This window comes from Copadichromis virginalis, linkage group LG4 (assembly GCF_057382275.1).
Source record: "Copadichromis virginalis isolate Kocher_CV1m ecotype Utaka linkage group LG4, C_Virginalis_male_GT1.1, whole genome shotgun sequence".
Taxonomy (NCBI): domain Eukaryota; kingdom Metazoa; phylum Chordata; class Actinopteri; order Cichliformes; family Cichlidae; genus Copadichromis; species Copadichromis virginalis.
In genome coordinates this window covers 7,278,202-7,349,984 of record NC_140621.1, presented here as the reverse complement: position 1 = coordinate 7,349,984, position 71,783 = coordinate 7,278,202, and the positions used below count along the sequence as shown (strand labels likewise).

The 71,783-nt window shown below is 38.6% G+C and overlaps 4 protein-coding genes across 5 annotated transcripts; 2 read left to right on the top strand and 2 right to left on the bottom strand.

Moving 5' to 3' along the window:
• Positions 1–12,904: 12,904 nt before the first annotated feature.
• Positions 12,905–18,420, top strand: cbx1a (chromobox homolog 1a (HP1 beta homolog Drosophila)). The gene is made up of 3 exons (XM_085453342.1): positions 12,905–13,071; positions 14,810–14,904; positions 15,676–18,420. Exons 1-3 carry the CDS (start codon positions 12,961–12,963, stop codon positions 15,824–15,826), a joined length of 357 nt encoding a protein of 118 aa, XP_085309468.1. The 5' UTR covers positions 12,905–12,960; the 3' UTR covers positions 15,827–18,420.
• A 1,917-nt stretch (positions 18,421–20,337) lies between these two features.
• nfe2l1a (nfe2 like bZIP transcription factor 1a) lies at positions 20,338–32,600 on the bottom strand. Its single transcript, XM_085453341.1, has 8 exons — positions 32,539–32,600; positions 30,484–30,853; positions 29,785–29,967; positions 25,389–25,451; positions 25,153–25,290; positions 24,888–25,032; positions 23,856–24,488; positions 20,338–23,708 (listed from the first exon to the last, which is right to left on the bottom strand). The coding sequence occupies exons 2-8, from the start codon at positions 30,757–30,759 to the stop codon at positions 22,765–22,767; spliced, it is 2,382 nt and encodes a 793-aa protein (XP_085309467.1). The 5' UTR covers positions 30,760–30,853; positions 32,539–32,600; the 3' UTR covers positions 20,338–22,764.
• Positions 32,601–33,728: 1,128 nt separating this feature from the next.
• On the bottom strand, positions 33,729–39,556 carry praf2 (PRA1 domain family, member 2). Its single transcript, XM_085453340.1, has 3 exons — positions 39,345–39,556; positions 37,503–37,720; positions 33,729–36,225 (listed from the first exon to the last, which is right to left on the bottom strand). Exons 1-3 carry the CDS (start codon positions 39,521–39,523, stop codon positions 36,086–36,088), a joined length of 537 nt encoding a protein of 178 aa, XP_085309466.1. The 5' UTR covers positions 39,524–39,556; the 3' UTR covers positions 33,729–36,085.
• Positions 39,557–43,106: 3,550 nt separating this feature from the next.
• copz2 (COPI coat complex subunit zeta 2) lies at positions 43,107–57,871 on the top strand. Of its 2 annotated transcripts, XR_014920007.1 has the most exons (10): positions 43,107–43,218; positions 50,447–50,515; positions 51,501–51,585; positions 52,304–52,395; positions 54,149–54,204; positions 54,816–54,893; positions 55,103–55,154; positions 55,403–55,511; positions 56,042–56,080; positions 57,740–57,765. XR_014920007.1 is itself a non-coding variant. In XM_085453339.1 (9 exons), exons 1-9 carry the CDS (start codon positions 43,201–43,203, stop codon positions 57,785–57,787), a joined length of 537 nt encoding a protein of 178 aa, XP_085309465.1. In that variant the 5' UTR covers positions 43,110–43,200; the 3' UTR covers positions 57,788–57,871. The 2 variants fall into 2 exon arrangements, 1 of the variants encoding a protein (XP_085309465.1); XM_085453339.1 differs by lacking the exon at positions 55,403–55,511 and having other exon boundaries at positions 43,110–43,218; positions 57,740–57,871.
• The last annotated feature ends 13,912 nt before the right edge of the window (positions 57,872–71,783 follow it).

Sequence of the window (71,783 nt, the reverse complement as noted above, 5' to 3'; positions counted from 1 at the left end):
TGTTGAAGAAAGATGTTGAATCTATTTAATATTTCTTGAAAAATAATTGATTTCTGTGCATTTTTTTTTTCACACTGCATCAAATTAAGGTTGATTACGTTGATTAAGCATCATGAGGTGGAGCGTGAGGGGTGGTTCCCTATTTTTTATTTATTTATTTTTGTTGTTGCTGGGAGTTGGAACCCTATTAGTTAGGTTGCTTAATATTTACGCTAAGTACTCTTTAAAATACCAGAATAGGGAGGATGGTGTAGGTCTAAGTTTATTAGATTGATCAGTATTGCTGAACTATGAAATATTTTTTTTGTATACAGGTATAACAGAATAGCTTTAGTGTAGTTGTTGTTTTAAACTTGAGTATGAACTTGCAGACTTGCAAAATGCAGCAAGATATTTTAAAAAACAGTTTTGTTGATTAAAAAACACTATATCGGATTCATATCGGTATCGGCAGATATCCAAATTTATGATATCGGTATCGGTATCGGACATAAAAAAGTGGTATCGTGCCATCTCTAATTTTAACACATAGCTTTCTATGAATTGCCATCTTATTGCAGTGGAGGAGTTTGTGTCTCCCAGTGATCCCAGGAGCTATGTAGTTCCATGGCAGATTGATCCCAGGTGAAGGGCAAGACTGCAGTCGATTTACACTAACCTCCTGATAGAGTCTCTAGGGCGAGCATCTGGTGGGCCAAAAACACGACATGGGAACGTCTTCCTGTGAGTCCACCACCCACAGAAGTGGCCGTAAGGGGTTAAGTGCTTAGTGGATTGGGTGGCACTCAGAGGTGCAGGTCCTGATCCAGTTTGCAAAACAAACTTGTAGTACACAGAATTTAACCTCACTGGTGGGGAAGGAGCCTGAGCTGGGAATGTGCAATGTTGACTTGGAGAAGGCATTCAACCAGGTTCCTCGGGGTATCTTGTGAAAAATGCATACATTTACCTTCATCCTGAGAACCAGGGATAGAAGACTAAAGAAGAACTACTTGTACCTGTAGAATGGAAAAGCTCCTGGGTTCTTTGAAGTCTCCAATATCTGGTGCACTCTGCAGGAGAAACATGTAGCTATATAAAGAGAAAGGAAACAGTCAGAGAAACTCTCCTTTTCAAATAATAACAGGAATACAGAAGGGAACGTTATTACGTTGTGTTTACTTAGTGCAAGCCAAGTGGGAACTTCTGGAGTTGAAAAATGATGCCTGCAAAGAAATACCAGAAACTGCAGTTTCTGTAAGCGAGTCAATCTCCATACACAAGTTACTGTTACTGCCATTACTACTTATGTCCTCTAGGGCTGCCACAAACGATTATTTTGATAGTCGACTAGTCACCGATTATTTTTGCGATTAGTCGACTAATCAGATCATCATCCGTTGGACGTAAAACTACAGCTTATTGCACCAGCAGCATCTGCTCTTATATAACTATCATTAGCTTACAGCTTTAAGTGTTTAAGGTCTGTGCTAACTAAAAATAAAGAAAAGATGATAGTTTATTAAATTTTAATGAAATTTGCAGATTGTTTCGGTGAAGTTTAATAAACTCCTTGCTATCTAAAATATAACAGGACACTGGAGTATATTCTGGAGCATCTCACACTTCTGATAATCAGTTGTCTGCTTGACGTTTATTCAGCTGTGTAAAAACTATAACTTTAATCTCAGACAAACTGATTTACTCAGGAACAAATAAAATACTAAAAAAAAGCCAAACAGTAACATTTTAAGTTATCTAAGTGACTCATATATATATTTAACCTGAGTAGCGAAAGACGGCGGTGGGTTTGAAAACGATTTGCGGGGAGTCCGGTGTTCTCACGGTGCTAGTGAGCCTAGCCCCCGGCTCGCTAACGAGCTAGTGGGTAACAGATGTCTCCGAAAATGTCGGAGCGCTTTTGAAAATATGTGGTGTCCTGATAAACTGAGCAGATATTTGAGGTTTACACAGCTACATTCTCGCCTGAAAATATGTTAAACGTTTATTTTGTGACCCAGAAAGAATAATAAGAGTAACATTAAAACTAACTAGCTGCCGCCATTGTTGGAAACTGCGCTGGGCCGCGCTATGAATTCTGGGACACAGCTGCTTCTTCTTCTTCTTCGGGGTTTAACGGTAGCTGACATCCTTGTACATGCAATGCTGCCATCTTCTGTTTCAGTCCGGTATTACACTCTTAAATCCTGCCACTTATTCCTGCGTCTTTTGTGATCTTACAAAGCTTCAAACGACGCGTCGACTATTAAATCAGTCGTCGACGATTTTGATAGTCGACGTAATCGTGACTAGTCGACAAATCGTGGCAGCCCTAATGTCCTCTAAATCTTTTGTTTGTGCTGTTGGTACCATTTTGCATTAGATCACTTTTTTTTTTCTTTTTTTGTGAAAATAGCTTTATCCATCATCCATCCATCTTCTGCTGCTTTTCCGGGTCTGGATCGTGGGGCATACCCAAGCCACAAAGGAATGTAGTCCCTCCAGCCTGTCCTAGGTCTGCCCCAGGGCCTCACACCTGAATGACCAAACTCTTCACCCAAAACTCTTTACTAAGCTGCCAGAAATCTATTTACAGGCAGCTCATTATAACCACAAGGCTGGTCACATGGGATGTATTTAAACTCTGCATCGAATTCTAACCCAATTCTATTAGCCAGGTATCCGAGGAGATATGCATCACTGATGTAACTAGGCTTACCTTTGCATCCTTTACCATTAATGGAGGTTCTATTTAAACCTCATTGGACCATTTTACCATTATGTAACATGATATCCAGAAGCACTGCTTTTGCATTTCATCTCTGCCAAGAGCATGGCCAGGGATTGTTTGTTTTAGATAATCTCCAGAGTCAGCATCCTGAAAGAAACTGGTTTTGACCAGGGTTAACATTATGTCTTTGTCTTATGGCATCTGTCTATTATACACTGAGTAGCTGTACAAAAGAATGATAAATAATCAAAGTAGTCAACAAATAATTAATAAATATGTATGACTTATCACGTATAGGTATGGTTCTTAATGGTATGGCAAATGTTTTCCTAAAGTGAGGAGTGCTAACTAAGGGTAAATGTGCCCAGAAAAGCATCCATTGTTACCTAAAACAAAGAATTCAATTACTCTCAGCAAGCAAGGAAACACCTTCATTACAACATAGAACAGGATAAAGGACATAATAAATAAAACTGAACTGAACTGAATTAATGGTGGGACACACTACAATAAAACAGAGGAAAACCCCAACAATCAGACAACCCCCCATGAGCAAGCATTTGGTGACAGTGGGAAGGGAAAACTCCCTTTTAACAGGAGGAAACCTCCAGCAGAGCCAGGCACAGGGAGAGGCGGCCATTTGCCTCGACCGGTTGGGGGTGAGAGGAGGGAGACAGAAAAAAAGACACCAGGGTCACCTGATACAGCCCTAAGCTGTAACAAAAGGAAAAGTCTTAAGCCCAATATTCAAAGTAGAGAGGGTGTCTGTCTCCCAAATCCAAACTGCAGAAGAGCTTCCTGAAAGCTGAAAGCTCAGCCTCCCTTTATACTTTTAAACACCCAAGAAACTAAAAATAAGTCTGTAATCTGAAAGAAAAGTGCTCTGTTGGGGTCATATGGTGCGCATTAGATCTTTAAGTTAGGACAGGGCCTGATTATTCAAAATCTTGCATGTAAGAACAAGGATTTTGAATTCAATTCTTGATTTATAAGGCAGTCCTACATATTTGTTTAATATGCCAACGTGTTGAATGTGCACATTGAAGGACATAAGGTGGTCAAAAAGGACTCCAGGATTTCTCACAGTGTCATAGGTGAAAATTTCTCCATATTACTGTAAGCAAAAATAATACCATTCAGCATAAGTATGTATTTAGAAAGTGTCTGTTTCCTTATTTAACATCTTGCATTTATGCACCATGCATCAATAATACCTAGTGATGACCAGATGACACCACAGGAAGTCGTGAAGTTTCCTGTGTAATTGGTTCAGAAAAAGTGTAATTTCATGAGGCTTCAGACCCCCCCGGTCATAATCTTTGCTGTCATTTCAGCTGTTTATAGTGGCCTCTTGGGTGTCTTATAACAGTAACACTTGAACCACCTTCTATAACAGCGAGGCCTCAGACATGATCAGTGACATCACTCACCCTGAAAGAAACAGGCCACGATATGTGCTTTATAAAAAACTTCCTGGATTTCTTGATACATGCTCCAAAGCTTCGGCACAGTACATCCCATCACTAATGATATCTAGTGATGGGTTAGAGGACACCTCACGGAGTGTGTGACACAGTTTCCCTTAATATTTTGACATTGTAGTGACATTGTTTTGATGTGTTTCTCGTAGCTAGATTTAAGAATCATTGTAGCAACCCAGATAAAGAGTGTGGAGAGGGTCAGAACTTCGTTCATTCATTCTGGCATCTGCACACCAAATGAGTGATGAATGATCCTGTTTACATAATCAGCTGATGATGAAGTGCTAACTGAATAAAAGAGAAAAATATTTATTTCAGATAATTTGATTATAACAAAAAAATAATAGGATTAAAAAATACAGTGTCCAATGCAAAATTTACAAAAATATGTTTTGCAAGCAAGTATAAGTGAAAAATTGAGATCAAAGTCAAAGTTTTGTTCAGGAAATGGGTGCTTGTGACAGTGGGAGTGCTTGTGTACTTGTGTGTGAGGGGAGAAAGTACGGTTTACACATTTTATTAATAATGAGAATTTTTTTGTAGCGTATTGTCACTGAGGCAATTTCAACTCTTAAAAAAAAATTAAAGCCAATTTGTAGAAGTGTAGTAAGTGTGTTTTTGATTCTGTCAGTATTCTAAGGTATCCTGCCCTGTGACGGATATCACTGGATTCAATTATCGCAGTTGTATTAGAATTCATTCTGTTTTCCAAAACTTCCATATATACCTGCTGCCATAGATTAACTAAGAAAGAAGATGTCTGAAATGGGTGCTAATGGTAAATGTTGTGATGAAGGTCCAGGTTGTGCTTTTTCCAATCTTCTCCCAATAGCAATTGATGGGGTCAGCTCAGGGCTAACACATTTTATTGCTTCATTGACTTTAGATGAACTTAGAAAGAAAAGACTCTTGTATCTGGGGTCCAGCCAGGGCTGGACTGGGACAAAAAATTGGCCCGGGCATTTTGACTAGAGACCTTCCCACCAGGTATTATAGGAAAAACCATAAAGCCTTTGAATGAAAACAAACGCTGTTATCACAGTGATGTACACTGTCTTGTTGGTACATATGTATCAATCTAATAAACTTAAACCTACACCATCCTCCCTATTCTGGTATTCTAAACAGTACCCGAAAGTAGACTGCTTGGTCGAGTTAACCTCCTGAACTATCTACAACACATGGTGAAAACCTGAAATTAAGACAGAGAAGACTAGAGGTGAGACATGATAATTACTGATTACTGATGACAGATTGAGATATATTTTGATAAACCATTCATTTGCCACATCAATAAACAGCATGGCAGGGCAAAATATTTTTTCTAACATGGCAACCTTTAAAAAGTGAAAGGAGATAGAAAGACAGCTGAGAAAGAATAAAACTTAATTGACTTTTTGATGGCATTGTACACACAGTACTGGTACAGTATCTAGAAAATGTGGGAAAATACTGGCATCATATACAGTACTTACTTCTGAAGAAATTATGATGGGACCCTAAAAAAAATTACTATGTACAATAATGGATTTCTATATATTTTCGATCAGATGAAATCGTTTGTTGTAAGATTCAGATAATTATTTATTAAAAGTGAGACATTTCAAATGAGAATAAGAAAGAAAAGTATTTTATTTGTGCCCCCCTTTCTGTGTTAATGCCCTACCTGGGCCCCTGGCAAAACTTTGCTAGACCCGCCCCTGCACAGTTACCAGCTGTCAGCTACTTAGAAAAGGATCCTGGTGTTATTTCTCAGAAACAGTTCATAACTTCTCCATCACCTGTTCAGCTCTGATGATTCAGTAAGGACATCTCCTGGTTTCATCTTCATGTTTCCTTCTCACCAGATAACCAAACCGATATCATGACCAGCAGCTTTTACAGCTGTGGCTCCAGCAAACATCAGCTGATACTAGAAATTAATATTAAATAAATTCTAACAACAGCTGATCAAGCTTAAACGTGCTGCTGCTGTTTAGCGCGACATCCACTGGTTTCTGGGCGATAAACAAACAAGAGAGAGAAACACTGATCAGCTGATCATTGATCAGTTTCATGATTGAAGTAGAAACAGGAGAGGGGGGGTGAGAATGAGAGGAGAAGAGGCAGCTGTGCAGCAAAGACACAGAATAACTCCAGCTTTGTGTCTTTTTCATTGTAGCTGAAGTCTGGGACAAACTGTGTTCCTTTTCACCTCAATACGAAATGCACAATATTTTCTCTGAATACGAGACGATTCCGTTTTTTACGGGACGGTTGGCAACTCTAATAACTAACCTTATAAATAAAATAAGATAAAAACAAGTTCAACATCAATAATATCATAGCACCCGCCCAGCAGTATATAAACTCCGTCATGCTAGCTAGTACGCAGTACGAGTTATTGTAACTGACTGTAAAAAGTCAGCATAACGAAAATAAACTACACCTAAACTTGGTTTATATCTGACCCAGATAGACTGCAGGTCATAACTTCTTACCTGAAGTTCAGTTCACCGCCTCGGGTCTCTGCTCCTCCTGCCATTCCGTCATCCACCTGCCAGTGTGTTGCATCTGCTGGCCTCCACCACTTGCTAATGTTACTGAATCTGTGGAAGCTCCGCCATAGCCACTACCAAACAACTGAGTTATTTTTACACATCTCCCTTCATCTGGCCAATCCACCACCTTTCAGTGTTTATACCGTTACGGAAAAAAACGAAAGAAAAAGACCATCAGCCCATAAAAATGAAAAATCAACAAATGCCCGGTGGGCCGATGGCCAGTCCAGCTATGGGTCCAGCAGTGTTTCAAGTCCCGTCAAGCTGAATGGTTCCAGACTGCACAGTGTATCTGTGACTCTTCTATGAGTTTGTCATTGAGCTGTGTTGCAGTTTGTGTGAATACAGGTGAGGCATTTCGCTGAAATGCATTGTCCAGCATTTGTAGTATGGGAATGATCCATGAATCCTAAGGGTTTTTTTTCTTAAGAGAACTCCACTGTAGCTTGATTTATAGGAGTGAGTATGCTGAGTGTTTTCCTCTAGGCAGTTCTGCAGGATTTTTTTTTTTTTTTTTTTTACCATAGCTGCATCTCTCACAAACCTGCTCACAAACCTGCTCAACTCTAAGGATAAATTCTAGTAGACTCGCAGGTGTCAAAAGGCCCAAAAGCAATGATGAAATTATCAAATCAATTCAACTACTCGATTATTGAGAAAGAAAGGGGAACAACTAAGCTGTAGTGCCTCTTCACCTCACTGTGCAATACCTTTTGTGCAATACTTTTGTAAATAGTCAACGGTGCAATAGACTCAATACTTGAAATGTGCAATTCACTTGTATTTTTATTTTTATTCCTATTTATTCTATTTATCCCCTTCGTATATTTTATTTATATTGTCTCTGTATTTATATATATGTGTGTGTGTATAACTCTGTAACTTCTGTCGGTGCTGTGCTTTTTTGGAAATCGAATTTCCCAGAGGAACCCACCCGAGGGATTAATAAAGTTCTATCTTATCTTATCTTATCTTATCTTATCTTATATATATAAATTAGTGATGTGCGAATCATGAACGAATCATTCAATTTGAAAATCACTTTACTGACTCGTGAATCATGATTCACAAGCCCAACTGACTCACTGACTCATCCCTGTTGCTGTTAGCAAACTAATTTCATTAGTAGAAATATATCTAGCTGCTCTGAACTGGAAGAAAAACCCTGAGTAGAAAGCTCACATCAATACAATAGCTCCTCGGTTCACAGTAGCATCGCTCTGCAAACATGCTAACAGCACATTTGAGTTACTCACCCGCTCCCTTCCTGTGCTGAATCGTAGCCAGTGTTGGGGAGTAACGGAATACATGTACCGGCGTTACGTATTTAAAATACAAAATATGAGTAACTGTATTCTGTTACAGTTATCGTTTAAAAAGGTGATATTCAGAATACATTTACTTGTCGAATTAAAAAAGGATTACATGGCGGTCTTTTCCTGCTTCATATGTTAGGCTATGCCCTCTTTATTTTTGGTAATTCCACGCCAGTGGAAACCCAAACAAAACATGCAATAACAGGCTCTAATGCCTGGGTCTCAATCTTGCGGCCCAAGTCACCCCTACTTGTGGCCTGCATAAATGATGTGAAGAAATATTTTTTTTAATTATTATTAAAAAAATTATTTTAATGTGAAGGCAATAGGCAGAGTGTTGGCCCTAAGGAATGTAGCCTCATGGGCAGTGTAGTTTGTGGGGAGAATGGACTGCCATACCCGTTTATGTGTCTGTGAGAGTGAGGGAGGGAGAAAAAGGAGAGCCAAACAGTACGAGTTGTCACCAACCAGAAACGGGAGATGGAATCATGTAGATATAATAATAACCAGTGCAGCCAAAAAGAGTGCCTGACGAGCCCATTTGTAAGTAAGCTATTGAGACTCGACTGTACACTGTGTTCGTGTTTTCCTCCGAAACAATAAGTTCAGTTGGAGCAGCCTTTCAATGCCTCTCTCTGTCTCTCGTTAGCAAAGTTGACCAAGACAACAAAGTAAAGCTATTTTTCGGCTACGAGCCCGACACGAACCCGGCGTATTAGCCAGAGGTCCCTTTACTACGTTTTGGAGCCGCGGACCTGTTTTATATACGCGCGCAATAGTTTTCTATATGAGATGACTGCAAAAAGTTCAATCTTTACCTAATGTCCATCCTATTGTTACTCATTTTATATTAAGATTTAAAAATCTTGTTGATATTTGTATGGCGAGTAACCTTCAATAATAGTAATAAATCACACAGCAATAGTACATCCATGTACTTGTAAAAAGCATGATAACATATTAAGTAATAAAAAGTATTCAGAATATGTTACTCTCATTGAGTAACGTAACAGAATAATTTACAAAATACATTTTGGGGCATGTATTCTGTAATCTGTAGAGGAATACATTTCAAAAGTAACCTTCCCAACACTGATCGTAGCATAAGCAAATCACTCACTCACTCCCCCCCCCCCCCCCCCCCTCACAGCTCCTTCTTCTTCTTCTTGGTTGGCAACCAATGTTAAGGAGCATTACCGCCCCCCTGGCACACAGCTCAGTGGACATTTAGATGAGAAAATATATATTTGACACATTTAAGGAAAATACTAATAAAATTAAATAAAGATAAATAAAATAAATGTTCCCTTTAGAAATATTTTTTTGCTCTTTTATGCTCTATAAAAATAGTTGTTTTTTCTTTTTCAATCACTCATCTTAGCAGTAGGATTTACATGAAAAGAGAAATAAATTAAGTTTGAGGGAAAATGTAAATTTTTTGCACTCTCTGGTCAACTGACTCAGTGACTCAAATGACTCAAAAAACGATTCACTTTGGTGAGTGACTCATTCAAAGTCAGTAAAAATTTACCATCACTAATATATATACAGAGATGTGAAGAAGATAGATAGATAGATAGATAGATAGATTCTTCACATCTCTGTAATAAATAACTTTACTGTGTCACCGATTACTCTGCAAAGGAAAGTTAGTCAACATCCAACGACACGTGTTATAAACGGGGAAGCTATCCATAGAAGCCAAAACATTTTTGTATGCTCTGCAAAGTCCAAGGGCATTGGCTCATTTTCGAAGCCTGTCTGAAGCGGATATGAGAGGAAATGCAGGTTTTAGCGTCACCACATTACATTCATTTTTATCTCCTTTGGGTTGCTTGGGTTGATTATCGATAGTTTAGGCTGCATCAAAATGTTACTTAATCCACTGTGGTACTGTTCTGAACAAACGGTTTAAAAGAAGGCCAAGCTCTTATTTCAACTCCCATGCCTTGCTTGTAACGTTACCTACTGACGTAACATCCGGTGGTGCTGTTGGCGGGCAGAAGGTGGTCGTGCGGATTGTTAGCATCGAGGCAGAGGCTATTGTGTGACTCATTAAGAAAGCACGTTGCAAATATCGTTCTCGAGCACGCTGCAAAGCCAGCTCATATTCTTGTGTTGCCACTGCCGTGCATCCAGTTTCTTTACTCGTCTGTTGGATACGGCTAAATCTCCCTCGGGCCTGCCATTAAGCCATACAACCGCCGCGAAGCTTTCTTTTCAAAGGTAAGGCTCGTGTTCGTTAGCATTTTGAGGCAAAACGTGCCCGCGATCTGCCTCCTGCCCTTCGCTTGCAGGAGGCAGATCGTCTGGCTAGTCTCCGTGCTCATGTTGTGAACTTTACATTTCTGGCGAGTCCAGTTCAAGTAAACCCAACTAGTCTGGAAATTATATTAGCATTCGTCCATTCTTAAGCTAGTGCTGCGCAAGGAGCTCACGTCATGTGCATGCATAAGGGACAAACTGCGAGCCACACTCGTTGTCTTTGGCACTTGAAAATAGATTGGAAACACTGGTATTGTTGTATGTGTGATTACAAATTCATCATTGAATTTGTGTGTACAGGTTGTCGCAGTTTGCGTTTGCAGGTGGTGGCATGCTGCAAACTGCATTCATGGTGATACAGGCAACATGGAGGCGGGCGCTTTTCTTCGCTACCAAACCACCAGACTCGAGAAATTTAAACGGCGTATCATTTAGGATTTCGCGCTAGAAATTTGCTGCCGACTGAGGCTCATCTCATATCATTAGTCTTTTAAAGAGTGAATAGGAAAAACGTATTAGTTGACACGTATGTAGGCAGTGTGGTCATCGGCGTTTTACCGCCTCGGTGCATTCATCTTTGATGCTCGAAATCGCAGGGAAAGTTTAGCCTGCAGTATAGGCGAACAACCATTTGTTGCTTCAGCTGGAACCCCTGCATGCCATTAAACAGTGATTTGGTCAAGCCATTAAGCCATCAGCACCGTCCTCTCTTCCTGGCTAGTATTTACTGTATTATCCTATTTAGTATTCTCCTATTTGCCTATGTTGATTCCACAAAATTGGCCAACTAACACTCTCCAAACTTTATACCGTTTTCATAATTTGCATAATTCTTACGATCCCCCACTTTCTGTGTGCACATTGTGGAAGCAAGAATACTGGCAAAGTTCTGAGAACCCAGTTTTTAGTTTTATTTTGTTTTGGGAGTTTTTGTTTGTTTGTTTTTGCTCCAATGCATGCATTAAGAGCAGAACAATCCTTAAATGATCATGAACTAGGGTTAGGGAAGCTATACTTTAAACAGAAACATGTCAATGCACAAACAGGGCTAAGTAACATTTGAAAAGCTGGATGGAAACCTGCAGATGCAGTTAGTAGTGTTCCAGCTTATGGTACTGTCTAAGAATGCTGTCAATGTAGAAAAAACAGACTGAGTGATTGTCTGCAGTTTGGAAATGGACCAGTTCCGAAAAGTCCTGTAGCTGGTCATGTTTTAATGACCTGGGTGCTTGGAGGAATTTGTTTCTTGAGGGGGCTGGGATGAGAAGAAAAGAGAGGGGATCACATTCCTAACAAAGACTGTTTTCACCATTTGAGTTCACCTGTGACGCAAACTGGCTGAAAGAGACCTTGACTTTTTTTTTTTTTTTTTTTTTTTTTTTTCCCTTTACCGACAGTAAGGTTTAAATGAGAATGATCTAAATGTATTTTAGATAAGACATTTAGATGCAGGTAACCCCAACCTTTTAAACAGTACATTTGAATAATGAATGAAACTAGCACCACTGACCAGCAATGGGTCATATGTTTAATTTTTATGATTGTTAATGTGTAACTTGTTTAAGGTTGGAGAAACCTGCAGAATCAACTTCTTGGGATTTCCTTGCCTGGATGATTGAGCATGCATCAAGACAGTATGCAACATATAAGTGTAATCTATTGACCTGTAGAACGAGTTGTGGGGAAAAATAATTTGGTAGTGTAGAAGCATCATGCATTTTAACTGAGAATCATCTGCATGAACATTTGTTTTACCTGGAGACGGCCCTCTCACGCAAATTCTAGATGTTCAGTCTCTGCTAAACACATAGACCCACTTTTGTCATCTACAGGCTGACCAATTGCTGCTGATCAGATATGCGCTGTCAACATTTCATAGTTTTTGATCAAGGAGATAATGCAGACCACAAAGTAATATTTTGATGTCTTTTAATTGCAATGATACTTTTAACTTTCTAACCAGTTCATTATAACCTGTGCACTTTTCCTCCTGGGACCTTCAGAGGTTATCTTATCAGACGTCAAGCTGGCGACCCAAGCAGGAAAGAAGCCCAAGAAGGCAGAGGAGGAGGAGCAGCCTGCAGCAGCTCCACCACCAGCTGCAGGAGCAACAGCAGCCCCTGTAGCAGGAGCAGCTGAGGAGGAGGAAGAAGAGGAGTATGTGGTGGAAAAGGTTTTGGACCGCCGAGTGGTGAAGGGCAAAGTGGAGTTTCTGCTCAAATGGAAGGGCTTCTCAGAGTGAGTGCAAATGTATCTTTCATATTTTAGTTAGATTCTTTATTCTGACACATCTTTATCAAATGTAGTGACTAGTTTTGTTTAACTGTGTTCAATTGAAAAGTGAACTTTACAAAACTAACTTTTTAAAATTAAATGTCTGAGGTTTTGTTTTTTTAGCTTAACCAAATTTCAGCTTTTTTTGTAGCTTTTATATTTGTCATGGTGACGTGCTCATTGAACAAGGCAATGGACTGAAAAATGTAAAAGAACTAGGGAATACAATTAGGAATTTTAGATTAAAGATTGATTTAATTTGAGCTAGAATATCTGCAAATCACATCTTTCCATCTGCACTCATGTTATCTAGTGAGGACAATACATGGGAGCCAGAAGAAAACTTGGACTGCCCCGACCTTATTGCTGAGTACATGCAGAAACACAAAGAGAAGGAAGAGAAAAAGAAGGAGAGCAAACGGAAAGCAGCCAGTGAAACCTCGGGAGATGGAGAAGAGCGAGGAAGCAAAAGAAAGAAGGAGGAGGTGAGAACCTCAGTAAAGAATCTGAGCAGTCAAGCTCCCCCCGCAAAAGTTGTTTGTGTTGTAAATCTCCCCACAGTTGCTTTAACCCTCCTGTTATGTCTGGGTCAAACTGACCCATTTTTAAAATCTTTAAAAAAATAGTTAAAAGGGTTTTTTGAGTATGGAACTTCTTGTACTTGGCTTCAACAAATAAAATAAAAATGGTTCATTTACGTATGTGCACCCCGAAGGCCCATTAGGCCCTAATGTCACAGTGGATGAAAGACTAGTGGCATTTCGAGCTCGCTGCCCATTCAGGCAATATATGCCTACCAAACCAGCCAAATATGGCATAAAAATCTGGGCAGCATGTGATGCAAACACTAGCTATGCATTGAACATGCATGCTGAAAAGCTGGGTGGAGGAGTCCCAGAGAAGAATCGGGGCACAAGGTCTCAGGGAGCACAGCATAACATGTGACAGTTTTTTCACAAGCTACAACTTGGGTCAGGAGCTTCTAAAGAGAAAGACTACAGTGCCACCTAAGGGGGGGGTGGACAACTTGGACAAAGTCACAGTGTCCTACAGGACCAAGCGAATGACTGCACGCTGGCCACTGGTCATCTTTTACAACATGATTGATTGTCCGCCTATGACGCATTTGTCCTTTGGACGGAGATCTTTCCTGAGTGGTACATGTCAAAGCTGTACAAGAGGCGCATCTTTCTTGAGGAGCTGGGGAAGGCACTTGTGGTACCGCATATACAATGGAGGCAGCACATGCCAAGGACCCCACCTGCTGCAGCTACAGTGAGGGAGAGGGCTTCACCCATTACACCAGTGCTTGAGGTAAGTGTGTGTCTCTGTGAGAGTATGTTGTGTGTGTCTTGAGATCAGCAAAAAACATAGTAATCATCATCCTCTTCTTTCTAGATTGCTGCTGGTGGGAAGAAGCAGAGATGCCAGTTCTGCAAGCCATCTGATGATGTCAAGACAAGCATGACCTCTGTAAAAAGTGCAAAATTCATTTGCACAAAACATTCAGTGATGACATGTCCCTCATGTGCTGTGTAGACACATGCACCTGTTTCAGTTCCACCTATTAATTTTTGTGTATTTCTAGTTCTAAACATTGCATAGTGTTGCTGTCACAACATTGATGGTCTGTCACTAGTGTACTGTGGCGACTCAGACACACACACTGTCTTCATATTGCTAATCTCGTATTTTGATCCTTTCTGGATCTAAAACAGTGCTTAAATAAAGTTTACTTTCACTACAAATCCTTTTGAGTCATTAGTTTTGATTTTAAGTCAGCGGGTCAATTTAACCCAGAAGACATGTCACATGTTACTTTTTCTGCATCACTGCATAAAAAAGAGAAAAATAGAAATTGTAAAATAACTTTAAAATAATCAATTTCATGTAAAACTATTGATATATGTTGATCTTTCCAACATACATTAAGTTTTAAAATGTTTTTTATGAAAAACGAGTGAATTATCCTAATTGAACCGTGATCTGTGAGGGGTATACACCATTACACCAAATATTGATTGAAATGGTTAGTAATGGAGTTTATAATGAGATATAATCAATGTTTATTGGGAATTTTTTGTTTTCTGAGACTTTTGGATAAGTAAACATGCCCCAAACATCATTGGTAATCCTGAGAAACAGTTGCTTTAATGTCTATGGAGTGATGTCCCCTGCCTGCTTGTTTTCCTTACCTTTTGTCAAATGCCTTCCTGTGTCTAGGGTGAGAAAGCCAGAGGTTTTGGCAGAGGACTGCAGCCTGAGAGGATTATTGGAGCGACAGACTCGAGTGGAGAGCTGATGTTCCTTATGAAGTGGTAAGTTTTCATTGTCACAAACGTATCATAATGAATCCGTTATTTCTCCGCTCTGTCATTTGGAAGTTAGAAGTTATCCAAATTCAGCGAAAGGTCTTATAAATTCATAGATGCAAGTTATTTTTTCCTCTCACTCTGGATTCCAGAGTTTATTGTACTGTGTAACTGAGCACTTTATTAGGGAAACTGTGAGTTTTAATCAATTTAACTCAAAGAGCTTTTGGTAAAGCTCTTTTATGGGTTTTTTGTTACTCAAGGTTATTCATTTTACATTTTTGTTAATGATTAGAAAAGTGATTATTTGTTTGGAAATTCCAGGAAGTACAAATAAGCCTGCAGACTGAGAGGGAAGTGTTGTGAGGTCTAAGATATATTGGGTCCTGATCATTCAGGGCTGTTGAATGATTTTAGATTAAGAGAAGGATTTTAAGTGACAATATCCCATCTAGGTTATCTGTGTCTGGTTGGACTGGGTTGTTCCTGAGATTTTACAGCCAAATAAAATCATTTTGTTTTGCATGGATATGGACATTTACAAGAAAAGATCTGGCATTTTTGTCAATATTTAAGAAGTGTCTGTAGTGTAACCACATCTACAGAATAATATACAATGTATTTTCAGATCAGCATGCATGTATGCACCAGCTGTCAGAATATAGCTGAACAGGTGGGCCTATTAAAAAGGCCAGTGAGTCCATTGGCTATGGCTTCAAAATAAGAAGTTTGGTTCTTGACATTAATGAGATTTCTCTCTTCAATAAAACTCAACAGGAAAAACTCAGATGAGGCTGACCTTGTCCCAGCTAAGGAAGCAAACGTCAAATGTCCACAAGTGGTCATCTCTTTCTATGAGGAACGCCTCACATGGCACTCCTACCCCACAGAAGAAGAGGAGAAGAAAGAGGAAGACAAAAAAGACTAGATTTTTTGGGGGGTGCAAAGAAAAAAGGGAGGTGCAGGGCAGGAAATCAACTGTGCCCTGGTGAGGTGTCATCCAGGTTGGTCAGCTCTAGCAGCAACTTTGGCAGCAAAAGCAATGAAAAATATCTGCCAATGTGGCTGACAGAGGGGGAATAAGAATTGTTTTCCTGCCCTGCAAGGAATTCTCAAAAGATGGTCCCACCTGTATCTTGGCCGAAAATTTTTTAATTATTTATTTTTACCATCTTTTTTTTAAACAAGTATGCTGATACTTAGCTTCCTCCCTTAACCCCCACTATGTTTACCAATATTCAACTGAAAACAGTGGAAATTATGAAATTTTCTCCTACACTTAGTGAAAAGTGGCAGCCAGCTGTCAGCTTACCTCTTTGCCTTGAAGCAAGCTCAAAATTTGGCTGTGATTTGTAAGTTTTTCTCCTCCAGTCACTGTTCCTTATTTCAGATATCTGTTTGAAGAGGGGGGAGGAGGGGAAAAAGAAGAGGGGGGGAGGTTGTAAAAGAAGATCACAAATTGTGACAGACAGGACAAAGTTTACTTCCTGCTTTGTCAGGATACAAAGGTGGGAAATTCTTTTGAATGGGGATGAAGTGAGGAGTGAAAGAATGGACAAACAATGTCCTTTCAGTGTCTGTTCTTTGTGCCACCCATTTTCTCATTATTGTTGATGTGGTCATTTTAATCTCATGCATCATTGACTGTTCATAGTGATAGGTTAGACTACATGAGGGGCCTTAATCATCCTACCAGCCAGCGTGGCAGCTACGGATGTCACAGTACAAGTGGACCAGGGAATTTCCACTATTCTGAGATGTGGATTTAATACCAGTCAATGTATTTTCACCAAAAAAAATGCAGTATAGTTGGACATTTTGACACTCAACTACTATGACAGTAGCTTCATGTTATAAGCTATGTGTTGGGATAAACAGGCTCTTGTTAGCCGCTAGTTTACAGACATTTCAAGTGGTAAAGGTTGTGTTAAATGTGAAGAGTGGAGTATGTTACCTGCTGTTAGTCGCTGGTTTTGAGTCCCAAACTGCAGCCAGTATTACCATGTTATACTTGGTTGTTTGGTTACCTAGTACTGTCTGGTGTGGTTATTATTTTAAACGAGCTGCTTGTGAACATTGTATGCAGTGTTTCCTGAAAGTTACTCTCTCCACTCTGTCTGTACTCAAAACTATTTTAGTGATACTAAAGCCCCTTTCAGATACATTCTGTCAAAGTTGTTACATTGTTACTAAAACATGGGTCACTGATACATACAGTTTCCAAGAGCCTTGTGTCTTGTATGCTAAGACTTCATGTTTTTTGACAATGTGCATAGACTTGAAGTGCTGCCAGGGTTGGAACATGTAACCTCTGTTGCGCACACTTGGTGAGTCGGATCTTTCTTCTGAATTTGTAAAAGGCGAAAGAGACTGAGACATGGGGGGACATTTTGGTCCCATCTATTCATGTGATCTTCAGACCTGTTCCCTGTTAGTCTCAGTCTGGTAATAGATAGGATTTTTTTTTTTTTTTTTCAGGAAAAAAGTGCATGTCTGGAAGGGGCCTAAGTTGAAAAAACTCACATCTTGAGCTCTCCTAAGAAGCTGTTCTGATTGGGCAAAACATTTAAGTGAACTAAGTCCACTGAAGGTCAGCTGCTTCTGTAGTCTTGGAAAGAACAGGAAAACGGCCATATGAACTGCTGAACTATAAAGGCAGCTTGTTAAGTTTGCTGCCACTTTGGCTGGTAGGTGGCGGTGTCTTCTGACTCGATAACAAACAAGTGGGTTTCACTGCTGTGGCAGATGGCTGAAAGTTTGTCAGATGATCTTTATTTCCACTAATTTGTTTTTATATCTTCACACACATTTACCTGTGTTTTGTAGGCTGTATTATTTGAGCTTGCACTGCCCGGGCAACACTTAACATACAGTATTCTTTCACATTCTTTGCTTGACACTTATTTTGGTGAATAAATTAGGATGTATCTTTAAAACTTTAGCATGCTGAGCAGAATCAGTTTAAAAATACTTGTCAAGTGTTCTGTGTTGAATGTAGCCCGGTTGTGTACATGTATGTATACTGTATTAAAGTTAGAACAGTAGCTGGCATATCTGGGTAAGCTGGTTCAAAACGGTTCATACTTCAGGTGGCGTTTTGCTGTGCCTGTTTTGTTTTTCGCTCCTTTTATTAGCCTTAGCCCTGACTGTCACATATGGAAGCCGTACAAGAGTACTTCATGCATACACAGACTGGGTAAAGGTTGCAACAGTTTCTTGCCTTTTAAATCAAACACAAGAGGCTAAACTAGTCTGGTTTAAGTTTTTACTGTGAAGTCCTGACACGTCCTGCATCCTGACTACTTCACCACTGACTGGAAGGAACTGAACTATCTGCACCCAGGTCTGCTACTTAGGTTTTCTCATCTTGTGTCAAACTTTTGTTGTTGTGTTTTTGTTTGTTTTTAGTGGATTAGCTTGTGTTGTCTTGTTGCATGTTCATTTTCCTTTGCTATGTTGGCATCATGGCTGATCTACTTTTAGCTGTTTTGAAAAAAATAAAAGGTTTTTGTTTTCTAATTATTTTGGGCTTTGGACTCTCAATTACTTTTTAAAGGTGCACACAAAGATGTATTACTCTGACCAGAAAAACTGCAAAAGCAGAATCTCCATACAGTTACCAACCAAGACACTTAAAATGTGTTCTTTTCTAGTAGCCACTTTTCTCAGTATTAGCAGATGCAGAATAAGAAAAGTAGTGGAGATGCTGAAATAAATATCCTGAGTTGTTAAGTGCAGATTCAGATTCTAGATTCTGTATAATCTAAGATAGGGATGTGTCTGTCTGCCATAACAAAACAAAAAGGTTTAAAAAAAAAAAAAAAAAAAAAGCCTTTCAGGCAGGGTGTAGGCCAAAGCAACAGCTTATCTGCACCTAGCCTTCAACGCCTAAATACAGAATTTAACCAACCACATTTGTTGAACTACTTCTAATGGCCGAATACTCAGGGGTTGCCACAATAGATCTTCTACCTCCATCTCACCCTAGCCGTAGCATCCTATGTCGATGTAGCATCTGCATGTCCTTCAACACATATTAAATCTTCTGTGTGGTTTTCCTCTGTCTGGCAGCTTCATATTCAACATAATTTGTTGAATATATTCACTATTCCTTTTCTACATGTGTCCAAGCCACTCAACCCTCTGACATACTCAATTCTAATCCTGTCCATCCGGGTATCTAACAATGAAAACCCTAGCATCCACTCTCCAGCTCTGCTTCCTGTCTTTTTATTTTGACCGGCACCAAACGATACCTTATAGCAAGTTTCACAACTGTCTTGTAAAGCTTCTTTTTCACGCTTGTTGTTGAAATAATTGAGATGAATGACATTAGATCATCAGAATTTTATCATCTGTTTATAATGTCTTAGAGGTCACATGCATGGAACAAAGAGCAGACAGATTAAAATTATTCCAGACATGTACTTAATGCATTGTGACGAAAGGAACAATATTTCACTTTTGGGAAAAAAGATTCTTTAAAAATTAATTCCATCCATCCATCTTCTTCCGCTTCATCCGGGGCCGGTCGTGGGGGCAGCAGCCTAAGCAGAGAAGCCCAGACCACATCCTCCCCAGCTACCTCCTCTAGCTTATCCAGGCGTTCCCAGGCCAGTCGAGAGATATAATCTCTCCAGCGTGTCCTGGGTCTGCCCCAGGGCCTCCTCCCGGTGGGACGTGCCCGGAACACCTCACCCAGGAGGCATCCTTGTGAAATGCCTGAACCACCTCAGCTGGCTCCTTTCGATGTGGAGGAGCAGCGACTCTACTCTGAGCCCCTCCCGGATGGCTGAACTTCTCACCCTATCTCTAAGGGAGAGGCCAGCCACCCTTCGGAGGAAGCTCATTTCCGCTGCTTGTATCCGCGATCTCGTTCTTTCGGTCACTACCCACAGCTCTTGGCCATAGGTAAGGGTAGGGACGTAGATCGACCAGTAAATTGAGAGCTTCGCTTTTACACTCAGCTCTCTCTTCACCACAACGGACCCGTGCAGCGTCGGCATCACTGCAACTCCAGCACCAATCCGTCTGTCGCTCTCCAGCTCCCTTCTCCCATCACTTGCAAACAAGACCCCGAGATACTCCCCACTTGGGGCAGGAACTCATCCCCGACCCGGAGTGGGCACTCCACCCTTTTCCGGCTGAGAACCATGGCCTCAGATTTGGAGGTGCTGATCCTCATTCCCGCTGCGAACCGTTCCAGTGAGAGCTGGAGGCCATCACCCGATGAAGCCAGCAGAACCACATCATCTGCGAAAAGCAGAGATGAGATTCTGAGGCCACCAAAGTGAAATTGAAAGCCCTTCGTCACCATTAATTCCACTATGCTTAAAGATACTTTTTTTTATTTAAATCAGAAAACAGTAACAGTACATGTACACCGATTAGCTTGAAGTTCAAGTGTTCTAAAAGTCACACTGTTTCTCTGATAAACAGTTTACATTCGCCCATTCACAGTGTCTGAGTCCAGCAATGTTAGATCCACAAGTTTCACTAAGGATTGCCACTGCTTACTGATGGAAAACATCAGGATATCATGTAGTATTTAGATTTTACACTGTGTTTCTAAGTTTGAATTTGGAATAAAACCTGTTCTATACCTTTGTGCTACTAATTGTTTAGGGTCAATACACATTTCTTACAAACTCTATCCTTATTGTTACATATCATTGTGAATATACTATTAATATACCGGTACTAGAACCAAAAAGGATACATCTGGCAAAGGCTATATTTTCAGCATAACCAATAAATCAGTCCACTTCCTATATATTCATTTGGCGCAATTTGTGTAAATTTAGCAGTAGCCAGCTGTCTGCCTTTTCAAATTATGACTGCTCTAACACTCAACATTTTTAAAACATGTTTACTCCCTAGCTTTTAATTGTGACTGAGCTGTTTGGCTTTTGAGTCTTGTTTTCTATTTTTCTATATTCATTTATAGTTTTGTTTTTTTTGTTTTTTTTTTTAGTTTGTACAGCACTTTAGTCAACTTGTGTTGTTGTTCAAATGTGCTCATAAATAAATTGATAAACAACTGTTTATCAGCAAGAAACTTTGGTTTGAACGGTGTGGTGATCTGGAGCCTTTCTGTGTGGAGCATTTTCTCTATCATATCAAGACTATCTCTCCACTCTATTACATATTCCATATGCACGGAGTGGAGAGATAGTCTCTCACTCAGAGAACCTTAAACTCAAAACTAGAAAAATGTAGAAGGACAAGTTATAACAGCAGATGATGCCACCTCTGAGAGTGCACGGACTCTTTAGTCTGCTTGGATAAAATTCAGTAGTGATAACATGACATTGCATTGTTCTGCAGAATTTAAAAGATAGTTTCCACTAAGAGCTTTCAATGAAATGGTGTTTATTAATATTGCTAGCATAATGTCAGCCATCCTCACCATTATTGCATTATCCTTCCATTTTAAGTGTTTGATTTTGGGGCGCACTAGCTGTAATGCAAGATTGCATCCTCTCAGCAATTTTTTTCCTTAATAGTTGCCTGACATATATAACTGTAACAGCAGGGGAAAAAATACAGAATGAAACGTATACAGGTTATATATTCCAAATTCAATATTTCAGCATCAATGGCCAGAAACACAACACTGCTAGGCGCAAAGTAAAACTTTTATTTTTATTTTTTCATGTTTTTTATATTACAAAAAGTTAAGTTCCCATGTCCTTGAATACCAGCAAGCACATTGGGAATTAATAGAATACAAACAAGGCTTGTATGCAGGTTGGAAATTTCACCCTTTTTTTAAAATCAATTTCAAAAACAGGATTCTGATTATGTAGTTGTCTTACTGCATTTCTTTGACTTACAGGGATCACAGACAATGATTCTTTACATTGTGTGAAGCACTGAACGCCTGCCATGATAGTTGTATTTCCCAGTGTTTTAGACAATAGTATCAGCCAGCATGTCCATCTGGTTGCGTTAACAACTGAGCAAATCTCTGTTCATTTTCCTGGTTGTTTACATAGCAGTCTATCCGAATTGACACACATTCTGAACCAACAGTCCTGAAACATCAACAATATACAGTGCTGCTACCAGAATTTGTTCTCACATATAATTCTAAATCATGACACATGATGTTGCTAATATTTAATCTTTTTTTTGTTGGATATGTCCTATGAAATGCTACAACCTACTGATATAGCTTATTTAGCCAAAAAAAAAAAAGGTATATGCAATACCACAAAGCTTCCAATGTGCCTAGATCTGAAAATATACATCTGAATATTCTACCCTATGTCTTCAAGTTTTGGGAAATTAACTATGTTGTCCTGAGGGTACTGTGTGGGTACAGTGCAGTCTAGGAACTGAATATACCCAGGTTTGAGCCCCACAAATCCAAGTCTTCCCTGTGCAGGTTTCCTGTATCACTATAAACAACTCGTGTACGCTGGCTCATAGTCAGTGTAGTGTCAACGACTTTTGGGGTCTATTAGCTGATAGCAAGGATCAGGCCTTCTATCCGTTTTCTATACACTGGCTGTTGAACACAATATTTTTAAGCATAAGAAATTCTTAGGCATTAAACTAGCATTCTAGAATGCTGGTCCCGGGTTCGCTACCCACTTAAATAAAAACTCAAATTGCCCTGAAGCTTAACACAAGCCAGAATCAAGTCTTTTTCCATTTACTGCTCAACTTCCATTTTCCCAATCCATCAATCATGCCAACAAGTAAGGACCCTTAGGGAAACATGCTTGGTTCTTTGAGGTTTTGGACACTCAGGACTATTTGTTTAAAAATGACCCTGGGTTCCTTCCTCACCAACCTACCACCTTCATTTTTGTGGTCACACTTCCTTTTAAAGAACCTCTTTACATTTTTGATATCTCTTCACTTCTTCTTGTCCCTTTGACTCTGTTTTTTACTGTTTCTTCCATTAGGTTTAAAATGAAGCATGTACTCTGTAGCATCCATGGGACTCCCTTCCTCCCTTGTCAACCTGGAAAATACTTCCTTGTATAGCCTTTCCATATGGCGTCTAATTTCCTGCAGATTCCTTAGGGTTTCCCGTTTTTCTCTTAGTAGACGTGAACGGTGCCGCCTTAAAGAGGACACATCGTCCTCCAGGCCCAACAGCACATCTTGTTTCCTCTTCCTGCAGTTCTGGGCAGCTATCTTGTTCTTACCACGACGTCGTATGTCCTTGATAAGGGTAAGTTGCTCCTCACTGAGCTGGTAATTGGACAGTAGGCTATTAAACTCCTCCACTGGCAGATTAACAATTAGCTCATTGGAGAAAGGGATCTTCAGGGTTCGTGCACGGCACTCATCCTGACTCCAAATTTTGTTCTCTGAGATGGATCTAGAAAAGGACTGTGGGTAAGGTTTGACACTATCGTGTTGTCGAGTCGATTTAGCGTGTTTGGTAGGCATCTTGCCGAGGGGGATAGAACAGGCGGAGGACGAGGGCATGTTATACGTGTGATCATGGCCAATATGCTCCAGCCAGGAAAACCCATGAAACAGACTATGATCAGAATAGTCGACAGGAACAAGCTTATTTTCATGATTCTCTCCTCCTACTGCCCCCATGTCTTCCTCTTCAAGCTCTTCCTGCTTTATCATCATTACTGCTTCCACATCTGAACCAGCTAAGTCTTCCTCAGAATCTTCATCATCATCTTTGGAGAAGGAACTTCCCGTAGCTGAGACATAAAATGAAGAGGACGTTGACGAAGAGGAACAAGAGGAGGCCTCAGAAGTACATGGAGAAGCAAGGCTGTGGCTGAAGTCCAAGGATAGACCGGAGTCTGAATCTAGCTCACCCTCACAATCTAGGAAGATTAAGATAAAAGTAAGATCAAAGTAAGTTTCACAGTTTCATTATCTGCACTTTTTTTATTTATCATGCTCTTCAAAGAACTGTACTGAACTGTAAGTGTTACAGATTTTGTAAATAAAATAGTTATGGTATTGCCTACCTGTGGAATTGCCATGATGATGTGTTGATGGTCGACCATGATTTTCTACGACTGCAATCTTAGAGCCTAAGTGGTCATCATCACTGCCAATTTCCTGTTCTGCTAGTTCATGGTTGAAGCAGCTTTCATCTTCCAATCTGGCTGCCATCTCAGGACTGAATCCTTCCTCCAGAGCCTGGTCCAACAATCTAATTTCATCCAAAATGGCAGCATCCTCTAAAAGATCACTAAGTGGAACAGGAAGATCATCTTCATTGTCTTCATACCCCAGTAGGTGACTGGAAGGAGACCCCACAAGGTCTTGGGTCATAACATTTCCATCTAAAGGTAGGGTGGAATTGGAAGATTGAAAGTTAACATCAATGCCAGGACGATGTTCTGGTTCCATCCTACCCACATCAACTTGTGATAAAAAACTGATAATGTTATCTTCTTCCATTAGTTCCATGCTGAAGTCTTCTATAGGTTCTTCTGCAAGCAGATCTGTTTGGTCTGGAGGACTATTCAAGGGATGTCCATTAATGTTATTCATAGTGTCCCGTGTGTTTAATGCTGAGTTGTGGTCATCCAATTCTGCAGTAGGGGTTAATGGAAGCAGGACTGGCTCAGACTCAGATTGAGGCTCTAATAAACCTGGAAAGATGGTGTGGGCATGGTGGCAAAAATATACATATATTATTTACAACAGGTTGTGGGTTTGGAACAAACATTCACAGAATTGTCTGTAAACAAGAAAAGCAAATTATGCCATATATTTAGAAAATGTCCGGATCTTATATAGTTTCTCTAGAGTTTTCTTAAGGGTTTTCCAAAGTTATTAGAACTTACAAATTCCTATCTGTAATCTTGACTATGAAAGTGATCAGTGTTTTGTATTATTTTTAAAAACCCAGACAAAATTTTGTTAAGTTGGGCTCAGTGTCCTAATTATTTTTTCTAAGCATCTACTGAAAAAGGTCCCAAGATATTTTTAAAAGCTGTGGAAACATAGACATAACATAAACAGCTATGGTTTATTATGAAATTAATTACCATGTTGCAAATGAGTCTCCTGATCAGCTTCTGTAACAGGATTGTCACAGCAGTTAGACATTGTTCCAGACACATTTCCTCGAAAGGTTCCAGATGGTCCTGAACTTAGATTGTGGTCTGATGATGCCATGTCCATGTCTGTGTTCTGGAGGGCAGAAATGAGAATTGTATCTAAATTTACTGTATCTTGATTTTTTAATTTTATCCCATAATTTTATCTCACTCTATTTAGTAAATATATTTTCATTTTTTTTCTCCTAGTCACCTCAGGTTCCATGATATTTAGCAAATCCTGCCAATGGAGCTCAAAATCCATGGAGGGATTATCAGTGGGGAACAGTAGAGAGTCTCTGTCTGAGGGCTGCCTCTCCAGGTCCCCCATTCCACCAACAACATCATTTAGCTGAGGTCAAAGCAACCAAAAGAAATTCTGAGCACTGTTAAACGTAAGGAAAGGATTAAAAACAAATGAGAAGAGAACAGACTATGGTGGCAACCTACCCATTGTTCCTCTGTGGAGGGGAAGGTCTCCTCCAATAACCTGAAACACTCCTGGAGGGAAGTCTAAAAAAAAAAAAAAAAAAAGTGAGTTTAACCTATCGTTAATCTTTGCTGGATGACTAAGAAATCAGATACATCTTTATCTATAAATCTCTTCTTGGGCTGATTCCTGCTTATTTATGTGTTTATATGCGTAAAAACCACAACCAATACAGCCTTCATTTTCACAATATCATACAATTGATTGTCCCAAAAATCAGAGCAGAATTGGGGAAAAAGGCTTTTAAATATGCTGCCCCTGCTTCCTGGAATAATCTGCAGAAGGAACTGAAATTATCAGAACTGGTTACCTTGGGGGAGTTTAAGTCCATCTTGAAGAACGAGAGAATAACTCTTTTACTCAATGTGATTGTTTTTAATATCGCTCTTAATTTGATCTGTTATTATATATTTTTCACATGTTCGTACAGGATATTGTATTTGTTTTAATGTTATATACATATGTAGTACATGTATTTTGACATTTGTTACCATGATGCCAGGTCTCTCTTGGAAATGAGATTTTTAATCTCAATGAGATTTTACCTGGATAAATAAAGGACTAATAAAAAATAACCACATGGGTGCTTATTTTAGCTGACCTTCTGGGGTGGTCTGGATAGTGGTGTCTGTAGTTTATTAATCATGGTTAGCAAGAGATTGTGCACTTTCTGGATTGGTTACAAGATGCCCCACACCTGGATCCAGGAAAGCCTAGAACTGTACATCAGGACCTTCAGTTGTTTCATCAGGAACTCATGTGGCGAACCAACTTCAAGTCACTATCATGTGAGATCTACCAAGGAGATGCTCTGCATAGGCCTCAACCCCCTCAGTGAGATAAAGACTGGCTATGGATACTGACTACAGAATGGAGCAATTGTCAGCAGCCTCCTCTACATGGATGACATCAATCTGTATGCCAAGATCAAACAAGACATTGATTCACTGACATACAGCCGTGACATTGGAATATCGTTCAGATGGTAACGAGGAGAGGAAAGGCTGAGGGGATATATATATAAAACAAGATTTATTTTCACAGTCAAACCAGCAGTTTAGCAAACAATGTACATTAAACCAGGGGTGGGGAACTCCAGGCCTCAAGGGCCAGAAGTCTTGCAGGTTTTAGATGTCACCCGGGGTCAACACACCTGAATCAAATGATTAGTTCATCACCAGTCCTCTGGAGAACTTCAAGACATGTTGAGGAGGTAATTTAGCCATTTAAATCCGCAGTGCTGGATCAAGGACACATCTCAAACTTGCAGGACATCGGCCCTTGAAGCCTGAAGTTCCGCACCCCTGCATTAAACGAATATCTATCTCCCTGGTTGCCCACTTATATTCATTTCCAAAGATGGTAAACATTTTGTAAGAATTTACCACAAAAGTCAAACAGTAACATTTAATAAAAGATACATTATTTAATTACAATTACAAATCCAGCAACTACTGCTCACCAAAGGTTTCACACGTGTGCCAGTTATACTGGGTAATTTCCATACTGAAATCTGTCAGATGCATTTTCTGTTTTACCAGGCAACAAACAGACAGACTGGCTCAAAATATCTTCGACCTTCCTGACCTGGTTGGGGACTTTCGAGACAAACACAAGACCCCCAGCAGCTGGTCAGCTGAGACAAAAATGTGGCTTTCAACATACAGAATATAAATCAAAGCTAGATTGCTGCTGCATGACAGGAGTTCAGCTTAGTGTCTCATTTTGCGCCCATATCATTCCATTCATCATAACTGCTAAATTGTTTTAGTTGTGACTATAGCAATGTAACTGATTTATTTACTTATTTATATGATCAGTTTCATCACTGCTCGCTACTCCTGTTTACTTCCTACCACAAGTGCAAGTTAAAACCTCATGCAATAATGTGCGTTTGTTTACAAGCATGACGGCTCATTGCTTGTGAATGTCTGAACTGCTGCTGTAAACAGGAGGGATTGCAAAACGGAGTAATGCCGATGTGTGTCAGTAAGCAATAAGTTAGTGATCAGGTTTCAAAACAAGCCAGACAGTCACAAGGCTGAAGGACACTAATAAGGCTTTCATTCTGTATGAGTGTGACTGTGTTTGTGTGTACGCTGGCTAGTTGATTCTGATAGCTGACATTATATTTGTTTTCATTTTGATGACGAGGGGATAGCTGTGTGTGTGTGTGTGTGTGTGTGTGTGTGTGTGTGTGTGTGTGTGTGTGTGTGTGTGTTTGTCCTGACTGGACATGCTGGCCAGCATGTGGGTTATTTTTATACTGTACATTCTGTTTGTTGGCATCGGTCACAGTGTTTTGTTTAGTCATAATTTAGTGTGTGTAACCCCGTCTATAGTGATGATTATTTAATCATACACTCATGGTGATCTTTCTATGTATTTTTCAAGAAACCCTTAACACTGTAAGCTGAGAGAGATGTGGTTGCCCTTTTACTGTTACAGTACTCAGATACTAAGACAGGTTATGTGAGTGTTTAATTCTGGTCAAAGCTTGACCAGGCATGTGAGAGCTGTTGCCATTATTAAATGGAACTAGCAGCAAGCAGTAACATGGAGTGAACTGTTCATCAGCACATTCGCTTACCTAAAATTAAAGTTAACATTTTGACACTACTACTATTATTTATGGCTCTGTTTCAATGTGGGATATTCATCCTTAGTTCACCTGCCTTGTTTCCCCAGTGGATTTGTAGATATGAACTGGAAGTAAACTATCAACATGGATTCAACAAGTCACACTGTGGAGCACCACACAGACCTATAGAGCCGCTTGTTTGTTTTTTCTTTTTTAAGATGTGACTATATTTGAACTACTAAATTATCCGTTAACGCTAGTAAGCTTAGTTAGCAAGCTTCATCCATAAATTGTAGGGGTGCAAAGCACAGACTCAGATCCCTCCATTTAGTCCTCAGTAACTGAGTCTATATCACACAACAAGTTATATTGTTTGCCATTAGCAAAAGGTACCAAAACAACAGAGACACTGGAGAAGTCCAATCAGCAGCTGCCTGGGTCTACACACCTGTCAATGAGGCCAGGCCCTAACTTCAAGCTTCAACAAATTCTCAAGGGGGAAATTCACTAGGAAAATATCTGAATAAATTAAGATTAAAATATAAATAAAACTCAAACTGTACAACTTGCAGTTATTCAGTATCTAGTACCATTAGTTGAACCAGTCGGTGGGCATTAAAAGAGTAGTGAGCAGTGTGCGTGACCCCAAAGACTCAAACAGTGTACTACAAGAAAAGAAGAAAAGCTACAGCTAACAGCAGGCTCTTGCTTTTATTCTTTCATGTGTTGCAACTGTACTGATTTTATTACTTCAGCTTCCTAGTGAGGTCATGTGCGGTGAGGTGAGGTTTCCTAGTGACTCATCAATCTCTGACTCATTCTCTCTCATGACATCAAGCTCAGTTTGGGTGACAGTCAACAAACAAAAACAGCTCTTTAGTCGACATCACTCGTTCATATAGTATATATGTAAATAATGGCCAGCGGTTTCTATTCATTCCAACATATCTACACTGATACTTCAGTGATAATATGGGTGGACCTACAGACTTGTAAAAATCTGTTGATATTTGACAAGAAGCAGCATTTTTATTTTCAGTGCAACCTAATGATTTGGTGGTCCCCTGTGGTTTGACATTTGTGGTTTTAAATCAAACTATTGAATGGATTGGACATATAAGCACGCTCACTCCGTTCTTCCTCCGCCTCAGTGCATATTGAGGTGTAAGACAGTGGTTATCGGGCATATGGTATCCTTTCACTTTCATGAACCAAAAATGGAACTTTCAGGGCCGTTTAACACAGCAGCTTGGCAGGTGTTATACACAGATGTTCTCTTGGTCTGCTCTCTTTCTTCACAAGAAAAAATTATTGACTCATCATCTCCACTCAGTTCACATCTATTTCTCCCTACTCCCAGCCCTATGAGTGCCAATATACCAATTAGAAAAGGCTTTAAACAGACAGAGCCAATTGTCAAGAAACAATTTCACAAACAGCTGTAAAAGCTGCATGTGAACAGGATTTTATCCTCTAGATAACACATTGTTATCTCAAGGATAAAGGTCAACCCTTGTAACTTAATTCTCTTTGGCCTAGTGTTAACTATTACAGCATAGACATCCCTGTATAAAGGCTGTGTGTTCTCTTATGGGACTGTTTATTGATGATTTTATCAGAGAACATGTAATAAACCTTTGCACACACTTGCACTTAACCTAGTTCAGACATAAGTCAAAATGGTTTTAGAGGAGCATGGCACATGAAGATGAAAATAAACAGAAGAAAAACCTATATTTGAATGTTGCAAATCACTCCATATAAAACTGCTGTACCTCTGTATCCTCTTTCTCCTCTTCATCCTCAAGTTCAGCTTGTGGCTCCGCAGGCAGAGCAGTCAACTCTCTCTCTATTTCAGCAGGAGTTCTTTCCAGCAAGGATGCCTGGTCTGGAGATCTTATGGGGAGGGGTTCTGGTTCCCGCTGGACCAGCCATGTCTCTAGTTCTGCATGTGGAACCTGTGGAGAAAGGTTCACAATTATATGAACTTTTCTCACAAGATCACAGGAGTCTTACCAAAAGCATTCATTTTGCTGTCCTACAATAAGCTGTATAGGATTAGAGTTAGGTGCACCGCTACTACTTTATGTAGAATTCTTTATATAGCATGCCCAAACAGAAATCTTACAATAGAAGATCAGATATGTGTAAAACACTCTGATTTGATCTGATCTTGTAGTTTCTGAAACGATGTTTGTTTAACGTGTGGGTAAAAATACACTTAAGCCTACTCCTGTGGTGACCTGGTGGATTTTAAGAGGTAAATGTTTCAGGTTTTTGTGCTAAGTCAGCGAAATCTGCTGCCCGCTGTAACTTGTTACTGAACAAACTCACATGACAGTTCTATCTATAATCATATCTAAGCATACTTTTAAACTGCTCCTTTAATCCTTAAAATTGCATGAACTTATAATTGGAATGCAAAGTATTGATGACTAAAGAGATAACGATTAAAAAGAAAAACATTTTTTTACGTGTAGTCTGTCCAAAGAGCGCACCCAGCCCAGCAGCCTTTGTGCTGTGGAGAACCCATCTAGTTCTACATTTTTGGGGTGCAAGCCTTCCTCCAGGTGATTGCGGAGGTTGTGGAACTGTGTTTGGGTGAGGGCTGAGGTTGGACCCAGGATCATGTCATGCAAAGAGGAAGGCAGGTAGGGCTCCAGTTCCACGTCCACCCTCACGCCACAGAGACTCAGCAGGATGGCCATCTGGATAAGGCCTTCTGTAAAGTATTTCTTGAGGTGCAGCATTGTTTTGGCAGATGACAGTAGTTTTAGAAAAGCAGACTATAAAGCTTGATGTTGGTCACCACCGCTGTGGTGTCTCTTCTTTTGCGTGGTTCTCCTGCAAGAAGCAAAAAGAAGCTCTTTTAGGTTCTATTCTATATCGTGGCTCAATGGGAAAGTAAAGAAGATAGGAAAATACACCAATTCTCCATTGATCAGGGCCTAATCCGAAAAAGGCAATCTGGCAAATTTTAGATGTTGTTTCTTATTTAATCATTGCAAATAAATATATTAAATATATTTTAGTCCCTTCCATATGAAAATGTGTTGTAATTTGAGTGCAAAGCCCTGCAAAACTGTGATGCCCAGACAGTTTCTGTCCCATTTACAACTTCACAAAGTCTGATTCATTTTAACAGCTGTAACAAAGTTAGAACTTTCTTACTGCTACGCTCTAACCACTAGAATTACCCTTCGATTAGCCTATAATTGATGCTAGTACTACACCCCCCACCATTATGATGTTGATATTAACTCCAGCTATCAAATGTAATCTTCCACTGTCAGTGTAGCCTGCTTTAGAGCAGTTGAGCTCTGACAGTTAGTATGAGGAGATAAGGCAGGCACAGGGCAGGGCTGGCCTGTATCACTGCTCTCAGTAACTTTGACCTACTTCTAGAAAGTCTTTGGTAACCACCTGCCTGGCACACAACGCCTGTGTTACTCACTGCAGCCACATGATGTAACTACCAATGTTTGCCTGGAAAACCCCTCTCCATGTACTCCATCCAAGAATTGAGTTTACTTTTACTTCTGTGGTGATCTGTTTAGAGAAGGTGGTGTAGAACTCCTGACTGAGACAGTCATCTGGCATTGTACTTGGTACCTGGCAAACTAATACAGCCCTGCAAACTTCTCATTGTGGGAAGTATGATTAATAAACTCAGGGTTTCCTACGGAAAAGTTGTTAGCGCCCACAACTGTGAAAAAAGTGTGAACGCAAAGGAATTCAGTACTCTCTCTTACACACAGAAGAGCAGTAGCTAACTTTGATTTGTGGTCATAAGTGAGTGGATTTTAAATGAACAGGTAAAACAATATTAAATCATAACATTTTAGCCCCTTCTCAGTTTATCAAACAATTCTGTGTAATGTAAAAAGCAATTAGCGGAAAAAGAATGAAAAGCTAGAATTGAGGAATGTTGTTGTTATCTGATCAGTCTTCTCATCTTATGATCATAACCATAAGAATCAATTAAAGCGTATTAGGCTATTACCAAGTATCAAGTAATCATAATTCAGAAAAATGTTTCTCTGCTACTGGATTAATGTGTGTCTTTACTGGTCCGGCTGGCTCTTGTATATGTCAAATGTTAAATCTTACTTTGTAAAATACGATTGCATTTTACATGTATTATGTAACATTGCCTCTTGAAATTAGGCTTGGTTATAAATATGACGGGAATCTAGTCGGAGAGCCTGAGCAGCAGGTTGCACAGTGTTTTTATCCCCGATCATCCAGAACATCCTGATAACTGTGTTATCGCGGAGAAGCCGTTTATACATACACATGCATTTTATTTGTACCCTACAAAAAGAAACATAACACAACGAGAGCCTAACAGTGTAAGCACGTTAGTAGCGTACATTATACAGCATTACCGGGATACTGCTGTGACTCCACTGGCGACTCCCAAACACACCCTCACACAGAAGTATACAGACACAAAATAATATACAAAAAGCACATCAAAGTAATTAATATATCGATAATAAGTGTGGGCATAAAAGATGCTGTCTTACCAGTCAGGTTTAGTGTGTGCTCAGGGTGTTTGTTGATCTCTCCTACACTACCGCAGCTTATGTTTCTGTTCACTAGAACTGCCCTGGAGGGTGGGACCTTTTTAAAGTAGCACCCTCGTGGTGACGTGTAATAAGCCCTCCCTAGGAAAAAAAAACCCACTGGCGTGTGTGTTAGCATTTCCCTACTTAAGCTGGGGACTTCTTTTAAAAGAAATAAACAAAATATTGCTCACCAAGTAATGCCTGCGACAACAATAATACAGGCCGTGAAGTTTCCTCTCCGTTCACGCAAAGCTGACGGCAGATTTTGAAGACGTGTTACTTCGGTCTGTCGCAAACAGTTTACTATAATTTATTAGTGAATGTGAAATATAAGAACAGGCTGCTGGTCTCGTGATTTGTGTCTTTCTCCCAGCAATCAAAATAAGAATACAGGGACTAATAAGTAATTTTACTAACATATTTCTAAATATGATATTTTGAATATCACCAGCAGAGCATATCATATGGCTACATCCCTAACACCGAAAAATTTCCACTGTGTTTGTCTAGAATTAACACTGTAAAGTTAACAAGCGCAAAGAAACAGACCTGAAACTGAGCATTCAGGTTGTGCTCACTCTCTCGAGAAGGGTCACCAGAAATGCACAAAGAAATAAGAATTACATAAGTAAGAAAATATATAGATCATAAATCTCTGTCTGTTCTAAGGTGAATCACATTGTTTTCCATCATCTTGCAGCAAACAAGGAGTTTCCCCTGACCTATACAATGTCAAAGTGCCTCATAGTAGATGCTCCCTACCTTCAGATGCTGCTCACAGGCCAAAAACACACAACTGCTACAGTGATTTCCCTGGGTGTCATGTCAGCTCTATAACCACAGCCGAGCACATTAAAGCCACAGATACAATGTAAGGACAGACCTAGGTTAAAATCTGCCTCTTTTTATAACATTTGGTGAAGTAAGATAGATTGATATAATTTCTTCTGTATTCTAACCTGCCAACTAGTTGACTGTGACCTCTGTCTGGCGTTCGCTGTCATACTTTTACTGTAAGATATTTACTTGGTACATCATTCTGACAAACCAAAGGTTCTTTGAAAATCTCTATATCATGTTTTTTTGCACATTAATTTAGTTTAATTTATTCCATTTTTGGCATTGCTTACTAGAAAATCAGCACAAACTGCAGTTTGACATTCTTTTTTATTTATAAAAAAATGCTATAAACATTCCAGGACATTGTTCAAGAAACACAATTCAAACATTAAGCTGATTTGAAGGCAACACTTCAGGATTTGTTACATTTTTATCGTCATTCAACAAACTTCTTTCAATTTACATTCTTGCAGCTCGGATTTAAGTGTCCAAAGTTATGTTGTGAAGCAGGGTCAGACCAACCATTAAGAGGTTTGGCTGATGGTTAAAAAAAAGATTAGCAGAAGCATGACTTGTTCAGGATCTATAAGAATCACGATTGCTGTGTTTACCTGTACTAACAGAGATTTTCAAATCTGTAATGGCACATATACAACAGGGTAACAAGTTCTTTAAACATTAAAAAGTGCACACATAAACAAAATCTTATATTGTTTACTTCATAATGACTGGTTTAAAGAGAACAGTACTGGAGGAACCTTTTTGAAGCATTATTTGCAAACTTGCATTGAAATGAACAGAAGAAAAGTCACAAATAGGATTAAAATAATATATTCAGTCACAAGCGAGATCACTAAAGTCTATCAACATTTTCTCTACAGTCCAGAAAAATAGTGAAGAAGATTTTCAGACAGTCTGTGCTGAGACACATCAGTGTGGCTAGGAGAAAAGTGTACTGTTACCACAAATGCTCTTAAAGCAGGCAATGCATTTTATTTATGGTAACAAAACTTTATTAAGAAATTCTAAGAAAATTTTACTTTACTGATCTCCTCCTGAAATGGTTTAATCAGCTGTCAGCACTGAGAGACTGGGCAATCCCAGTGATAAGAAGATGTGGAATGTAATGGGGAGCTATGTGAGTAAAGCTTATTCTTCTTGAGAAAATAGATATAATAATTATTTTTAAATATTAATTTGTTTCTTTCATACACCTATTCTGCACTTACTGGTCCTCAAAGATTTCTACAATCAATCAGATTTATCCTGACCTCATTCTTCATATCACACCAAGATTTTCTTGTAGCACAACCCCATTTTTAGCACCAAAAACAGGAAACTGACTTATAAAAAATTTGGTTAATACAGGTTGGGTTACTACAATACCAAGGGTGTTTCAAGATTTTGGCTCTGCTTGTTGTATTAATACAAAATATCCATCTTATAAAGTCAATTTCTGTTGCTGCTTCCACAAAACCATATTAGCTTAAATGCTATAATGTTTATAGGTTACACTACATTTATTGCCTTGTTACAAATGGATTGATAGATAGTTTGTAATTTTGACTTCTAATGTCCCGTATTGGCAGGACAGTCAGATTTATTTGGACGTTACACTTCAGCTCTACCAAAGAATTGACATAAAATATGGAAGTAGCCACTCTAAAGTCGCTGATTGAATACACAAGTTCCACTGCGAAGCCTTAAGTTGAGGTTTTTGCCTGTGCAACCTAGATGTTTTAGTTTTTAGTACTAATAATACTATTATGTCAACGGGGAAAAGAAATAACTGAAAACAGTAGAGTACTAAAAATCAGGGAAAAATATATTTGAAGACATTTTTGAAGTTAACATTATACAATTGATTTGTAATTGTATGAGGAAAACATGGTTGGATTGATACTTGGGCGGTTAGATTCATTATTCAAAGTAAACAGGCTGGGCTGGTTTAACATGAATTCTGCTAATAATCTCATATGACAGCTTTTAGGAATAAGCTTTGTCATACTTTAGGATATGGAAATAAAAAGGATTACTTGGTATTCAGTGTGAGACAGGATGCAGCACAGTTTTTGTTCTGGTTCAGACGGTTGATTTGAAGAGTGCAGAGGACAAAATTAAATTGTGGCATCAGATCTCACAACAGAATAAAACCCACAAATCATGGTTTTGTTTCTTTCTTTTTTTTCTTTTCAAAATACATATTTTGATGTAAAAATAAATTTTCTAGATATTACACACTGGACGGATATAAATAAGCCACTTTGAGAGTGTATGTGTTTTTCTTTTTAAGTAATTTCCAGAAATATTTAGAGTTTATCAAGCTCTATGGAAATATCATCCACAGAAAGCTAAATACATGGTTACATCACTTCACATGTAGTGAATTGACAGACTTTGCAAAACAATGTGCTTAAAGTGCAAAGACAGACCAGAAATGACTTCATATCTGTTGACTTCTGAGACTGTCACCTGTCAGTCATGCTGTTACTTCTGATTTTGATCAGTTAACAAACCAAATCACAACTTGACATTTTTTGGCTGACTCCCCCTCTCTCGCTATGGTAATGTTGTGATGCTCTGTTTTCTCTCCCTGCTATCGCCCACCTACATCTTCACCTTCATCTCTCCCCCCAATTGTCCACCATCATCTTCTTCATTCTGTTTAGGATCCTGCCTCCTGCTCCTGTCCCAAGGCCTCTAAAAGAATTCCCATTGGAGTCCTCTTCAAACCAATGCTTTCGAGTTTGTTTTCCAGCTTGTTCTTCAGACTGCGGAGCCTCACTGATGCATGGATGAGAACCACTGGAAAGAAGAGAGACAAGACTTTCTGTACAACAGAACTTTTCTGCTTCTTGTTTGAATAAGACCCACACACACTGCATTCAGACACACAATAAGTCCTCAACAAGTTCTGCAAACTATTTGCTTTCCTTCTTCTAGCTTCTGCTCAAATTCAGCAGCTGTCCATATTGACACCAAAAAACAATCATGTTATCTTTGGATGACCAGGCAGCTATTTTCTTATCTGTAACACATTACCTAATAATAAAGGCCTTTATTTTATAATAATATTTATAATTTTTCATGCTTCGATTTATGTTTGAACCTTATCTGTGTTTTCCCCAAACAAGCTGCTTTTTTGCAAATTTGTGCAAAAAAAGTTGATAACTTTGTGGTTCTGGCTAGAATTTTAAGTCTTTTTCTAGAGCGACAACCCAAAAATATGATGGCTCTACCCACAGCATAATTTCATAAGTTTGATTTTAGAACTTAAACTAACTTCCTAACAAACAAACCTATGGCCTGAGTTATAATTGCTATGAAAACCCAAGGACAAAGCAATAAGTGGTTCAGGAGAATCCAACAGAAACGTGAGGCTGTCATCTGCAAGAAGCCTTTACACGTCATACTATTTCCCTTTAATGCAATGAGAGAATTGTACAACCCAATAATGAATAACCATTAATTTACAACGTGTCCTTTTAATGTCTCATCTCTCTTTTTTTTTTATCCAGAATGCTCACCTGCAACTCCTCATTTATCCTATTTTGTATCAAAGCACAGGTACAAAAACTCAGTATATGTATAACTTCTCTCAATTTAAATATGAGCAAGAGACAGAGTCAAAACATCAACGTTTTTTACATTGCAACACCAAGACTGATCGGCAAACACCATATACAGAAGTAAAGATGGGGCTGTTATGCAGGCTATGATGCTATCTGCTCTACCACCTAGCTGTGGCTCAGTAGGTAGAGCTGGTCATCATGCATCAGGACTTTAATGCCTGGCTACTCCAGAAATGTCTTTTAAAAAGCAACTTGATAAACAACAATGAAGACAAATTTACTGATCGGTCAGACTAACTCACAAGTGTTGACTCCAGTGCTAATAAAGCAAACCAATGTATCACATGGCAGTGGTTTGGAAAGTCTTTAGAGATGTTGATTTATCAAAACCAAGCCCATGCACTTGTGAAAAGAATGCCTGCTTCACAGGTTCCCAAAACAGCCAAACTTTGTTTTCATAATCTGGTCAAATTTGCAGCATACGATTTAGTGTGTATTTTTCTGTCTTACTGAATATAGGGAAGGCTATCCCAAACAGAAATACGGCCACTCCTCCCAGCACTGATATGAAGAGGTAGCTAGCCACAAGAATGGCCAACATAGAGACTGTTGGGTGGTTTCTACGGAAACGGCGAATAGGAGCTTGGTTCTCTGCAGCCCAGACAAAGCCAGTGAACAACAAGGTGACCACCGTCATGCCAGTGAAAAGCTGGAAGGGCTCGAAATACCTGAGAGGAGACAGGAATAACTGTAAGTAATGGATATACATAATGAGACTAGCATCTTGACCTCCAAAGACCCGAACTCTTTCATGTCATGCATTTTCAATTTCTCTTTGCTATTTGGGCTGATTGGGACCTGATGACTGTAAAAATAAAGAATTACGTGATTTTTTTTTTTACCTGATTTTTGGTTCTGAAAAAAATGACATCCACATATGAAGAAATTAGTTTTAAATTTCGATAGAACAGTGGCAGTATAATATCCTCGTAAGTGGATATCAGGTCCTTGTAGAGCAAAATTTAGTATTTTGGTCCAGACAACCCAAAATGTGATGTCCACATATGTGGACGCCAGGTCCTAGGAGCTTAATGCTTAATAAGGAAAAAACAAGTATTACTGAGAGATTCTCTGTTGGTTCTGCCAGTCACTGAGAAATCAGCTGCTTAAACCCCGTTCACTCAGACCAAGAAACTGGTCAGTGATCCTGCTTTCTGGTACAGACCCCTGATCTGTCGTCTGCCTTTGTTATTTGGACTAACTGTAATGAACGTTGTCCTGATTCACTCTCTATGTTATTGTCATATACAGACTTTGGATATTACTAAGTGTACTATATAAAGTAACTCTACATGAATTCATTGAATATGTTAGCAGTCCTGTTGGAAACTAAATTCAAAGTTCAACAAAAACGTGGGTCTGAAAAACTGTCTACAGCAGATGAACAGTGTGTGCATTCAATGTCCTAAAGAAAGTAATTTGAGTTTCTTGAGGAAAAAAAAACAAAAACACAAACAGTGCTTTTCTTACATTCAGTGTAAATAATCTAAATTGTGGTGCATACCAGCAAGCCATATTGTGCCAGAAGAGAAACTACTACAAACTTCTTTCATCACCTTATGTACTTGTCACATAAGAAGATGATCTTGATTAGTCAAATTGAAACTGGATGATATGCCTCCAAGTCATCTGCTCCACTCCTTAAAGTTACAACTTGCATTTGAATCTTTTGGTTCAGTGTGGTCCAGAAGATTCTCCTAGTGCACGTTTATGGAGGCAGGAGGTCTGTCCACAATTAAAGTAATTAAACTTGAACCAATGTGGAGGTTGTTTGGTTTGATGTTTATTTCTAATACGCTTTTCATCCTTCCTATGAGCTCACTGTCCGGTCTCTAAAACTTGTTTGTTCCCAATTTGCTACTCTATAAAAACAAACAAAAAAAAAAAACAACACACACTCTTGGTGCACAACCTCAAATTTTGGGTTTAAGGATAGAACTGGAAGGAAATATGTTAGTTCTCGGACTGTGTGGCATTTCCTTTAACGTGCTGTAACAGATCGTTGAGATCAGCTGCCTTCTTCCATTCCCACGAGAAATGGAGGTTGGCAGATCTGACTAAGATGTTCATTACTCCAAATCTGTGTCTCGCTCTCGTGTGTGAAACTGTATGGCCAAGAGACGATGTCATGATCATGGAGCCTGTTCGTTTTGGCTGTTGCTGAAATGCAAGTCACTAAAAGGAGTTCAGCACAACCCTGCAAATTCATAAACTTTGCTGCTTACTAGAATGAGAGAGAGAATGGTCAGTGTGAGAGGGGGGTGCTGACCACGTCAGAACAACGAAACCTACCCCACTATGAGCAGGAAGCCAAGCACGCACAGGAAATAATTGCTCTGGTAGTAAAGCAGGTTGTTAATGATGCGGTTATTCCAGCGGTCCAAGTTACGCACATCTGGCGTGGCGAACCGGGTCGAACACAGGAGGAAATCATCCAGACTCCGGAGGGGTGGCGGCTGCACGCCTGCCATCTTTTCTAAGCGATAAATACACGAGCTTTCCCAGAGTGCAACGGGGGACGAAGAAATGGGGAAGAACGCTCCAGAGCCGAACTGGCTCGAGCGCGCAATCCCTAATAGCGAGAATGCGCGCTCGTCCACGCAGTAGTTTGGGAACACTGAAGTATCCTTACTAATACCTCTTATTACCACTCACTTGTAGCCCGTTGTGTTTTGTACTCAGTCAATAAGTGGAGCATATTTTAGGATGTTAAAATGTTTTACATTAGTTAAACTGCCACGTTTGCCATTTTTATCAATTAGCACCTAGTTTCGACTGTATTCAGTAAAATCGATTATATTACACAGAGTCCACGCGTGGCACAGGAAAAAAAGTTTTTTTTTTTTTTGAAAGGCACCCATAGTTGCTTTGTGATTTAATCTATTTAATATTTTTATTTTGTTTTCTCAATTTTATATAGTTACTGAAACTATAAAAATAAATTTGAGTATTCAGAAGAAGGGAATGGTTTTGGGGTTACCTATTCATGTTTTCAATCTTAATTTGTAAAACTAAACTTATGAAATAGATGTACCGTAAAATAAAATGTTTCTGTCCCTCCAGGTGTTGTCTTCAAAAATACTAACAAGTGATAATTATTTGACTTCAAGGTACAAACCTCTGGATACGTCCTATGATTTCTTTGAATGATACCTTTTGGACAGAGGATTTAGATAGTTCCACATATCAACAATAATATGGTAAATGGTAAATGGACTGGTTCTTATACAGCGCTTTTCTATATCTGAGCCCTCAAAGCGCTTTATGGTTCTGCCTCATCATTAATCTGAAAACACAATTTTCTCTCTTCCATTAATGCCGTTACAATTAATTTTATACTAGTGTTTCATCTCTCAACCAGCATCTAATTCTTTCAAACCTTTCCAAATAAATAGTCCCACTGGATCAAACCAAATTTGATCCAGTACAAATTAACCACAACAATTTTACAGATATTCTATTCTTTGTTGTTTTAAATTTCCAGGAGAGACCTTTGTCAGACCTTTGTCATTGATAGTGAGATTTGCTGGCTGAGGCAGCTGAAAAACTGACCACAAGCTATGACATTTTACAAAGTGAGACCTCTGTGGGAGGTGGATATGAAACAGTATACTTACATACCTTGCTCATACATACTGATCACTCTAGACCAGAAATGAATTTGAGATATGGTTGGAGTAATTCATATCTTTGCATTTATCACTCTTTACAAAGCGTGATAAATGCAGAGGAGGAGAGCATAATCTTTATTCTTTTCATGGCATTCTGAAGGAAGCATTGTGCTGCAAGCCATCACGAAAAAAGCTCGTAATTCTTCAAAGCCAGTCATAACAGACAAAGTGCTGTGCCAGTAATCGCCTTTTATTTAAAACATTCATGTATCAATGTGCAAAAACTAAGACATAACTGTTGAAATGGCTCTTTGGGTTGTTCTTCCTTTGTTTTGTATGTTCATCAAATGTGATTGTTTTTGTGTCAAATTTGGACTTTTTTTATATATCTATTTATTTATTTTAGTGTGTTGTGCGGTGCCGTTAATTGTACAGCTTGCTTAACCTCTTCACATCTACCAGGTCACCAGTGACCGATTTAGGTCTAAGATTACATCCTGCTGTGAGTATTCTGCGACCCTCTTATGGTCCTCCGTCCATCCTGCTTAGCTCCTTCCAGCTGTCTCAGGATCTCCTTAGGGTTGCAGTGGAGGGCTACAGAATGTGTGACCACTACTTCAAATGATGGGTCTGCCTTCATCACCTCAGGGTTGCTGCTTCACCATCTTCAGTTAGATACAGTCACATTCCCCACCATGTTCTCTACCAGTGAAAATTTCCTTTACTGGACAGCACCCAGACCTTGTCCACAGTGACATTGCCACCCCCACTACCCAATGCAGTTGAATGAGAACATGGATAGGACTAGTGGTAGTAACTTTTCCAAAAAGTACTTTATTGAAGTACAGTTTCAGTGTGCTTTTTCTATATATTTTTTCTGTATCTTACTCTACTTCTGCATCACTATATTCTTGATTCAAATGCTATACTTTGTGCTCCATACCATTATTTCTTTTAGTTAGTAATTTTTTATTTTGCTTGGTTATGAAGAATAATGCACAGATTAATTGAATCTTAAACAAATAAATAAATAAAACAACAAAACTTTCCTGCAGCAGACTGGAAGCCAGTCCAGAGTGAACAACGTCAGCTGGGATAGATTTGGGAAGTTAAAGTTGCATAAAATGTCATGTACAGGACATTTGTCTTCTACAGAACATAAAATAGATATTTGGGGCAAGCACAGAAGCAGCCAATATCAGGTCAACTGACAATCTGTGTGGATATTCATTCTTCACGCTCTGTATTTATTTTTATTCTAATGTGCAGATAAGTGTCAGGAATGAAAATCATGCATATTTTGAGCATTTAGAGGTTGAATCCTCGAATCTCTGCAATACAGGTATTGATAGCAACATTAGCACAGCTACTAGACATAATAGCTACTTTTATGGAGAAATACAGCAGGTTACAAAGTACCAGATTTCTGTAAAAATCAGTCCTTACATAATCCACAATAACAAACACTTGTTGCATTTTTATGTCATTGACAAAAAAAGAAATGTAGAACCTACATGGGGTTATTTGACCAAATCTGCAAAAGTATGGGGGATCAAACAAGAGACAGCAACACAGTGGTGACAACAAAGGCATGAGCTTGTGAACAGTATAGGCTGGTGGGATGCAAATGAAGTGACTATGGCTATATGCACTGCAGGATCCTAAGGTTGAGATGTCTCTGCAGGTAAGATCTGGGTACATAGCACTATATGAGAGAGGTTTGACTACCGTATAGATTTGACAGTATTTAATATAATCACCTACCCCCACTTAACATGATCAGTGCACTTCACATTTCAGCTGAATCATTCAAACAAAGAATTTGATTTTAGTAATGAATACGTTTTTCTAATACAACACAAAAGAATAACCAATTACCTCTATAAAAGGTTTACAGTGTTTTTATTTGTGATCTTTCTCATTTTACAGGGAGAGCGGAACATGTAAAGCCTTGACTGTGATTTTCTTACACTGTAAAAATACAATGTTTGCTTTTCCAAATTCACCAGTCAGCTGTCATTATATTTCTACATCATAGCAGAAATGCACAAAGAACAGTTTCCACATCTAACTTGTTAAGATCTAAAAATACTTTCCACCAATCCCCCCCCCCCCCGTGGAATATTCGTGACATCACCACACTAGGATTAGGAAAAGTATTGCAGTAAATAACTGGATCAAGGAATGATTTTACTGTAGATGTGGATCGAACTAGCATGTGCGGGGTGGTGTGTTTGACTTCCGCCTGCTACATGTGGCACATGAACTGCTCTTATCCAGAGTAGACTCCTTAAGAGCATCTCGACTTTTATCGTGAAAGGCTCAGACAGACAAGAAGTGGGAGGAGGGCGAAGCGTCGGGATCGCGCTTCACTCCTATGGTTCTATTCGGTTGGCTGCTGCGAGCGCGTGAGCGCGCCCGGGCGGCTCCGTAAAGAAGAGAAAGAAAAAAAATAAAAGCGCTGATCTCGGCGTGACAGCTCAGAGCTGTCCACGTCAACACACCGAGCGAGCGGAGCGACGGCAGCAGCAGCAGCAATGGATTCCACGTCTCCGGTGAGCCTCTCCGCCGTTTCACCAACTAGAACGGGAACCAGTGTGCTTTCATTTCCAGGTGGATGGGATATTAATGTGCTCGGCGGTTTATATATTTTGGTTAGCAGTGTGCGGGACATTTGTTGCACTATAGCAGTTAAGGTGTTCGGCAAGAAGGGGGGTGGTAGACAGGCGGGAGGGAGGCTGGGAGGGGGGCTTGGGTGCAGATTGTCCATAAAGCAGAAACAGCTTTTATTTTTAAGTTAATGCTAGTGGACTCGGACTGGAGCTGACTGTGGACACGCAGGCCTGGTAACTGTTTGTCACGAAGCTAAAGTCACACTTTTTCTTTCTATGTGTATGTCATATGTACAAATATTATTGCTGATGGTGCTGACAGCGCGACAACTTCTTACGTTGTGAAGTAAATTCCATTACCGTGGAGCGGCTGACCCACAGCTGTTACACACTTATCCACACAGAGTCCAGCGTGGAGCGCAACAGGATGGCGCTACACGGTAATCAAGCAAAGCTTCGGTTCCTGCACGGATCACGCGTGTAAAGCGGACACTGTAGTGTTTAATGGAACAAGCGGTATGGTTAAAGCCGGTCTGCGTATTTAAATGCCTGCGTGTGTTGAGCATATGTGGACTGACGTGTAGACCAGAGCAGGTGCCACGTCCACTGTTCTCTCTCTCGCTCGCTCGCTCCTCTTTTGCCCTGCGCACCATTATTCACTCCCTCTCGCCCTCTCTCTCTCTCTGCGTGTGTGAGTGTAAATTTCTCTTTCTCTCTCATCCGTGCTTCTCCAGAATACCTCTATCTGTCCTAATTCTTTCTTCTTGGTTTACTCTTTCTCGGCTCTTAAAAGTATGATCTTAGCCTGCTTATCATCGTTTTCCTTATAAAGGACCGTAAATTGCATCATTTTGCATACAAAACTAGTGATACTCCTACACAATGTTTTGCTTTGTTATATATTGTTGAACAATATGCAGCAAAGGCAAAAAGTAGCTTTCTTATGTAATTTTACTAAAGTATTTTAAAGAAACTTTGCATTTTACTGCATGTTACTGTAGAACTTTGGCATTTTTTACATACAAAATCCTTTATTGTCCCAACAGCCCCAACTCGAATATCTATAACAGGAGAAATCTACTTGATAATGAATGAATATCATATAATATAAGGGCTGTTACTTTCAATATACTTATCTATTTACACTTTTCTAGTCAGTAGTTTCTGTGTAAGTAGTCTGTGAGTGTTGAGTATTTTTACATTGTGGCTTTGCTACTCAAGTAATCACCATGTGTACTACAACAAAGTAACTTAATCTAAGTGAAAGATTCACATTTTCCATTCCTTTCTTTCAGCTCTAAATTGGCTGGAACAGCCACAGCACCAAATTGCTGCTTACATGTTTATAAGAGGAATACATTCATATATAGGACAGAAAGCAGGGATAATGTGTTTATTGATATCAGTGTACTATTTTTAGTTGTGTTACAACCATTTTCCACTGGCTAAATGTTCAGAGATCGTGGTTTATATTGATATTGATGTTTAAAGTAAGAATCTTCTACAATTAACTGGCTGATTTACAACTAAAAGTGAGCAATGGAAAAGTAATAGCAAAAGTCAAATATAAAAACATGTATCTCGTGTATAAGGTAGGTCATGTAAAAATGCAACTCTTTAAAATACTACAGATGCCACTGGTTACTGCCCAAATGTTACTGGTATAGATGTTGGCCTACTGCATCCCCATCCATGCACTGATGGATATTTATCCAAATACTTTTGGATAAATGTAACTGTAACTACAATTCTAAATTGACATCCTAAATAAAGTAATATAAGTACATTATTCTGATAATACTCAGAACTGCATCGTCAGCGTATGATTCTTACAATGCCAGCTGTATAATTTGATTTACGTCTAGCTAATGTAAATTATCTGAGTAATTCTTTTACTTTTCTCTTACTTCTTCTCACCATCTTGCTCTTTCACTTCCGTTGAGATTTTTGATTATGCGTCTTTCTCAGACTCATTCTTTCTTTTTCCTGCCTCCCTGGTTTCATCTCTGCCCCTTCTTGCTTGTATGTGTCTTGCTCCTTTCTCATGCATTTGCATCTTAATAATAGGGTTACACCCCCTATTTACTATTGCATGTCTGTGAAATTAAAGTTACATTTACATGATCTGTTTTTAATCTGGCCTTTTCTGGTTCTTTTCTTTTGGATCACTGTTATTAAGTGGAGTCATTTAAAACAACTGATCCTTCAGAAAAAAAACCCCACTATAAGTTGCACATTTAAAACACTGGGGGACATGGTTAACTCTCAATATCTACACAGGGGATTAAAAATATTAATTAAAAAAAAGGTCAAGTGAAATATTCAGCCAACAAATTCATTTCACATAGATGCTAAACCAGCTAAGTCTGTACTTGGTTAGCTAGCCCAATTTACTGGCCCAGACATGGTGAGAGCTGCTGTTGCTTCTCCATCTCCATCATCATTAGAGCTTTGCTTGTCAATGTACTAAAGGAGTTATTAATAACTCATGTTATCTTCTCAACATGTTGGCCAAGGTGGTTAGCAAGAGGAGACTAATCTATTACAATGATAAATCACTAAACCCCGTTTATTTGTTCATGCTAACTGTGCTTCCACACAAAGCGCAAGTTTTGCAGCTCAAAACTGATCTCAGAGATTTGAGACTGACATTGTAGTCCAAAAGGTGTAGATGAGCCACAAAATATTTTCAAAAGTTTAACATTATAACAGTGTACCAGAACAATTAAATTAAGAGGACAATAAAAGTATCAGCCACAGGGGTAAAATTTATAATCAGTATTGAACATCCGACAACCCTTCAGCAAAAAAGAAACATAATAGATCACCAAACTACGGAGCCCCTCTGATGACATGGTCCAAAAAATAAATAAATTGTGGCCACAAAATACTATTTCGTGGGCACAAAATGGGTATAACGTGCGCACGAAATGCTAATTTGTGGGCACAAAACACTTGACCGATAACCGTGATCCTTCCCAGGCCCTTGCAGTTGGTTGGCAATAAAATCTATCCCGGCGTCCAGGTCGTACTTACGTCTGTAAAGCAACTGGGCTCTCAATAATAATAATTGCTATATAACTTTTGCACTGTCCACTTCCTGCTGTGACAAAACAAATTTCCCACGTGTGGGACTAATAAAGGTTATCTTATCTTAATATCCTGTTTAAATGTCTCTCCGTAATAATGGTTCCTTGCAATGCCAGGATTTTCAAAATGCATTTGTAGCTCATTCCCAGCCTAAAATAAAACTCAATCATACTGTCTCTGTCCATGGTGTATAGGTTTAGCCTACTCTTATGCTTATGTCTCTACACAGCTGTCCAGGAATTGTATCAATATGATGTGCCTATTTCGTGCCCTCGAAATAGTATTTTGTGGCCACAAATAAGTATTTCGTGGGCACGTTATACTATTTCAAGGGCACGAAGTAGTATTTTGTGGCCACAATTTATTTATATTTTGGACCATGTCATCAGAGGGGCTCCGTACCAAACAGCAAAGAGGTCATTGATAAAGTACAGTTCATTTTTTTTATTAAAATCAATGTTTGACTTTAAAATGAGCCACATTTAGCATTTCCTTTATTACAGCATCAGCTAAAATATCCTTTATTTTGCAAATTGTGTTCCTACCATGCAATCGCATGGCAAGATGCTGTAAATGGACCAAACTTCAGTCAGGAGAACTGAGATAACCCATCCACAATACGAGGTTAGTCATTAATTTACTGTTGCATGGGCTGGGCTGTAGTTACATCATAAGGTTTTAAAAACTGAGCTTTAAAATGTATAGTAGTAATAAAAACAGAGGCTGACAGTGATCACTGCCTTTTTTTAGGGGCTTGTTCAGATTAAATAGAACAAGATACAAAACATTAAAACATGTTAAAAACACAACAGCCTTAATAAACGCAGAGTAGTTTGGACCCAGAAGCAGGGTTGATACGTCATCACTTAAAGACCGGATACTTAGGGAGACAGTATTTGTCAAAGTAACATCCACATGAATGGCAGAACCCAATAGAACATTGAACAAAGCATCACACTGCCTTTGCCAGCTTGTCTTCTTCCCATAGTGCATCTTGGTTCCAGGTGTTCTTCAGGTAAGTGACATACATGCCATCCACTTGATGTGAAAAAAATTCAAAGATTTGGCAGACCAAGCTACCTTCATCCATCGCTCAAAGGTCCAATTCTGATATTCACATTCCAATTGTTGCCACATTCCACGGTGAATAGGGGTCAGCATGGCATCCTGAGTGTTCTGCGGCCATGATGCTCCAACTGTGTATTCTGAAACCTTTCTATCGGAATCTGCATTACATTTTTCAGCAGTTTGAGCTACAACAGCTTGTCTCTTGAATCCGACCACACAGACCAGCCTTCATTCCCCATGTGCATCAGTGAGCCTTGGCCACCCATGACGTTGGTTCACCACTGTTCCTTCCTTGGACCACTTTTGATTAGGGATGGGTATTGATAAGATTTTCACGATTCCGATTCCATTTTCGATTCTGTTTAACGATTCGATTCTTTATCAATTCTCTTATTGATTCTTTTTAAAAAAAGGAGAACACTAAAGTCAATTAGCTTAGAACTTTGTTTTATATCTTCCCTTTGAACAAGATAGAAATTTAGGAGTAGCATGGCCTTACAAACCCAACAGTGAGATCTTAAGAGATCCAGCCTATGGCTCTTCAATGGGGTGTCACAGGGTCCCCGGGGAAAAAAAACTGTAAAATAATAAAATAAATATTCTTCTGTAGGAATAACAAAGTATAACATAAATTATTCTGTAGCAATTACACAAGAATATCCAGTAATGTCCCTGCCTACAATTAAACACATTCACTTACCGAAAATCGGGGCATCTGCTGTGGCAAATGGGTGCAAGCCTTTTACCACAAACTTAGTCACTGCTCAAACTTAGTCACATTCGTCTATCCTGGCCTGAAAGGAGACGCTACCGGTAGACTGCAGCGAGAACTGCCAGCATCTGAGCCAGCCAGACTCTGTCTCATCATGGTCACTAAATGCACAGTAATAGCAGGTTTTGTAATAAGGCGGATCGCGCTAACATAATATGCACTGTTAGTTGATTATTTACCTGCCGCATTAACGGGAGAAGACGTGCAAACGTTACCGCTGCTGCTGGGTTGAGATTCACGAGTCCGGAGCGGAATTAAAATCACGACATTCATTTAAGGTCATCGCGTGTTTTGTGAGCAAATGCTTTTGCATATTCGCAGTGTTTCCTCCCTCAAATGAAATATCTACTTTGCAAGTATTGCAAGTTGCCCTGTTGTCATCCGTTCTCATAAAGTATAACCAAACTTTTGAGCGTTTAAGCCGCTTAGGCGCCGTTTCCTGCCAGGTAAATGACGCTCCGCAACGTGGTGACGTCATTCGGGGCGACTGGAATCGATAAGGGAATCGTTTGCAAAAATGGCAAACAATTCCAAGGAATTGAAACAGTGGGAACCGGTTCTCAACAAGAACCGGTTTTCGATACCCATCCCTACTTTTGATACATATTGAAAACTATACACTGGGAACATCCAAGAAAGAGCTGCAGTATTGGAGATGCTCTGACAGTCATCTAGCCACCACAATTTGGCCCTTGCCAGACTCTCTGGTGGAACAGAGGCCATGATGAAGAGTTAATCAGTGTTATTCATATCACCAGTCAGTGATCATAATGTTATGCAATGTGGATATGAAAGACAGGGTCAGAGGCAGATTGCACCAGAAGTTTCAGTATTCAAATCTCTTTCCAAAATATGATTCTTCAGCTTGATATCTGTTAATGAGTTTAAGTTTGCTGTTTATCTAAACATAGACTGCACAATACTTAATAATGGCTGACATATTGCACCTGGACCCTTCAGCACTTAATAAAACTTACTAACTAGGTGACTGCTGAATGTACTCGTGCTTGTAGCCATTAGCAAACTAGCTAAGAACAGAGACATAAGCATATAGGATCTGTTCTCATGCCTGAAACTCATATTTGTTTAATTGGACAGTGGTACATTTGTCTCCTAGTAACTAATTCATAATTCAGTGGCATCTTTACCGGCTAAAACATGTTCTGAAGACCCAATGAAAACTATTTGATGTAACATTTTTTAATATAATATGTATTGGGCTATAGGTTGACATAACCTACACTCCATGATCAAAGATATTCTTTTTATACTTTAGAGTTTCTGGTTTCCTGGAAAAATATTGAGAACTCCTTCTGCACTTGGTAGCAAATAATAGTCTTTATTTTTATGGCCTTGCCTTGTGACTTGAGCTAGCTGCTAGCTTTCCTTCAGTCAGTTGTCAGCATACACCTCACGTGCACTTTGCTAATCAGAATGTTATTAAGAGTAGGTATTTCTGCTGCATCTTCACCTGCTTCCAGGGTGTATGGAGAAAGGAAAAGAAAGGAGTAAAAAATAGTATTAAGAATGACCTCGTTGCATGACAAATTAAAGTAAAAGACTTGCAGTACTTGTCATTGGTTATGTAGTGTTTACCTACAAATGCTATATGCTATAACTACAGTATGTTGGAGTATGTCCGTGTATGTTTACTCATCACTTAAAGTTCAGTCAGCATCAACATAACAAGAAACACGTTTGATCAAATGAAGGATAGACTGAGCCATCTACAGCTTTAGGACTCTGGTTATGTGAGCCTGGAATACTGGACTTTGGATGAGCTAAGTGTCTGGTCTAAGTTCTGTGATACACTCTGACTGTGAATCTGTGCTAGTCAGTGCATAACAGAACTTTGTCCCGGGTCTGAAAAATCATCGCAGGGATGGACAGATAGCTGTCTAGATGTGGATGCAGGAGAATGGAAAATGTATTAAGTAGAAATATGTGATAATTCCCAGAACTGGAAAACTGTAAAACAAACCAGGATAAACAACAAAGATTAAAACACTGAATAAACTGCAGCATAAATTGTAGAAACTGGTTGGACTGGGCAGCTTCAGTGTGTGTAAGTAGATGAGAGAGTATTTAAAAGAGGCTGCTGCTGCAATGCTCTTTTAAGTGTTATCCAGGTATGAGAGGAACAGATGTGACTGAAGCTATGCTATTATGTTCAAGATGTTTCCCCAAGATGACTCAGCGAAGCTAAAATATTTTCAATGTTCTTTCTGTTTATCGCTGCAGGAACCGTCCCTCTACACAGTTAAAGCAGTTTTTATTCTCGACAATGATGGAAACAGACTTTTGTCAAAGGTGAGTTCAATGTGGTCTTTACACAAGGGAAAAAATGGAAGCGCTTTAATATAAACTTTGTTTTGTATGACAAAAATATGAAAGGGAGTACTTTCATGAATAAGTCACAATATGGGACATAAGTTTTATATGACTTAAACATGAAATTTACATTGCACAATAAACAATAACCATTTACTACTGAGGGTAATTTAAATTTACTTCAAAGCCCTGTATCTGAATTTTTTGTACTTTTTTCTTGTAGAAAATGTAAACAGTATTTTGAGGAACACATTAATATATTTGTTAAGATGTGCCTTGATCAGTCTTATTGTTGTCTTATACATCTGCAATGTTTATTTCAGAACTGTTCCAAATAATTATTGCTGTACAATATTAGAAAGAGACCTCTGATGATTAAGAGCAGCACTTAGTGAGAGTAGGGTAGAAGAACGTCCTTTCTTCAAAGCACCTCAATCAGGACCAGGATCAGTGAGAGACAGTCACCTGCTGTGTGTGTGTGTGTGTGTGTGTGTGGGGGGGGGGGGGGTGTGTGTGTGAATGAGTGAATGAAAAGCGAAGACAGAAAATAGGACAAGCGATGTCTGTAGAGTAAATATGAAACCAGTCAGTTAGCTTACCAACTAGCTTGGAAATTTCCAAACAAAACAAAATCTGAGTTTTCAGTGACTGATTCACAAATAACGACTGCCCTGATTATCACCAGCTGAGTCGTCTACCTACAGTCAGAAATAATAAGTGGCTATGGCCGAAGTAGATAAACCTGAGAAAAGATTTCTCAGCTTCAACTTGATTAAAGTAACTAACAGTGAGTGCAAAGGATGCCGCTGATATGTTTGTGTGGGTTAGGGGTGCATTTGATTGAGTTGATTTCATTGTTTGTAACAGTAAATACTAACTGGTAAAGTTTAACTATCAAGTTTAGAATTTATTAGCAACGCACTATGTAAGTAAACTGAGTCACTCATAAAAGTTCCTGTTTTAGTACTATGACCCAGAGCTTTACCCCTCCATGAAGGAGCAGAAAACCTTTGAAAGGAATGTTTTTAACAAGACACACAAAGCAGACAGTAAGTTCCACTCTCTTCTGTTTTATGTAGATCTGTTCTGGTGTGTGATGCATGCGCCCCCACCCCCACCCGTCGCTCCCTCCCTTTGTATTGTGCTGAATGTTCACAGACGTCTCCAGTGTCCAGACTGTTACACACTCTCTTGTCACTTGTAACCTAAATCACTTTTTACATTGACCTGGTTTCCACCCGCCAAACCATGCTAGACCATTATTTGTGGCAGAACGCTGTAGTTGGTATTACCCTTGTAAAACTTTTGGGTTTTCATTCATTTGGATGAAAAACCTGACCTACCCATAAGCTTTTTTGTAGGATTCCAAGTTTCACCCAACTGATACCTGAGTCTCTACCCCTGGCCTCTTTAACACGTTGCCATTATCTCTCCTTTTGTCCTAATCTTCATTCCTTATTTTCTCCACTTCTGCTTTGTCTTTCTTCTCCCCTTTTATGTTTTATCTATCAGTTCCACTCCTTCCCAACATTCATTTGTATCATTTGTTTCTCCGACTCATCTCCTTCCTCTCTTTATATCAAGTTTCTGTCTAATTGCTTTTCTGTCACTCGTCTCTGCCTTCTTTCCCTCTCACCCCTTTGCTTGCCTGTCACTATATATTTGGCAGTTGTGTCACTGAATAAACTTTATTTTACACTTCTATATAGAAGCAAATTAATAAAGTCATGCTTATGCTAACCCTGTCACGTCTCATTCTCTATCTAGATGAAATAGCTTTTCTGGAAGGCATGACCATCGTGTACAAGAGCAGTATAGATCTTTTCTTCTACGTTGTGGGAAGTGCTCAGGAAAATGAGGTGAATTAAATTTTGTCTGCCAATAAAGTACATCTGCAGTAATAAAATTAAAATTCATTGTGAATATGTTACGTCAAGTTTATCTGCATATGTTTTAAAAGGAGCTCAGTCATTTTTGTTCAAATGTTTACTCACATAAGCGTGCTTTTATTTTTTTATTTATTTTTTTAAATTTTATTCTGCTTTGTATTCTGAAGGCAGAATGGCATGTGTTCCATGTCACCAGACGGTTTCTTGTTTCTTCTCAGCTCTTAAACAACAAATTCATCCAATATTATTTTTCACACAAATCACATAAGTTACAGTAGTAACCTCTTAACAAGAGTTAGGCTCATATCAATATTTTTTTATGGAATTCTCAGCTGTAGGCACACAAGACAGTTTAAAGGTAATTACTTGTTGTTTCTAAATTCAGTTGCCTGCTCTGGTGTCACAGAAAGGTTGCATTTCTTATGCAGCATTCTCAGAGTCAGATTAATGTTTCACTGACATTAAGACAAACAGGCAAAGAAAGCAAAAAACAAAAAACCTTGAATAGGTCAGCATGTCCACTGGACACTGAGCCAAAGTAAGAATGAACATTTTAGGAATATAAGAAACAAAGACAGTGCTGGGGTTTTCTTTGCTCTGTTAGAACGTTGTTGGGGGTTATTTGAACTTTAATAATTCAGTGTTAGAAGTAAAATACTCCTTAAAGTTAATCAAATGAAGTCAATTGTCCAAATTTCTAGAAGACTATAAAATATTATATTATATTATACATATTATAATATTACATATATATTAATATTATATTATATATTATATTATATATTATATTATATTAATATTATATTATATTAATATTACTATATAATATAAAATAATACTATAAAATATATTGTATTTTGTCTACAATATATTGTAGACAAAATACAATATATTTTATTGTATTATGTATTATAGAAATACATAAATATAATATTTATGTGTTTCTATAAATACTCTTTGGTGCAATGCAAAAAAAAAAAAGTAAAGACGGAAAAAAACCTGGAAAAAGTTGTGTGTTTATACACTACAATTGAAAACTTGGCGATACCTTCACATAATAATGATTTCTATTGTAAAATGCTAAAGATTATTTTCAAGGAAAAATAAGATACTCCATGAAATCTACTTAATTAGTCTAGTAATTGCTCTTCAAATTGAGGTGCTTCAGGGCAGTAACATTTACCATAAAGGTTCAGTTAGCTACAGTCTCTTTCATTTGTACAGCCTGTGGGATTTATGGATTTTTTTAAGCTATTTTCAGGGATTGTTCTATATGTTGCAGTTGTGTGGAGATTATTTTGGGTTACAGCTTGGTTGGAAAGTTTTAAACCTATAATGATTAATAAAAGAACACTTCTCATGAGCAGCATATTCACCGATATCACAGGTGTCGAAATCCAGGGCTCGAGGGCCGGTATCCTGCAGGTTAAATGGCTAAATGACCTCCTCAACATGTCTTGAAGTTCTCCAGAAGCCTGATAATGAACTAATCATTTGATTCAGGTGTGTTGACCCAGATTGAGATCTAAAACCTGCAGGACACCGGCCCTCGAGGCCTGGAGTTCGACACCTCTGACCTATATACTTTGCTAAGCTGGTATATGTTGAATGTGCAATATTTAGCTTATTTAGGCCATGAAATCTAATTGATTCTGCTTTAACATCAATTTGCATTGATTTATATCTTTGTATCTCATATACTGACTTTTCTTTTTCTTGGTAGCTCATGCTGATGTCAGTACTTAACTGCCTGTTTGACTCCACCAGTCACATCCTCAGGTACCGTCTTCAAAAAAAAGTTTTTTGTTTTCAAGAAAAAACAAAAACTGCATAAGTGAGTGGTTTCATTGATATTTTGTAATGATGTTTAGAACAATACAGAGGTAATCAGAGCCCAAATAGAGAAATTCACAATCTTCTTTTTCAGACTTTTCTTCATGCAAATGAATTAGAGCTTTTGTCCTCCATGTAGCCTCAGTAGCATCAAAGTGTTATAATAAATAATGTGAAATATAAATAATTATATTTAATAAATAAATTCAACTAAATGACAAATAGTACTCCTTTTTCATTTTAACCTGTTAAAGCTCATATCAGAGTCCCTCACTGTTTATTGCAACATTAGTCAAACAATGATGGGTATGGTTACTATGGGAACCAATGCAATAGTAATGCAGTGTGTGAGTAACTGAGACTAAGGAGAGATTGAGCTATTGTGAGGGCAAAAAATAAAAATAAAGCAATTATGGGTTTTTAAAAAGCCAGAAATGTGAATACTTTAAGTTACTTAAGTTAGAGGAATAAAAACTTTAACTTAAAATGATGATGATCATATGAGATCCTAAGTAACGTGTCTAATGACGCGTGTAATTTTTTTATTTATCCTGCAGGAAAAATGTGGAGCGGAGGTGTTTATTGGAAAACATGGAAGGAGTGTTTCTTGTTGTGGATGAAATCATTGATGGGGGGTGAGAGAAAGAAAAGTTTATCCAACTAGAATAGTCAATATGAGTTCCTTTTGATCATTTTGCCTGATATTTATAGGCAAAATGATGATAGGTATTTCTATTATTAAAATAAAAAAATGTTTAGTATGTAAAATGCCATGATCCCATAAGCAATCCCAGTCCTGCTTATACAGAACTCTACCCTTATTGGTTGTTTTTCCTGTTGCCAGGGTGATTCTGGAGAGTGATCCACAGCAGGTCCTACAGAAAGTCAACTACAGGGTAAGATTTCTGTCAGTTATTCCCCAAAACCTATTGTATCAGTATAACCATTGGAAATTCAAACAGAAAACAAGTGTGTTAGATTGTAGAAATACAAATCAATGCAGGTGTTTGGTCTGATTAGAACGGCTACATCAAGATTTGCTGTAGCTCCCTTTAGCTTTTTTGACTTGCTTCTTGCCTTCTCTTCCCTGTTTTACTTTTCTTCCTGTCCTTCTCCCTCTCTCTCTTCTTCTGATTGGTGTCAGCTAATGTCAGAGCCAGCCTATGGCTTCGTCCTCTTTGATTACATCACCGGTAACCTAGAGGCACAAACAGACAGGAGCCAGCTGCTGTAGACAGACAGACAGACCGAGGGTGAGAGAGGAAGAAGGCCAATGTGAAAGATAGTGACGTGGAGAGAGAGAAAGAGTGAGTGATTGAGAGAGTAAGAATGAATGGATGAGAAGGAGTAAGACTCAGTGAAGGGAGGAAGGAGGAATGGGCAAAACAGAAAAGGTAAATGCATGGTGGGAGAGCATGTGGACTAACATGTTATTTTTCTATACTTGATAACTATGACCTGCTGGTGGCGCTAGAGTAACACTGAAGACGTCATCCAAGTGAAAAGAGTTATTCTCTGGGAACTGTGTCAATCAGATAATTAAAGTGAATGATTGCATACCAGACGGTGCTTGCCCTGAAGCTACACCACAAGCATGGCTACAAGCTCCACTATGAATTGTGACTGGTTGAACTGTTAACTAGCACTGTTTGAATGTCACTGGGTTATAGTGTGCTATTCTTTGTTCCACAGACCTAATGCACTGTGTGTGTGTGTGTGTGTGTGTGTGTGTGTGTGTGTGTGTGTAAGTATTTGACTTTTTTTCATGTCATTTTGATTACAGGCGGATGAGAACCCATTAACTGAACAAAGCGTGGCTCAGGTAATACACAAGCAAACAGACTCTGTGAATATCATTGCCAAAGCTATACACACAAACATGAAGGCATCACATGCATACACAAATGCAGTTCAATTCAGTTCAGTTTTATTTATATAGCACCAATTTGCAACAACAGTCTTTTCAAGGCAGTTTTAATTGTAAAGTCAATCCTTCAGTGGGTCGGAGCTGTTTTAGAGGCACTGGAAGGACATAAAGGCATTTAATAATGTCACCCCCAAAAAAGCTAATGCTCTATAACTGACACACCACAATGAAGAAAAGGAGGATAACCATTAGTGGCAGAAGAGGAGATTCTCTAGTTGACGTATCAATTGCTTACTGAGCAATTACAATTATGTTTTGAGCTATAACAGACAATGCCTGACCTCACATATTTCCAAAGTTTTAGTCACATGGTAAATGGACTGGTTCTTATATAGTGCTTTTCTACAACTTGCCTCATTCACCCATTCATACAAGCATTTTAATGCTTTTTCTGCTAAAGTGCTTTATATCTGACATTCATTCATGCGCCGATTGATGCATCGGAGAGCAACTTGCGGTTAGTTTTTTGGCCGAGAATATTTGGCATGCACATTTATTATTTATCTTGATTGATGGACAGATGGAGGAGAGCTGAATACTAAACTCAGAGATCATGTCCACTCGTGTGTTTTCCCCATTTACTCAAATTAAAAGAGTTTTTGAAAAGATTATAAGCTATGAACGTTCATACCTTGGTTGACATTCTCATCTCATTTCCATTAGTTTCTAATTATGCTGCCTGTACATGATGATAGAAATTTGACAGCTTGTAGATCTTGACCAATGCAATGCTATTGACTAAACACAACTTGCGGTATATCTTGACTCTAACGTGCATCTAACGTTTTTACGTGATCAACACAATAGACACGCTGCACATTAGGCTGCCTTTAAATGCCATACTGAATCAAGGGCCTTTAAATTTGAGCTTAGTGCGCCACCTGCTGGCCGATTTCTCACTGCTGTAATTTAACCTCTTCTAAGGACTGAAAAACAGTTAAAAGATAAACCAGTAAAGAACATACAAGAACAAGCCGTTGAAACATGTAGATTTTGAAAACATTAACCCACTGTATTTATTTAGTGGCAGTAGAACAAAGATGTGTTTTGTATTACGATTTTGTTGCGCTTTAACATGGTGGCATGACTTCACATGGTTGTGAGCATAAGCTCAGCCTGCCCTCTAGTGTTTAAACAGTCGTACTGTAGCACCATGCTTTACTGTGCAGGAGTTCTCAGTTATGTAAAGCATTAGAACCACTCTACCTTTACTAAACAGACTTGTATTCTACGGTAAGATACTTTTTGACATTATATTGTAATGTAAAGGGTAATACTGGACTGTGCTAAGGTTTCAAAAACTTCTGTAACACATATATGAGAGCAACAGAACGAGCAGTGTTATAACTAAGTTACTATAGTCTAAACCCAATCTTTTCCTAAAACGAACTATTTCTGATGCCTAAACCAAATACATATCAGAAGTTAGAATAAACACATTAAATGATATATGTGCATACTACACAAAGGTTGCATTTTCTGTTTGTTTATAAAGCAGTTGTCATTCATGTTTTGTTATTATATAATTTTCTTTCATTTTTTTTACTTTTGCAGGTTTTGCAGTCAGCCAAGGAGCAGATCAAATGGTCTATACTGAAATGACTGAAAACAAATCTGATTTTCCAAAAAGAATGTTTCCAGTCCCAAAGCTATTTTACAGGGCCAAACTGAAGGGATGGATGTTACTGAAGTGATGGCCAATAGGCTGCCTTAGGTGTGTTTTTTGTGACATTTTTTTTCTATTGTGTGTGACAAGTATTTAATTCATTTGGGAGTAAACATAGCCCATATGTGGAGGTGCCATTTAGCAAGCCAAATGACACTTCTTATTTTATTATCATAAGTAATATGCAGGCAGCTATCCAGTACCTGAATTATCAAAAGAAGTGCAAGAGATTGGTGGAACAACATTGTTCTCAGTCCCACCGAACTGATCGTGGCTTCTGGGTTTCTTTGAAGAGTTATGCTCCCCCCCCCCCCCTTTCACATTGTGTGTGTGTGTGTGTGTGTTTGACTGTGTCAACAATATTACAAAGCCAAATTAATTTCTATTACAACACTACAAGAATACAGAAGGTAATACTAAAAGTTTGTTGTATTGAGTTTCAATTGACTCGTTACACTCATGATTTCCATAATGCTTCTTTGAAGCCCAAAAGCAAATGCAGTTATGTTTTATGACACTAAGAAGGCACTGTGGTACAGATGCAGGAAATCTAATTTAAGGAAAGTCTGCACATGTGAATGAATTTTAGAACCAATGGGAGCTTAAAAAAGATAAAAATAAATAAATAAAAAAGTGCACAGGATCCTGTGGCCAGAGTTACAAAGAATATTGTCTATTCTACTGTTGTGATGATAATTAAAGATTTTAAAAGACATTACATGTTTTGTTAGTGGAGAGAAATATGGCCAAAGAGAAACTAATTATTATTTTTACATATGAATGTTGTTTTCTCTGTCTGCAAGAGAGATAATAAAACTATATTTGTCCTGGTTTCAGATGGTCTGCTTAGCCATTATATATTCTTGTACTTTTATTTTTACTTTCAATTAGTTCATCCCCGTGGATGCCGCATTTATTTGCGTTCAAAAGTGTCTAACATAATGAATATTAATAAGCACTCTAAAGGACTTCGTTTGTGTGGGCGTGGTCTGGAAAATTATTTGCAGAAATCAGGTGACGTCAGTTGGCACGTGGTTAAACTCACCGAGCCAGTGGTTCGTTATGGGTTTATTTTCCGATGATATTATTGGCTGGCTGCCGCACACGCCTGCAACTCATCGGAGGGCACAAGAAATCAGACGAAAGCCTTAAATTTAAGGTACAAAGAGAAAATTAATGTTTTTATGTTATTACCAGATTATTTATTATTTTGGCTGAAATTGAATTATTATTGATATCCTGAAATAAAACTGAATAATACTTTTGAAATGAAGGTTGTCTTTTCTTGATTTTCACCAGTGTTTAATCGTAATATTTGATCGTAGACCTATTTGATGTATTACTTCATAGTTAATTATATTTAATGGTTTAAAGAGTAACAATGTATTTAAATAAGTCATGAAAAATATATTTCCATGCATTGTATTGTTATTTTTTTATTATTTATTAATTTAGTCGAAGAAAGAGGTAAATCCTTTATAACAGCATCAGTAAGATTCAGCGTGATAGCAGCTACTCTTATTTAATTGATCCTTGGTGAAGGTGCAGCCTGAAAATAGGTGGAATAAAAGTGCATGCAATCAAAAAAAATATTAGTATGGATGAAATATTAGTAGGAATTCGACCGAAAAATGTTTTCACCATATTGAGTATCTTGGTCTGCCTGACATAGAGCGACAGAGAGCCATTGACTTTCACACCTACAGCCCATCTAGAATCGCCAAGTTACCTAATACATCTGACACGTCTGAATACTAGTTAAGAATGATTATTAATATCCATTGTACCACATGTGTAGAAACGAACATGGGGTCATAGAGATGAATTTTGGAATAGAACAGAAAAGCCCTTTATGGTTATTGTACATGTACAACGAAATTATGGGTGCTCCAGGCCAACTGTGCTTGAGTAAAAAATATGAATACTAAAGACATAAAGAATAAATAGGAAACAGAAAAATATATATACAGTCAAGAGGAATATATACAAAACAAGAGAAAGACAAAAAAAATGATAGAATGACAGCTTCTGACTCAGTTTTATTAATAATTAATTGTCCTCTCTTTATTGTCAAAATTGATGCGTTTAGCATGACATTGCTCTTCTATGGTTTGTTTCTGAAATATGGCAAAAGTGGGCATTAAAGGTCTGACTGAAATAGTGTCAGTCAAACAGATGTACATTATTGGACATATCAACAGATGTACGATAATATAGTATATATTATAACACAATATGGTACTTATTCTCTTTCACGAATGAATTTGAATGAGCCCCCATCCTTCTTTCCACAGATTGTAGTTTCTATATCACCTTGTTACATTATCCCACTTTAAATATTTTCTTTTTCTTTCTTTCTTTAACTTTCAGTGGGTCTTTCAGATCACTGTGGAGGAATTCTGGTCCATTCTTCTTTTCAGAATGTTTGTAATTCAGCCACACTGAAGGGTTTTCCAGCATCGGAAGTAAACTGTTTTTCACGCACTGTACATATATGAATCAAAATACAGTTAGAGGCATGAAAACTCACTTCTTGTCTATTTAGACAAGAAGTGAGTTTTTCATGCCAAATAACCCATTAACCATTTGGTTAATGGGTTATTTGGCATGCTGATACTCTTCTAACCTCATGAAGAATAAAAGGGGATCCGTTGAGTCATCTGCAGGTGCAAGATCAAATGGACCCATGACACTTGCACTTCAGGCTAGGTAATTTATTATGATTAGGCAGATGACCCTGGCTAATAGTTCATTTTGTTCAAAAACTCTTTAACAATTTAGATTTCTGCTAATGTTCAAACCATGTTACACATGTCTGTGTCTCAAACAGATTTTCAGAAATCAGTTGTTGTATGAAATCATAATTCATATTTTGGAAACAGATACGTATCTCTTAACTTTGAAGCTTCAAGGATTTAAGATAGTGAAGGTAGCTAATTTTAAATACCTGAGGTCAAACATCCAAAGCAAAAGATTTTTCACAAGAGCGGTGAAGAAGAGAGTGCAGGTAGGCAGGAATGGGTGGAGACAAATGCCGGGTGAGATTGGAAATAGGCAGAGGGGAACAGGATGACATGACAATGAGCTAAGAACAACTGAGGGAGTAAATATAAATTGGGATGTGGCCAAAGTGGAAACACCTGTAAAAAACACAGAGCTGAACTAAATCTAATAATGAGACATAGGAAGTAAGTATAAACAAAGCACAAGCACAGATGACTAACAAAATAACTCATGAAGAACTAAACAAGGGGACATCACTGACAGATACTAAAGCATAGACGGGGAACACTTGGCGAGACGGTTTAAACTGAAAGAAGAAATATAATAAGCTCAATAAGTGGAACAAAAGCACAAAGCACAATTAATAAGAACGAGGACTATAACCACTTCACCAAATTCAAAAAGAAAAAGGAAATGACAAAACTCAAAACAGCAGGTCAACAACCCAGGGACCATCACGCACCATTTCCCATTCTCATACAGTTCCTGCAGCAGCTTAAGTTTGCCTGTTTGACAGAAGTGGGAAGTAACAAAGTACAAATACTCTACAATATTACTGTACTTTAGTAGAATTTTCAGGTATTTTACTTGAGTATTTCTTTTTCTGACAACTTTTTACTTTTACTCCCTACATTTTTAAACAAATATCTGTACTTTCTACTCTTTGCATTTTCAAAACAGACTCATTAGTTTAGGTTCAGCAGTATCATCTATAGCGTTTATACACAGGAGTTAAAGTGACCGGAAGGAGTACTTCAAAACTCTAGCTAGTGCAAAAGAATAGGAGGAAGCATGAAAAGAATGACGATTTTTAAGTGTCAGGTAATTTCAAATTCAATGTCAGCTCAACAAACATCAGCAAACACACAAACTGTTTGTGTGCAGTTTGTCTCACAGTGTGTTGCAGCTAAAGATCCAGCTGTTGTATTTCACATCGAGAGAAAAGAGAGAGAGCTAACTTCACTCAGAGATGGAGAAAGATAAGAAAAACAGGAAGACGAGAGGTTAGATTTAAAGGTAAGGGCTGCTCAGGGGTGTTTGATGAACTGCAAATTTAAAGCCTACTTGTAATGTCTTAATTTTGATCACATATTGCATGTGTATATGATATGTGTCGAGGAATTATATATTTTCATGTTGTGAAGTATTCTGCAAAGCAAAGCTATACAAACTTTGTGTTATTCAGATGTTGCCTGAAAATACTGGGTAGTTTTGTTCAGGATAAACAGGTTAGTTTGCAGTACTGTGGTGAATTCACAGTAAAGTTCTGTGTTGGACTTGTGCACAGTGGCTTTGGTGCTCATGGTAAGATTTAGGTTATATTAAATGCAGAAATAAATTTGCATTTACAATGATGAATTCAGACTCAATCACTGAATTCCAGCTTTATACCAACCGCATACTGTATAGTATAAAGACTTTCAGTGCAGAGGATGGACATGAACCATCAAAGCTAGTGAAACTGCAGACATCTTGTTAAGTTTAGCTGTGTAAATCCACAAAGAGCAGCAGGTCAGTTGATCATAACGTGTACACTAAGAAAACCCACTGAAGCTCACATTAGAAATTATTGTAAGTTGTGATTCTTTTCTCCATGCTGAACCACTACACTGACCTTCGGGTTTCCCAACCTGCTGAATTCCACTTCAACGCCTGACTGATCTTATTTTACTGTTTATGTGTGGAGGTAAAGTCACCCTCTACAAATCAGGGGAAGATAAATATATATATATATAAAATATTTTTCACTGCCTGTGTCCTAGACAACACACTTCAAGCTAAGTAAATTCATTAGAATTAGACTTTAAATTTGAACAATTTTTGTATTATCATGTACTAATATTATTTTATTATCATATTAACATATCCCAAGGTTCAGCTACCTTTGCACAAAAGCTGTTAGTAGAATTATCCATTAAGGAGCTACCTTTTACTTTCTTAATCTAAGTACATTTGAAAGCCTGTACTTTTTCCCTTTTACTTAAATAAAAACGTTGCTGCAGTACTTCAGCTTTTTATTGTTGAAGTACTGCAGCTATCTGTACATCTAGGTAAGTAAAGAAAGTCTGTGCTTTTGCCACCTCAGCTGCTGACAACACAAAATGAAGATGCGTTTTTCCAGAACCGAAAGCACTTTTGCATATAGGATCTGGCGACCCCTAAAGGCAGCAGTCACAAAAAAAAAAGATAGTGAAGTCTTCAAACTATTTACGCAGATGTGTTTTACAGATTGAAAAATATACTCAGAATACAGACAAATACACATATTTACAATACAAATATATGAGTATCTATAGTGTCTATACACAGAGACTGGAACTCTTAGACTTTACACAAGTGTGCTCCTTTTATCTCATGTGATTCCTAACACAGGTGGCTGCAGGAGGGGTGATTACTTACAAGGGGTCTACAAAAGGTTTTTGCTAAGTTTTTACTAAGCTGTAAAAACACTATTACTATATACATTACTATATACAGTTTCATAGATAGATTGATTGATCTATGGGGGAACAGATTGATGATAAGAGCGGTCTGTGTGGGGTGTCTGTAGCTCAGGTAGGAGAGCAGGTCGCCTACTAACCGGAAGGTTGGTGGTTTGATCCCAGTCTCCTCCAGTCTGCATACCAAGATACTAACCCCATTAATGTTGAATGTTAGATAGATGCAGGTTGGTGAATGTACAATTTGTGTGAAGTTCAGATAGAGCAGAAAAGCTATATAAAAACTGGTCTATTTATTAAAAAAAAAAAGACAATGGAGAAGACTGTGAAAGAGTAGGTAGGGTGTTAAGGAGAGAAATGCAGAAGTATGGATGCTAACAGATTTTGCACAACACCGGGCATAAACCGGTCCGTGGCGTAAAAAAGGTTGGGGACCGCTAGATTACATCTTCTGCAGAAGGTGCAATCTGAAAGAGACAGAAGACTTCAAAGTTGCATCAGGGGAAAATATAGCTGTCTAACGTTGGATGGTAGTCTGTAATAGGACTTTAGAAATCAGAGAAAGCAAGTGAAGGCAGAGGCAAGAATTAAATAGTGAGAGTTCAACAAAGAAGAATGTTGCACAACATACAGATGCCGAAGCATGCTCTTACTTACCATCTATCAATGTCTTGAGCCACTCCTTATTTCTTGATATTTTGTCAGGAAGGCAGCACGGTGGCACGGTGGTTAGCACTGTTGCCGCACAGCAAGAAGGTCCTGAGTTCAATTCCACCATCAGGCCGGGGTCTTTCTGTGTGGAGTTTGCATGTTCTCCCCGTGTTTGCGTGGGTTCTCTCCGGGTACTCCGGCTTCCTCCCACCGTCCAAAGACATGCAACTTGTGGGGATAGGTTAATTGGATAATCCAAATTGCCACTAGGTGTGAATGTGAGTGTGAATGGTTGTCTGTCCCTGTGTGTTGGCCCCGCGACAGACTGGCGACCTGTCCAGGGTGTACCCTGCCTCTCGCCCTATGACAGCTGGGATAGGCTCCAGCGCCCCCCGCGACCCTGAAAAGGATAAGCGAATGGATGGATGGATGGATTTTGTCAGGAAACTAGGAAACAGGTTTATTGAAACATGGGCTAATATACTTAAAGGAGTAAGGCAAAACAGAGTTTGTACAATTCTGACAACCTTGAAAGTCAATATTTGGTATGATCATCTTTATTCTTTAACACAGCCTAAACAGTTTTATTTAAGCTTTCTTAGAATTTCTGTCAGTAGTTTTCTGGAATAGTTTTCCAGGGTTCTTTTCCATTTTCTCTTAGGACACACTACTTAAATAATATTGAGGTCTCTGCTGTGGGGAGGCAGATAATGATAATGTTCTATTGTGTGTTTTTCTACCCGTTAGGGATCACTGTCATACTGACAAATGAAGCTGTCGCCAATCAGATGCTTTCCTGATGATATCGCATTATTGATCAAAATCTGATGGCGCTTTTCTACATTGATATTTCCATCAATTTTGGCATGATCACCAACACCATTCACTGATAATTTGAATAATAATTTGAGTAAAAAATTTCCAATTTGGATTCATCACTCCACGAGACCCATTGCCACTGATTTTCATTTCAGTTCTTGTGTAATTTGCGTAACTTTTACTTGTTTACTGTCATTTTAACTTCCACTAAGGCGATTTCTAGCAAAGCTTCAGTAACCAATAAATGAATAGTAGATGGAAGGCCCTAATGCATCTCTCAGGCCCTGTGTCAGGCTATTGCTGGAGTTTTTCCTGTTTCTTAAGGACATGTCTTTCAGATACCTTTCATTTGCTGTATATATTTTTATAGGTGTGCCACTTCTTGTTTTGCCCTCCACTTTTTAAGGACATGCTACACATCATGCTGAGATATAGTTTTTAGCTAATAGCTCTTTGGGAGTCACCTTGCTGATACAAAAACACAATTTTATGCCTGTCAAACTGTGTTAACTTTGAAACCTTTTGTAGAGTCAATTGAAGAAATTAGAACAAATTAAGTGTTTTTTGACAGGTTGCTAGTAACAAAGTGGCAAAAAATACAATTTAAAATTGGTTATCTGCTGCGTTGTCTGGTATAATATGTGTAGACACCAGATCACTTCATCCTTTAGGTTACGTTACGTTTGTTTTATGTCTGAATGATTCTATATAAGCAAAAAAAAAACATTCCTCTGAAAAAGCTGAACACAAGGATTGGACCGAAAATGAGTGGAAAAGTACCCAATGTCCAAAGAAAACCTTCTGAAAGCTGGAGAACTGTTGTTCAATATCACTTTAAAAATGATAAGAAGGTCTGGCTCCTTGGAAATAAAATGCAAAGAAATAAGGGGGTGGCTCAAGGCTTTTGCACAGCACTGTGTATCCAGTATGTAGTTTTCACTGTGACATTAAAGGTTCTTTAGCTGTTGATCAGTGTGGAAAAAGGCCACATTAAAGTAAATGTGAATGACCTTTTATGTGCTTATGCATGCATAAACACATAAAAGTCATTCACATTTGCTCTAGAGAGCCAGTTTTGTGACAGCTGACACTGAGATGAGATGCAGTGCACTTCAGCAATACAAAGAGATGGAAAATATACTCTACTGTTAAAGGGTGAGAAGGCTGTAATGTAATGAATGTGTTCTGAATTTATTCTAACTTGACAGGGAAAAAAAACATGATCAACATCATCATCCTGTCTCTCAGGATGGTCTGGCTCTTATTACAGCAGGTGTTTACATACAGAAGGGGAGCTGCCTTTTACTGACATAAAATTTTTAAAATTAGTCACTTTGTTTGATTTGGCACTGATGTGTGTGTCTAAGTGTGTGGTAGAGGAAAATATATGTATGTATATCTATACACACACATGCACAGAGAGAGAGAGACAGGGACTACTTGTCAAACATGGACCAGACTTTCCCACCTCCCCATATTGTTTGAGTACCTTCCTTTATTCATGAAAGCACATCATGCTGTCCTAATATGTGTACTGCATGTAAGCAGATTAGACTCTTTTTCCTTGTTTTACAACAAACCAACCGAGGCAGGCTCGCTGCGATTGGCTTGTGGAGAATTTGAATGTGGCAAATGATTGGCCAAGTGTGTGACATTGATGGACTGGCTTCCTGGTGATTGGTTAATTAAGCTCTGACATCACCAGTGAGGGTTGTTGACAGAAGGGGAGAGAGACATAGTGTGCATGAAGGGGAGAGAGAGAGCACGACAAAGAGAGAGAGAGAGTGGGAGGGATGAAAATTGATAAAGAGACCTAGTTTTAACATTGGTGAGAGAGGTGGGCGGTCAAAACTCTCTCTCTCTCTCTCTCTCTCTCTCTCTCTCTCTCTGTGTGTGTGTGTGTGTGTGTGTGTGTGTGTGTGTGTTTGTGTTTGTGTGTGTGTCTTCCCAGTCATCCATTTCCTTCATTTAATCATTTTCATCTTGATTAAAGCAAACTAAACAGAATAAAGTCAGCAAATAGACTTCTAGAGGAAAAGTTTACATTACATTTATTGTTAAAGTTCTGCTGCACTTCCAGTCTTATTTAGGAGCAGCGTTGGGAAGTTATTCGCTTTTTCCAAAAGAAAAAGAAAAAGCGAATACATTTCCACTAGTTCGTGCAAATGCAAAAATATCTTAATTACAAGCCATCTTTGCCTGACTGGTGAAAGGCGGGTGACAGTGGACGGTGAGAGATCTCAACAATTTCACTAATAGAACTTCTAACTAGGTCACTGTGAAGCTGGCTAATAGCTGAAGTTACAATTTGTTGTGTGATTACAAAAGTAATGACAGTTCCATTTGATCAACTCCCCAACCCTAACTGTGCTACTTGATATACAAGGAAAACCTGAATGGTAAGTCTTTGGGAGACTGTAAGGTCAAAAGAAGCTTATATCTGTATCTTTCTGTACAGTAAATAGACAAAATATATGTATGTATAGAAACCTTTCAACTTTCCATGAATTCTTTTTCTGTCTGACTTAATTTTTTGGCTGGAGGTCCAGTGAGTCAAGGTAACTTTAGACAACATTATTTTAGACTACAAGTAGGCTGCCGGGACTGATAAATTACTTTAGGAACTCTTGTGGCCAATAGTTATGTCTCTTTTTTCTTTGGCATCGTAATGTCTCGCCATGACATAACCCTGTTCCTAAAGAAACAGAGTAGATGACGTCTCAGGTTTCGATTGGGTTTGTCTGAGCATGGCCAAATGTTCTGTCTGCAAACCCTCATCTTTAGGTGATGTGGAAATGTAATTACGTTACTTTTCTACAGTGCTTTCCAGCTGGGACCCTGGCTGTAAAAATTAATTAGCACTTTCAAAACGCCAAGCCTGTGACACCATAATGAGTAAAGTGACAGGCAAAGAGTCACTGCCAACAACAGCAGGCAGGCACAGTTTCCAGAAACCTCCAGAGATCTCCAGAGCAACTAAGAGAGAACCCAGCTGAATGCCTGGAGACTGCTAGGTGTTTCCACTAAAAACTTGCCAAAAGCACCAGTGAAACATTTTAACAAACTGGCTGAGAATTTAAACAAAAAGATCAATACATTTTTCATATCTAAAAAATAAATAGATACCTGGAGGGACCCATGACTGAAAAGTTAAAGAGTAGAGGTTAAACGATCACAGAAGGTCTGGTGTCCATGCAGGTACAACAGAGATCTTTTTGGAGATCTTTGGACTGTGTTGTTTAACCTGCTTTCATAGTCTGTATCAGATGTGTCAGGACTATTTAAACATGTTAAATCAAGTTCTGTGTTTATAGTAATAGACATGGTGAGTTTTGATCAGCACCAGAAGCAGTTAAAAACATAATCTTCTCAGAGTATAGTGATCCAGACCTGTGCCCACCAAAACTGGCCCCACAACAGGACCATAAACAGCCTCATCATCGAACTTCCATCATTCCTTAATGAGAGGCAAAAAGAGAACCTTTATACTGCTGGGCGGCTGTATTCCATCTTTTTCACTAAATACAAACTAAACAAAATCTAACCCAGTCTTGGCTGGAAGAAACAGAGCAGCCTGTTATGCCACCATCTGGCCAAAGATGAAGATGAATCAGTGAATATAAACAACAAAAAAAACATCCCACCCTCGAATGAAACACTCTTGTTTGTCATTGGCTTCTTACAGCTACACGCCCACTTCTTGGTACTCATCAGTTATTACTTTAATATACTTTTTTTTTTTTACCAACCTCGTCATGAAATTAGGATTCTGGAGTTTAAACATTACCTTAAACCTGTATCTGTGGCATATTCCTAAAATGAAATGTAATTGGATACAGAGCTGTAAATTCTAAGTATCTTTTGAATCTGGGGGCACGTTTTAGGCCCATGAGATAGCAAAAACTGGGTCACACAGACAAACACATTCACACACATTCACACACAATATAAATGATGCCCCTGTGCTTGAAAAAACAAGCAGGTTCCATGCAGGATCTCAGAGCTCTGATTGGAGAAACACAAAACCAGCCAACAGAAAAACACACAGCCGCAATTAGCAACAGAAAAACCATTTATCCCAGTGTGAATGTAAACATATAGAGACAGGCTGCTGATAAATAGAGGGAGCGGGAATGAGAAGAAGGGTTGGAGGTGAAAGAGCCAGGAAGCAGAAAAATGATCTGAATTAAATAAACCGAAGAATCTTTGGTTATATATGTGTGTAAGCATGTGTGTACATATGTGTTTGTTTGTTTTTGTTTTTCAGTTTCACAAAAAAAACAAGTAAAAGGCCTACAGTGCCATCTAATTTAATTTTTTCATATTTATTTATTTATTTATTATTTGGTCTAAAACCATAGTTGAGTCCAGGTGTTTGTTTGTTTTTTTTGCTGACCATAAATATTACATTGTTTTAAAATCTAATTTTCACAGTTTAAATTATAAATATTACAAGGAATTAGTATGCTAGTTTTTTTTGTTATATTTTTGCTATTCACTTATTTAACCACTAGGTGATGCAAAAACCTAAAGACAAATAAATGACATTTCCCAGGCCAGACATTAACAGTACGTTATTCAGTGTTCTTTTCTATAAGTATTGGGCTTCCAAAAATGAGTCTTACCACTCTTAAAATTACTCCAGACACTTACTTGGGCACTCCGCTATAAGTCATACTTGGCTTAAAAAAAATAATTAATTTCAGGATCCTGTCTGGAGAAACGATGGTGAAAGGTGCCATTTCTCTCTATTGTATGAAGTCTGTGTAATAAGCATATTAATAGCATATTAATTGTGTGAAATTTGGATTAGAATAGTAAAGTCACACCAAAGCACAGCTCTGCGTCTCACCATTAGGTAAGCAGAGCTTCCAAAATTGTGCCCTGTAAGGCTTAGCCTTGTGCCTTATGCCCTGGACATGAATACACAAAATAGCTGATTTATTTATTTATTTTGCTCCATTAGTAAATTCTATAGAAAATACACAAATTGTACACGTCAAAGGTTGCAGTTACTAGTACGAAGGATAAACAAAAATTGTGACCGGGAGGAGGGGGGTTGGAACATTTCCTTGTGTGGAGAAATGCCAGACGCCAGAACTCACTAAAAGAAAAAAGAAAAGAGATCTGTCTGGAGAAACGATGGTGAAAGCTACCTGTCAAGGCTTCAGCAGGACCAAGAAAGTAAACAGCTATCAGCTCAAGTTTGTCATTCATTGGGAGGGGTTGGTTAATTAGATCATGTTGCCATGGAAGCTGAAGAAACGCTTGGAAACCAAACCTCCCTTTTATCTTAAAAATATTTGGCCCGATTCAAATGACTGCTGAATTTAAACCAGAGGTAGCAAGACTGTTTGTTCCACTGTGTGAAAATGCAGAGTTAATTATAAAAAAATAAATAAATCTTATGTCAGATGACAAAAGAAATGATTGAATAGATGTGAACAGAGGTTTGGTTTGAAATTTTGGCCTTGCTTTTGGTGTGCTGCTAAAGAAAGTTCTGGTACGTGGTAACTGCAAGACTGTGAACTGTGCAAAGTATAATTGTGAGTATAAGTTGAAATCCTATATAACCTTACACAAGCATTTCAGTGTGTCTGTATGTGTTGAAAAGAGTGTTTTATGGAAAAGTAGTAAAAAAGTCTTGTGATGTTGTTACCATGACATTGCTACATGGTGCCTCAGTCTGCTTTGATCCAGTGGTTGCCAGAGCTTCTCAATGATTGTCACAGTGGCATTCACACTCATATTTTCACACATACACACACGCACACAGTTGTGTGAATGGCTGTCTGTTCTGCTTGTCTAAACAATAACCATAGGGTATCCAGGACAAAAGGGAAGTGACAGGCCTTTCTGATTGGTCATGGCAGACTTTGACTGACGTGTGATGGCAGCTTGGTGTTGGAGTGTTTGTGGGAGCTGTGCTACCTCACAGTGAAGTTGTGTGTGTGTGTGTGTGTGTGTGTGTGTGCGTGCGTGTGTGTGTGTGTGTGTGTGTGTGTGTGTGTGTGTGTGTGTGTGTGTGTGTGTGCGTGCGTGTGTGCGTGCGTGTGTGTGTGTTTGAAGAACATTGCAATGACTTTTTATCTGAACTATCTAACTACTGTGTTGAAGAGGTATCAGCACACTTTGGGGTATGATTTGTTGTGGGGAATGGGGGAGGGGATTTCCTGGGGGATTTCCCAAGATATCCTGATGGTGCAGCTGCTGTAATGGGTTGGAGAGACAGGAACAGTGCTTACTGAGAGATCAACCCTAACCTTACCATCATTCACTGCATCATTTACAAGTTAGAGCTTGCAGTCAGTGATGCTGTAGAACGAGTTCGTTCACAGCTTTATTATATCTCACACTCCCCGACTTTGCTGATGAGCTCAATAAATGTAACAGAGTTCCCTCCTTCTCTGTATGGACTTAGCAGATGTGGGTAATAGAGGAGACACACTATGCAAGGCACTCCAAGGAACAACAACAACAACAGTTTAAAAACAGGGTTGGAAACTGTTCCATAAACTGGAAGCTGTTGTAACAATAGTTGAATGTCTGACTTTGATCACAGAACTTAAGTTAACTCTTTTTTTGGCATGTCATTCAGTTAAAACAAAATCAGTATGTGGCATTTATCTCACTGTGCCACACTGTTAACTGGGGAAGCTCAGGTTAAGTATTGATTTTTGTCTGACAGGGGTGGAAACTCTTTCTTAAACAACTCGTGGAAGAAAACATTTTACATGAATTTTCCAGGGGGTAATTATAAAAAGTACACTTGATTGAAAATACACCACATCATAAATACTTCTACTCAGGAGGGCAAACTGATCCCAGCTGAATGAGGAAAAATAATCTGGCTCTGATATGCAGTCATGTCCACAGCTGTTTGTGTTCACAAGCAAGAATAATATTGGGTTGTCTAACTTTTCAAATTTGTCTTTTGCCCTCCTCCAGCCACCTTGACTGGTGGTTGGAGGAGGGAAATCAAGTATACACAATCCTGAGGGTTGGTGTGGTGTGTATG

Bases quoted from the DNA above. Each gene is read 5' to 3' on its own strand.
- nfe2l1a (XM_085453341.1), bottom strand. From the start codon at position 30,759: ATGCTGCACCTCAAGAAATACTTTACAGAAGGCCTTATCCAGATGGCC. The intron at 25,291-25,388 runs GTAGGTTGCCAC...CTTTGACCTCAG, and splicing joins CCTCCACAGAGGAACAATGG to CTAAATGATGTTGTTGGTGG. The intron at 23,709-23,855 runs GTAGGCAATACC...TAATCTTCCTAG, and splicing joins TCATCATGGCAATTCCACAG to ATTGTGAGGGTGAGCTAGAT.
- copz2 (XM_085453339.1), top strand. The intron at 54,205-54,815 runs GTACCGTCTTCA...TTTATCCTGCAG, and splicing joins TCCACCAGTCACATCCTCAG to GAAAAATGTGGAGCGGAGGT. The intron at 56,081-57,739 runs GTAATACACAAG...TTACTTTTGCAG, and splicing joins CTGAACAAAGCGTGGCTCAG to GTTTTGCAGTCAGCCAAGGA.
- praf2 (XM_085453340.1), bottom strand. From the start codon at position 39,523: ATGGCAGGCGTGCAGCCGCCACCCCTCCGGAGTCTGGATGATTTCCTC. The intron at 37,721-39,344 runs GTAGGTTTCGTT...GTCTCCTCTCAG, and splicing joins GGCTTCCTGCTCATAGTGGG to GTATTTCGAGCCCTTCCAGC. The intron at 36,226-37,502 runs GTAAGACAGAAA...TCTTCTTTCCAG, and splicing joins GATAGCCTTCCCTATATTCA to TGGTTCTCATCCATGCATCA.
- cbx1a (XM_085453342.1), top strand. From the start codon at position 12,961: ATGCAGAAACACAAAGAGAAGGAAGAGAAAAAGAAGGAGAGCAAACGG. The intron at 13,072-14,809 runs GTGAGAACCTCA...TCCTGTGTCTAG, and splicing joins GCAAAAGAAAGAAGGAGGAG to GGTGAGAAAGCCAGAGGTTT. The intron at 14,905-15,675 runs GTAAGTTTTCAT...AAAACTCAACAG, and splicing joins CTGATGTTCCTTATGAAGTG to GAAAAACTCAGATGAGGCTG.